The following is a 63,954-nucleotide window of genomic DNA, read 5'->3' on the forward strand; positions in this document are numbered from 1 at the left end:
CCCCCACCCCTACCTTCCCTCTCTCCTCTACCTAGAACCCCCCCCACCCCCCACCCCCCTTCCTCTAACCTCAGTGAGGCCTCACACACAAGCCCTGCCATAAATCAATGGGCAGAATCATGTCTGCCAGGGAGACTAAACAAGAGCGTTTGTGAGGATTTGCTCTTGCCCATTAATCATCTTGGCAGTTTGAAAAACACATTTCCCCTTTAATGGCTGTATTTGGATAATCAGGCCTGTTTCCCTCCCTGCCTCTCTTCTCCTCCGCTTCCCCCCCCTCCCTCCCTCCCTCCTTCCTTCCCCCCCTTTTCTACCACGCCTGAAGCAACACTGTGAGACAGCTGGGTTAACTTACCACTGTGAGAGAGAGAGGGAGAGAGAGAAAGAGGGAGAGAGTGAGTTAGAGAGAGAGAGAGAGAGAGAGATGAACAGACCAGCACCACTATCACTATCACCAACCCCATCACTCAGCTTCAGAACAACATCTCAAGAACACCTCCAATTAGAGTGAACCAAATTATCACCTCAAAAACTCAAATTTGAACAATTGGGATACAACTACTAAAACGACTGCTATCAGGCTCTGAACAGAACCGAATATTGTGTCCGTGACCACAGCCTGGTCATCAAAGAGGGCTGGTGCAGGTAAACCTGGCTAGCCAGCGATCAGTGCACGAGCAAAGAGGCAGAGACAGATTCATATTACATTACAATTTCCTCAACTTGCAAAATGTGAGTGACAACGAAATTTTATCAATAGCATTTGGAGGACTGAAGATTTCTCATCATAATGAAGAAAAATCCTGCCTTCTGAAGAGTGTTTGTGATCTGTTGGACAGATTTTTGGGGGCTTGTCTTCATTATGGCTTACCAGGCTCTTTGTGATTTCTGAGCTCACCTGTGCTCTCTTCTTATTGATGTTCCAAACAGTTTATTTTGGTTAGGCTGAGGTTTGGCCTATGTCTCTGTTTTGTTTCTTATTTCTCAGCCTCATAATGGATTCCTTGTCTTTCATTGCCGCAGCTCTGGTTCTCATATTGTCAAAAGCCGATAACAGACTCCAATATATTTGACAAGTTAATTTATTTACAATTGTTATTTTGTTGACTTATTTTTAAAAAATGGTTAACTTGCCACAATTAGAGAGGAAGAGGGAGAGGAAGGGGGGAGTGAGGTTACTCCACATCCTAAAGAGGGTTCTAAAACAATAAAAGATAATTCCTGGTTCTATGAGCAATGTTTTATTACCCAGTTTGTCTCTGGCTTTATAAACATCAGCATAATGCAAACACACACACACTAGAAGCGCACACGTATACACATACATTATTATATTATGATTCATACATTATGTATACCCTGAAAATAACATGCTTTCACATGCCTGGAATACCCACGGGCTCTTGGAGCATAAGCATATATGTGTTCTGGAGTCTGCTGGACTGCACCAATGTCAGTGCCATGTACGCGTGATCCTTTTCCATGCCACACACCTCGTGCTGTGCTGCATACCTGTGGCCGGGAACATGCACCCACCCCGTGCATTGTAACGTGTGTGTGACCCTTCACACACACTGTGATGCGTTAGGGACAGGTAGGCTTTTCTGTTGACAGGCAGACTTCTTGGGCCCAATTCTGACCGGAAAACATTTATTTACAACTAGAACTTCCAGCTCCTGTCATTGGCTGTACTCATTTCAGGGGCGGATCCACGCAAGGATTATGATGCGGTCCGCACAGCACCCACAGTAGGTGGAAAGCGTAGCTGCACTGCTAGGGAAATGGAGACACGGTGCTTCATCTGGGTCATGAGTATTGAATTATATACAGAAATTTCAGTGCCACAATGGCTTGTTTGTATGCAAAATAGAACTGCCTGTACAGGGAGTCCGGTGCACAAAGATTATCACAAATTACCCCTCGCTATGAGCATGGATCTTTTTTAAGATGACCCCCGCTCAGTAAAGACCTAATGAAGGCCGATCTGATGGGCAAAAGGTCATGTTTTTCCCAAGTAAACATGACGGGATGTTGTACTCGTGAACTGCACTTGCTGGCTATTTGGGCGCGGTTGCACGGTAGAACTGGGCGTTCGTCGATGTTTTAGCGAGTCAGTGGCCAATATGGCGCGGACAGTGTTTACAGCTTTTGCACAACAAGGAACCCCCAACTGCGCCCGCTATTTTCTCTTCACGTGTCCCCACCCCTCAGTCTGTCTGGCTGCGCTGGTTAGCCGGAGGAGCGAGGAAGAGGGCATCTCTTCTTCAGGAAGCTGTCAGCGGTGGGCCATTCGTCACCGAGGAGGTCGCGCTCTTTGTGTTCCTTCCTGGCCTAAAGGTCTGGCAGAAGAGATCTGCTTGCTCCTTCAGCCGATGAGAGTATTTTCGGGGACAAAGCTTTGCTTGCTGCCGTGTATTGGGTCAGAAGCGCAGATTCTGTCTCTCCCCACAAGATACTCAAGTCTGCGTTCTTAGCTCCCTACTCCCTCCCTTTGGACTTCAAAACATTCCAGTTTGATTGTAATCAGCTGAAAATTCACCAAGTGGGCATGGCCAAGTGCAGTACTCTGGCAGGGTATGTTCTGTACCGTAATGCAATACTGGAAACTCCTATTACCGACCGGAACCCCCTGCAGTTATGAAGCAGAGAGGATGGAAGGTGCTTAGTATCTGGTGTGTATAAAGAATCTGTGGTATTAGTGTCACACGCAGAGAGTAGCTAGTGTGTGGAATAGCCTGCTAGGTCATGCAGTTGAGGCAGAAACCAGAGATTTTTAAAAACCAGGCTTGAAACGATGTTAGATACTATCTAGCCCTTAAGCAATCAGAGCACTGGGTACAGTTTAGTTAGGAAAATGGCCAGCATTGTTGGGCTGAATGGCCTGTTCTCGTCATTATGTTACGTCATTATGTTACATTCTTACACTCTGTTACAGTTCTCTACAGTTATATTGTGCTGGAACCCACTGTAGGTAAGAAGCAGAGAGGATAAAATTAATGCAGGAGCTGAATATCTGGTTAGTCTAGATAATCTACGCCACAGCCTTCACTGTAATATATAGAGGGTCGACCGTTTTGGCATGTTGCTTCAAGGGAAGTATGTTCAGAACTTCAGTGTGAGGAATGTTTCTGCAAATAGCTGTCATCTCAGCTGAGCTCAGGAGGTTAGTCAGAGGGCATGTGATTGTATGTATGCTGTAAGTAGGCTACTTTAACTAAAACTGCATGATTAATGTGTAGAGATTGTAATATCTTTCACAGTTGTGCATCCTTGCTATTTTAAAATATTGTACTTATTTATCTCACAGGTTTCCCCTGGTTTTCTTTGGATTCTGCTTATGGCTAAAGTTCTGGATGCAAAAGAAGAACTGTTGCATCACAAGATAATAAATAAAAAATAAATAATAAATCTCTAATTGGAGTCAAGTTATTGTGGGTGCTAATTGTTTAGTAGCACACGCATGCATATGTTCTGTGCACTTTTAATGAGCTGCCCAAATGCTTCAGTGCTTTGCTACTGTCTTTGCTATAGCAGTATGTTAGTCATTACGCTCCATAGTTGGGCACGGCATGAGATCATTACCGTATAAAGAAGAGGGGAAAAACATTTTAAGGGAAAGTCCTTAAGATAAAGAACAATAACGACCGCAACCTCGCAGCGCGGTGTTGGAGACGTGGTTTGGGTCAGAGCTGGGTAGCGGTTGCTGTCCGTCCGCATTACGTACATTAAAGAGTGAGAGAGGACAGAGACGGAGCAGAATCATTAAAGAACTAGCGCACGCGGTCGCGAGCCAAACCTCACTCCCCCCCGGGGGTACGGCATGTCACCCCGAGAGCGTTGAGGGAGCTAGGCTAACAGCGCCTTCTCCCCCTTGCCAAGGCACGTTTTTCCACGATCGCGGCTCTCGTGACGCATTGAAGCCGACGTCTCCGGAACGTTCCCCCAGCGCGTGGACAAATCGGACCCATCTGAGGGCGAAGCACGCATTAACGGCGCGTCATTAATGCGACGGCCTCTTTTCAACGGCCGTGTGTCTGTCCGCACAACTTCACGTCAAACGGAACCTCTGGACTCCGAATAGAGAAAAGAAGCTTAACAGTAATTTGCCAGATAACATTTATCAGGGGAGGAAGTTAGAGGAACTTAAAAAAAATTAAAAAAAAACGAGTAGTATGACATCATGACGAATGATGTGTCTTCAACATCTGGGTCGCTTTACTATGTTGTAAATGGATGAAGCATGGAGGGGAGGGGGTGTGTGGAGAGAGAGTGTGTATGAAAGAGAGAGAGAGAGAGAGAGAGAGAGAGTCTGTGTGAGGGGAAGAGAGAGCCTGTCACACACAGGCCAGTGTCTGTGCTGTTCTGTTCACCAAACCATTTGTGCCTTCGTTCAGCTGTTTCTTGAGTGACACCCTGCGTGTAATTAGAAGCAGTAGTTTTGGAAAGTTGTAGCAAACTTGTGCACGTCTGTGTGTGTGTATGTATACATATGTGTGTGTGTGTGTGTGTGTGTGTGTGTGTCTTCATCTCTCTCCCTGCCTGTCTGTCTGCTTCTCTAAAGTCCTGGCTGTCAAACCTCTGAGGCAGTGTGGACTTGGCATCTAATTGAGGAACAGTCACACACCCTGTCATCATTAATCACAGGGCCTGTCGGCTGCCCGCCCAGGGTGCGCGCTGTCCCGTGGTCCCGCGGCGCCAGAAGCGCGACAGGAAGTGACAGCGGGGACACACGCTCTCGAACCCTCCACCCCCGCACCCCCGCACATCCTGCCTGCGGGACGACATGAGAGGATGGATCAACCTCACAGGTACAATCTTAACACCCCCCCCCCCCCCCACTGCTTCCCCTCCCCTCCCCTCCCCTCTCTCAAATGTGCCCCCATACATCCACACAGTCCCCCAGTCTCTCTTTCACAGTGTGTCACAGTGATTTAGTTCCCGTCCCTGCTCTTCGTGTTGTCTTGGGGACTAAATTAACTGTCACACACACCCCCTCGGTGTCAGCCATACAGCGTTTGAGTGTTGATTCAGCTGGAACTGTGAGAGGGGGAGAAAGATGGATGGAAGGAGAGATTGATGAGGAGGAGGAGGTGGAGGTGGGGAGGGGGGGATGGCAAGAAGGAAGTGATGGATAAGATAAATGAGTATGGATGGGTGACAGCAGTGTTAATTCCTCCTCTAAAACAAGATGAAAAGTTTTTTCTTTTTTCTTTTTTTTACAGCCAAGCCCCGACACACACACACACACACACACACAAACACACACTCCCACTTTCACATACGCACACACACACACAAACACACACTCCCACACTCACACACACACACACACTCGCTCACGCACACACACACACACACACACGCACACACAGATTCCCCCGCTGTCTCCTTGCCCTCCCTCTGCACTGAATCAGACTTCCTGGAATCTCTCCCTGGAAGGACGTGGCTGAGCAGGCCAGCAGCACACTCAATCACACCGCCTGACACCCACTCAAGAAAAACTGTAATTTACAACAAATCATCTGTGTGTTTCCACTGGGCCATTTTAAGAACCTAGAACATAAATACAGCAAACCAAAAAAAAAAAAGACTACGGTTTAAAAAAAAAAAAAACCCACTTCTAGCTACGGTATCTCTTGAGTGTCTTTCCATAGGGGGCCCATAGGTGGCGATGAAAACCCTACAGTTTGAAAGGTCTTGACAGCTAACTAATAAGCCCGATGATGAGGTGTACCGATGAAAGTTCGAACCTCCATTAGTGCTTTCTACTGTGACTCGGGGAGGTCGATGCTCGCCGCTGTTCATGCAATATTAAACACGCCCCCCCACCCGGCCCTCGCAGACGAACTGATACTCTCAGAGAGAGGATGGCATTGAAATGTCTTGCAGCTGCAGCGGCGGAGTGGAGCGTAGCTGTTAAAGGACTAGGCCTGTTTCCAGCAGGATCTGCACAGCACATAGTTAAGTAAGAGCATATATATATATATATATATATATATATGAAATAATGTGCTCAGGGCCAGACATTTCAGTGAAGGTATATAAATATATATATACAGTGAGCTCCATAATGTTTGGGAGAAATACTTTTTTTTTTCTTCTCTTGATTTAGCTCTGTACTGCACAATTTCAGATACGTAACCACATGAATTGTTTGTTTAAAAATCCACAATTGAGTACAGAAAAAATGTCTTTGGCTCAAACATGACTAAATAGTCTCTTTTTTGAATATTTACAAAAGTATCTGCATATTTACAAAGATCTGCAATCAGTATTTTTAGTTCAATTTAACTTTTAGCCTCATTATAATTGAAAACATTGAGCGTGGAACTTTTTCTGAATCTATTTACTGAATCCCAAAGCTAGGCTAAAGAACACAATCCATTTCCATTTAAATGAAATTAACTGAATGTTTAGCAGGGTTATTGTTATGTATTGTTATTGTTATAGTGATGTAACTCGAACCCAAGCTTGGTAGCCTAGCTCAACACATTCCCGTCTACACACATATGCACACACGTGCACACACACACGCTTCCTAACCCCGCTTCCCTGAGATCCACAGCGTGCTCATGGGGGTGGTGCTGTATGTGTGTGGGGGGGTGGGGGTGTAAGGGGGGGTGCAGGCTCTCCAATTACACCCCAGGAGCGAGGGTACGAGGCCCAGCCGGTCTGGCAGGACTTGCCGTGACCTGAGAGGGTGATAGGTTTTGTTAACGGCCCTGTCAAGTTACACCTGTGCTGGGAACTCTGCTGTCCTGAGAGCTATTAAACCCACTGTGAGTGTGTGTGTGTGTGTGTGAGAGAGAGAGAGAGAGAGAGAGAGAGAGAGAGAATGAGGGAGAGAGAGAGAGACGCAGAGAGAGAGCGAGAGAACGAGAGAGAAAGAGAGAGAGAGCGGGACAGGGAGATGCAGAAAAATAGAGACGCAGAGAGAGAGATGCAGAAAGTGAGTGTGAGAGAGAGAGAGAGAGAGAGAGAGAGAGAGAGAGAGAGGCAAAACTCAGCCCTGTCCACCAGCTCTGCCACTCTGTACACATTACAACCTGAACCCCCAGATCTCCCCGGTGCCTCAGGAATAAGATCAGGCTGGATCATGTCAACAGTGTCATTACTCCGGCTGTCACCGGTGGATGGGCTCAGCCCTAAAGTATTTGCGCTTTAAAAAAAACTGTGACTAAAGTGTTAGTAAAGTAATTGAGCAATGCTTTTTGGCATGCCTTACCTTGGTGGCGTGGGGGACATGGGGGGAGGCTCACGCCCTATAAAAACTCAGAGGGAGAGATTTCAGTTTTTTTAGGAGCGGGATAATAAGAGGCGAACCTCCCCTCTAATATTTCTCTCGTTAAAAGGCTCCAGTTGTCAGCGTTGCCCTTTTTTACTCTGGACCAACGAGAGAGATGGAGAGACGGAGAACGAGCGAGAGAGAGACTGTCCCTTGTTGTGTAGCATGTGAAATGATATGTCATGGCAATAAAGCATTCTGAATTGAATTGAGAGAGTGAGAGAGAGAGAAAGGGGGAAAGAGGAGAGAAAGGGGAAAGATGAGAGAGAGAGAGAGAGAGAGAGAGAGAGAGAAGGCTTGGCTCTCCTGGGTCATTATTAAAATCAGTGTCCTGTGCTTTCACAGCAGCGCACAGCCCTGCGATGTGCTGAGGTGGCGTTTCACTGTGCTGCTGCTGCTGCGGAGGAGGAGGAGGAGGAGGAGGAGGAGGAGGAGGAGGAGGAGGAGGACGAACAAACAGGCATCAGCAATTAAGGTGCATTTCCCCTCTTTCTGAGACCGGAAGAGCCAGCTTCTGCTTCTCTGCTTCCCTCTGAGCCTGGAAATATACTCACAGCTGGAGCCAAATAACAACACACACACAGACATAGACACACACACACACACACACATACACGCACACATACACGCACACAAATACACATGTACTCACACACAAAAACAAACACAGAACAAAACCAGACTACCACAAACACACACGCAAACACTCACAAACACGACGCAAACGCACACACAGAAAACCCACACACACCTGGCAGGGATACAGCAACACCGACACAGAACATGGAACACACCGGTGCACCAGTACACCTCGTCCGAGGTCACAGCAGCACCAGTCAGGGTACGATGACAGACAGTCACACTTCCGCAAAAAACAAGCACCTCTCGGACGCAATCTCACACGGCTCGTTTAACGTAGCCAAGCCCTTCACTGCTAGCCCACAGCCCACAGAACAAAACGCCCATCAAAATCAGACTCACACGTTTCTCCTGTTCACCCTGTTTGGCAAACGTATCGATCCGCTCTCAAGTAAATAACCACCCCCCCCCCCCCCGCCTCACTCCTCCAATCAGACCCGTCAAAGTCCCGTCCCCCTCTTAATGGCCCTTGGCTCCCGTCAACGCCCGCCCCGAATGACCGTCCGTGTCAGGTGAGTGACAGGGCAGAGTTGCCACGGCGACAGAAAACCAGTGATTCACCGCGCCGAACGAGACGGCCGAGTGACGGACGGGTCGATGGCGGGAGGCCCCGCCCACTTCGCTCCCGGAGATGCAGGCCCCAGCACGCCGGGGGGGGGGGGGGGGCACGTTGTCATTCGGGATCGGCCCCGAACGAGAGCTCGTCGATTCGGGGCGGCGGCACTTAGAGCGATTTGGAGACGCGTCAGTTCATGTTCGCCGCGCTCGATTACAACGCGCCAGACACAGAAAACCGCGAGGACGACACCGCTGGAATGGACAGGGAAAAAAAGCCAGAACGCACGTTTTAAATATAATCAAGTATCATTTATTAAACAAAATAAGACCTTGCCCTGCGACTGGATAGCACGGCCATCGCTGTGTGTTCTTTCAATTCATTTTATTATTTTTTCCCCCAGTTTCAATCACCACCCCCCCCCCCAGCAACCCCCCCCCCCCCAAGTCTGCTGACGCAATTACATTACAAAAAATATTACATCTCTTTCATTTGTGTGTTTTTTTTTCATTATCAGCTGCTTAAATCAAAAATAAAAGGCATTTTATTTAAGCCCTGTCTGTTTGGACATGCGTGTCATCACCCCACCAGAAGGCGGGGGCGCTGGACTGCAGAAGGATGGATTAAAAAAAGGAAGGAAAATTCTAGAAAAAGAAAGAATACAAGTTTTTTTTGGTGGAAGAAAGGGGAGGGGCGGTTTTTCCTTATTAAGAAGCTTGCAGTTCATGTTTTGCCATGTTGCATACCACAAAACTTTTAATAAAAAAAGTGTAATAATAAGCATAATATTTTATCATCATTATAATTATCATAATAATAAGATTAAGAACAATGCATTTTGGATAATAAAAATTTTCCCCAACTCGAAAGCCAAGCGCTCCATTGAAAATAAATACACTTTGTCAGTCTGGGAGGAAAAAAAAGCCCCCCAAAAAAAGATAAATCAAAATCTTAAAAACAAAAACGAATCCCACACACTCAAAGAGTCAAACTTGCATGCGACCATCTCCACTTGGTATTCCTCCTCGCCAAGCGTCGCCAGGATACCTCTGCGGGACCGTCCCTCCTCGCCGCTGTGTCCCCCCCCCCCACCCTCATCTTTGGGAGCACCCCTCTGGGGCGTTAAGAATCCCCGGTGGAAGAGCAAGATGGAATCCCAGCTCCAATAAGCCTGCAAGCACGGTCCAATCCGGCGATGGCCTCCCCCACCCCCCCGCGGGGGCCTGGCTCAACCCGGTGCGGCTCCCTGGCGAATGCATCCAACTGTGGGCCCGGCTCCGCCCCCCGCCTGTCATTGGTAGCCCAGCGCGGAGGCGGAGCCTAGCCTCTGGCTGTAGAGGGCGTAGGGGGAGTAGTAGGGGGCGGAGGCCTGGAGGGAGTGCATGGGGAGGGAGCCGGCGGCCGTGGGGAGGTGGGCCTTGCCGTAGGGGTGGTACCGGGCCAGGCCCAGGCTCGGGGGGGCCCGCAGGGAGAAGGAGCCGGGGGAGCTGGGCGGAGGGAGGTGGAGGTGGCAGGAGGCAGCGGCGGAGGAGGAGATGGAGGAGGGGTAGGCGGAGAGGAGCTTGCCGCTGTCCAGGCCGGAGAGGGCGGTGTGCGAGCGCAGGTGGGCCAGCAGCTCCTCGGAGCTGGAGAAGCGTTTGTCGCACGGCCCCCCTGCGGACACCCAGTTGCAGGCGTGGGGGGGGGGCTCGTTGGGCAGCATGAAGCCGTAGGTGTACAGGGGGTGGGACAGGGACGGGGTGACGCTGGACGACAGGGCGTTGTGGTGCAGGGAGTGCAGAGGGTGGGTGGGGTACACCAGGGGGAACCCCGATTTCAGGGCGGAGGGGTCGTGGACGCAGGACGTGCAGTTGCTGCCCCCCAGGTGGGGGGCGTTGGGGTACGTCAGGCAGTACGGGTCCCGGCACAGGCCCTGCATGAACGAGGGGGGCGAGGCTCCGGTGAGCGGGCTGGAGCTGGGGTGCTTCCCCGCGACCCCGATCCCCCCTCCGACCAGGGCAGACTTGGTATGATCCAGCCCAGGCACGAACTGGGAGGGGTAGCCCGCGTAGGCGCCCACGATGGAGCCGTGGTAGCCCATGCTGGAGGGGGGCAGGGGGAAGACGGAGTGGCCCGGTTTGAACGGGGAGACGGGGGCCACGTGGCCGGCCCCCAGGCCGCCGGGCTGCTGGGAGGGGTTCGAGTCGGCCTTCCCCGAGTCGTGGTGCGGGCTGCCGTCGGAGCTGGCGTTGCTGGAGTTGGCGCTGGCTCGGGCGTGGCTGGAGTTGGCCAGCTGGGCGCCGTCCAGCGCCGACTTGCACGGCTCCGCCTCCTTTTTCAAACCCCCGCTCCCGCCGTCCGTGTTGCCGGAGTCGCCCCCTGCTGGCTTGGGGTTGGCGTGCAGGGCCTGGGGGTGCTGGGCCGGCAGGGTGAGGGGGGACTGAGAGGCTTGTCTGTGCGGCTGCAGCTGGGCGTGCTGCGGGGAAGACCCGGAGCCGGAGCCTGAGCCGGAGCCGGAGCCAGTCCTGGAGTTCGGGGAGGCGGCGTGCGGGGGGAAGGCCGAGCAAGAGACCGCGCCGGAGCCGCCGCCGCCGCCGCCGCCGCCGCCGCCGCCGGGCACCCGGAACCCGGCCTTGTCCGCCCCGCCGTTCCCGCCAGCCCCGTCCTTCCGGCACTCCCCGCCCACTTTGGAGTACGGCTTGAAGCTGGACTTGTCCTCCAGGGACTGGTGCTGCTCCCCTCCGTGTTTGAGGCTGGACCCCGAGGACTGGCCGCTGCCGCCGTCCTTGTCCGCCAGGCTGCTGGAGGCGATGGAGCCCAGCTTGGTGGTGGGAGGCGGGTCTGGCTTCCCGATCTGAGAACAGGTCTGAGCCAGCAGAGCCAGGGGACTCTTCTTGGCATCCAGCTGTAGGGAGCGAAAAGGAGATGGTAAATAGGCATTCAATTCAGCAGCTGAAACAATCGATCGAAAACATGCTGGGATTACAGGGCTTAACATGGAAAGCGTGGATCTGAATTTCTGAAATGATCATTTAACTATTAAAAGTTCACATTTAATAAAAATTAAATGGAAGTTAAAATATTTGGCATTGCCTTTTTAACCTGATTAACAATTCCTTTTAAAGGCTTGGCTGTAGACTAAAAAAATTTTACGAAGGTATTTCAAAAGTCAATATCAATAGCAAACTCGTTATTACAAGGTGGAGTCATTACATTGTAAACCATAAATCAATCAAGCCATAAATTACATTTGGACGGCTCGCTACGGTAGTATCATTAGTTGTGGATGACAAATATTGCTTATCTGGGTTTGCGTAAGTCTCTTTGCGCCTTTCCCGGGTGGTGTTACATGTGCGTATTATAAGTATATGTATGCTAAACGGCTAGGGAGAACCATATTGTGATACTGCGATCCAAGAAATTTGAGAGAAAGATAAACAAAAAAGGAAAAACAAAAGAACTGGGTATATCTTGCTAGACCGTCCCGTCGGTGAAAAAAAGCACAAGGGACTTGCGTTTGAGTAACTTCTTAAGAAAACAAAGATAAACCAAATGTACGTGTGTCATAAAAGAAATGTACGTGTGTTTCAAAATAATAATTATGCTAATAATATAGACTTCCCTTCGGACATTTATAGTCGTGTTAAAACGTACATAGGCACAGACGCAGTAAAAATGGATCTGTGCTGACGCTCGAACAGAAACAGAAAAATCTAAACGTTGTTCTCTACTGCGATGTCAGAAGAGGAATCTCTAAGGGCGAATTGCCACAGTCGGTCTGGGAGAACATTGCGTAATGTATGCTGTACCTAGGATTCCAAGTGTGAAAAGTACAAACGCAAACGAAACTAGTAGCCTTTATTATCAGTGTTTATTTAAAAAAGAACGCCATTCTAAATAACAACACCAAGTATATATTTAAAAATCATAATATATTTCATTTCCTTTTACCGATTCGTATTATTATTGTGTTGGGCGGATAGACGTCTTCAGAAACCACAAAACAGACAGGTATACTCGCAGAAAGTGTCTTGCGCCCCACAAGATTTTAAGTAAACGAGGGTAAGGCTGCCGTAGTGCTCATCGGGCACTTTTCTTGCTCACATGCAGCCTACATGGATAGGTTTATGTTTAGAAAAGTTTTTTCCTCATGAGAAACGCCCGACGAAACCCGCAGTATCTTGAAAAACGCAATAACGTTGCGATCCAGTGACACTTTTTTTAGCAGTGTTAGTGCCCCGATCCATCTTTGTAAAAGCACAAAGTCAATCCACGAAATGGGAATTAAAACGGACTGTTTTACCAGACAAAGGTATACTTTTACGATGAGAAAACATTACGCCATTGGAGAGGGCAAAATGGATACTTTACCTCAATGCTTACTGGCGCAGAGGTCAGCGGCTGGAGGTAATCCGGGTGCAGCAAGTGGCTATGCGCGGTCAACATCTTGAGAATCCGAATGGGCAGCCGCTTTGCCTGGCGAGTAGGATCCGAAGGGGGGAGTGCAGTCGCCGCAGGTTTTTTAGTACTGAGGTCCTTGGAGGAACACTCGCTTCTGCTGCCGTCACTGTCGCCGCTGGTCCGTCCGGGTGTCTGACTGCCTGTACGTGCTCGAGACTCACCAGGAGAATCGTTCATTTGGAGCGAGGCGGAGCAGGGTTCGGGCGAGGGCAGCGGTGTGGAATGTTTCAGAAAGCATTTATGTACGCATTACAAAATCAATAAACTGTACGCCCTTCTGTCGCGCCCTTTATTTATTTATTTATTTATTTATTTTTTTTGTAATCCAAGCGAAGCCTTTCTTTACCCTTGCGTCGTCCCAGCAAAATCAGAGCGGGTGATTGTCTTTTAGCCTTAAAGCAATAGAGGAACGCTCTGTCGTCTGCGGTTCATCACTCCCAACCCCGATCCGTCTTCTCTCCTATTTCTTTTTCAGAAAGGATACTAGTCTCCACCGCTGCTACTGTCAGGAAGGAGGGGAAGAAGGGAAAGAAACCCCAAAATAGAACCGTCTACGAGCGGAAAGACTGAGAGAAATATGGGATAAGGGAAATTAGAAAAAAACAAGAAATCCCAAACGCGGATGTCCGCGCCAGATACGCATAAGCAGTCCCAATAGCACTCCGTTCTCTTTCTCAACGCGCATTCCTCTCTACCATGAACACTTCAAATATTGTAGATCTGAAGGAGAACTTCAAAGCGAACAACCGCTGTCCAATCCTCGTAGCCCGCATCTGTAATGAGAGGGTTGGCGCTGGTCCCTTTAGGGCGGGGCGATGTCCACCCCCCCCCCCCTCTCTCTCTTCAGCTCTCTCTTTCCCTCGTCGTGCGCGCTCTCGCTCTCCTGTCATTAACGTTCTCTGGTTGTACTAAGGATACAAGTCTTGAGATGTGGGGGCCTAATGTCACGCGTGCCCGCACACATTTCTTACAGTAGCCTACTTCTTGTTAAATGTTAAAACACCCGCGATTAATGTTTTTTTTTTTTTGCACCAAGGGACCGCTCACCCAGACATGCTGCGTCTGCTAGCCTTTCATCGGGACTGTCAAACGCGGGCCACTGTCCACCGTTGTAAAATTTACAAACAGACAAAGTGTCTTTTTTGTAGTAATAATTTTATCTCACCCGGTGCACCGCTTTATATTTATCCTATCTTATTCACAAACATTTTCAGTGTAGCCTATTGAGCAAGAGCCACAGGAATTTGTTGAACGGTAGCCACGAAGTTCACAACGTGTCACTCAAGTCAATTTCTTTAGTGCCGCTTAAAACATCTGTAAATATTAAATCTAATAAAGCAAGAACGACCCCATATTCAAGTCTCCCTATGATACTGGAATGTTAATAACATTATTGCATTACTGCCGACTGATTCGCCAATGAGGTAATTTTGCTAACCTAATTATACGATGAATTGGTTAAATTACTTAAAAATTACGCCTGACAGGACCTATTAAGAGGGAGCTCGGGATGGCTGGAGTCGGTGGAGCTTTGATGCTCCGAATGTTTTAATGTTTTAATGTTTAAGGCTTAATACTTAATAATTTAAGGGCGAAATTCGGAATAGCCCCCACTAAATAAACAGACCTCCTCCGCATATGCAAAGCGGCTATGCTTCCAGGCATCCACATAATAATAATAATAATAATAATAATAATAATAATAATAATAATAATAACCAAGGACTGTATTTACATTTTTTTTTAAAACTCGCAGATGACGCCTGTTTGTTTTTGTTTTGGAGAGGTTTGTCAAGATTAGTTCAACATGCCGTTCCCTTTTGTCTGTCTGCTGGGCGTAGTGTCACAGAAACCGCACTGTAGCCCTTTCAGTCAGCTTTTGAGCTCTGCTGAAATGTGACGGGACGGGGGAGGGAAGAAAATCAACGAGGATTAGTGTTAATTTAACCTATAATTTGACGTTGAAATTGAAAATTCCAAATTACCAAAGCGAGCAAAAAAAAAAAAAAACCCAACACATATTGCAGCTGTAATTAGAGCTAATATTGTTTGTTTTGAGAGCAGTCCCAGTATAAATCTTCAATTTGAACTGAGCACCCAACGCACTTATAATGACATAACCCTAAGTGGTATCGTCGAAAGGCACTGTAGTTTGCTGTTCTTCTGCAAATGGTAATATACATTTTTGTTCGTCAGTCTTCAAGTGTTAGCATTTTTATCCAGGTATTTATTCTTTGCTTTGGGTTTCCCAGTCCCCTTAAGTGAATAACAGTTTAGGTTAAGATATCTAAAGTGCTATTACCACTGCATCCACGACTCTACCAATCACAAAACTGTTATTTTTTTTAGTAAATTCTGAAATATTATAAGTGCATAAATACACAGGTGCATTATGGGAACACTGTATACCAATGGCAATAGTTGACCTTGCGAAAAACCAATTGCAAACGTGTTCACAGAAGAAACGTGCACAGCTCTCTGGCCCAATCCACAAATTTCTTTAGTTCTTCAGGAATTCTGCCACAGAAGTCCTGTGACCCCTTGGTCAACATTCCAAAGGCCTAACTGCATTTCCAGCCTGCCGCTTGCTCTGGTGACAGTGATGAACTGCAACAGTAATTCACAGCTTTATAGGGCAGGCTTTGTCTTCCAGTTGGGAGAGGTGCACATTTGGGGGTGCCTTTCCTAAATGGGTCTGTCCTTTTCGAGGGGCGATGTCAGACCTCAGATAAATCACCGAGGGGGAAAAGAGAAGATGGCGAAGAAACCAGACGGAGATTACGCGACCTGTAAGCTGTCAAAAAAATCACCCGCACTGTCATGTTAAATTGGCAAGATTTACCGATTTGTTCAAAAACACACCTCCCTCCCTTGACTTTTTTTCATTTAAAACATATACAAGACCCTCAGGTCCCATCAATCAAAGGCAATGATGGGAAGAGGGTGGGACGGAGGAGCAGAGGTGGTGTTGGAATAATGTGAAGGCGTGGGGTCAAAGTTCAAGCCGCACTGGAAAGTCTTCCTTGACAGAGGCAGTGATAGAGCACAGAAACAGCCTGTTCTGGGCCGACTGAGGGTGGGGGGTGGATGGGGGGGGAGGGGGCTGGCTATGTAGTCACTATACCCTAAATTTTCTCAGAAAACAAGCACAGCTGTGCGTGGAATGCCGGTGCACGCATTCGCCATTACGGACATTAGCGCGGGCCAGATGAGTCACCTGGTTAAGTGCCACCTGCGGGACGGCTCGGCAGGTACGAGCGCGGGTCGGAACACCGACATCAAAGCTGACACTTCCGTGAACCGCCCCCCCCCCTGCGAGCGGCACAAAGACGGCGTGAACCGCTGACCCAGGGGCCGGGGAGGGGCCGCAGATAAACGCGATGTGCTCCCTCCCTCAGCCGCCCTCCTCCTCCTCCGAGCTCTCGGCCACGGAGTGTCTTTAATGATAGTGTCAGGGCCCGAGGAGCAAACACCCCTCGGGACACGGGTGTCGTGCGCAAGGAGGGATCTGAGCCCTACCTGGAACTCCTCTGTCCTTCCCCCTTTCCAAACAGACGAACAAAGGCGCTCGGCAGACGCGCTCAAATTACAGCGTGTCCGGCTCAGCCGCCAGAATGATAGCAATTTCAGAAAGGTACAAAAAAAAAAAAAAAAGAGAAAATTAAAAAAAATTTGCCTGTCTGTCTTGTGTACCAGCAAGTCGAGGAATAGCAGGGCAAAGGAGAGATACACGCTGACAGTGTCCATTAATCTGTGTTTATCTTCTCTCCCTACTTGAGTGCAATTATGGGCCTTCAGAGTCATGGAGCCCGTGCCAAAGACTATCAGCCGCCGTGGACAGAGTGGTTCTTGACTGCAGCGACTTGTGCCATTTGTCCTCTGTCAGACGTGGGAGCTGGGGGCGTTTTGGGGGGGGCGTGCGTTGGTGACTCCTTCGCCTGTCAATAGGTCAAGTGTTTGACTTGTCGTTATTAACGTTAGCCGTCACTTATCACCCACGCTGAGTCACAGATGCTTGGGTAAAACTTGTAAAAATCACGGAACTGGGATGGTGGGTAAGCAAACCTTTATGCGTAGAGGTTTAATGTGATGTGATCTTGTCCTCTGAATGGTTTCTCTGAGTTTAACTTGCGAGGAGGCAGAGACAAACTGCAACATTGTTTGAGGTGAAAACTACACTGTATAACGTTCAGGGTTAAATCAACCCTGATCTTGTGTGTTCGTAAATATACATAATAATACATTTTATTTATATAGCACCTTTACAGGGCACAAAGTCGCTTAACAAAGTTAAAATTATGAAAGTAGCTGATCCCTAGTTGTAACACTGAACGTTTAATTGTGTTGGCTATCTTTCCCAACCACTGAGATCTTGGGCATTTGTTGTATCAGTGTTAGCTTGTGCTGAAATTGCATCCTTTTAATTATTAACTATTTTAAGATTTGCATTTTTAAAACTTTTTTCCCTGTATGAAATATTGATTTAATCTTGTGATTTATTTCACCGTAAGAAGCCCCATATATTCATAATAATCCTCTCAGCTAGTGACAGGAAACTAAATGGGGTGACAAGTTAGTGAAAACAACTTTGTCTGTGGGTTTATCCTGAAAAGCACCTTATGAATACGCATTGTCACAATCGCAGGCCAGAGATGAAAGGAACCGCGGAGTTCAAAGGGGTAAAGTTGGAAGGTGATGTTTGAACATTGGAATTTCTCTGTAGGTGGCAAGGTACCGTTCAGGGCCGTGATATTAGTCATTGTTTTATTACCAAAACAATAATGACACTGTTAACTTAGTTTTACAGTCAAAGTAGATTATATGCCTACAAAAGTATAGGCATACATCAAGAGTCAATAAAAAAAAACGTATCCTCAGATTTACTGAGTACCAGCACGAGATAGGACAGCTGCTAGACCGTTTATTTTTTTTGAAACGCCGCGCGCTGCAGTTTAACCGAAACTTAAATTAATTGATTCAATTTTCAGGTGGTTTCATGCAGCGCGTGGGATGTCAGCTTACGCTGAAAAAGGAGTGGAAAAGGGAAAGGAAAAAGTCGCGGGGAGGATACGGCTGAGAGAGCAGAAAAAGACTGAGTAGGCGGGAGTGAGGGAAAAAGACATAAAGAAAGAGACTGAATGAGGGAGGGTTCCAACAGGGAACTGCTCCCTTCATGTATCGCCTTGAAGTGAGCCGTTAACAGCTGTTCTGGCGTGTCGATGACTGATCGCCGTTTCCTGTTGTTGATGTTTTGAGGGCAGGTTTCCCGTTGCGAGGCCGAGCAGTAGCATAAATCTCCAAGCCCGAGAGGCGGAGTCGACAGTTGCCAACGCATAACTTCATCAAAGCGAGGGTCTTTAGCAAAACAACGGTCAAACATTACACCAGAAAGGAGCAGCTCCTTTTTTTTCTGAGGAAGGACCTCACAGGTTCCTGCTATTTATATTCCCGGTGAGTGTCGTAAAGGATGTTTTCAAAGCCGATGCATTCATTCAAATGTTGATGACTCTTATTAAACATAGCCTACGCCCGATGAAAACGTACAGCACTATGTCATGATTAGGCGTATAAATGTCCAAATTTGACAATAAATGTCAAATCCAAAGTAAAGGAAACGCATAACCATCATATCCTTTCCATAGTTTTCGTTAAAACGTTGTGACTGAAGTGATATCAAATGTGTGCCACGCGACTGTGTTCCAGATGACGCAGGGGTGGTCCGACAACACCTGCCTGTGTCAAAGCCGAACGGTGCTGACAAGGCAAACAGACTCAAGGCAAACCTACACAGTAAAACGTCCAGTGTTAGTGCAACCCCAGCAGTGTTAATTCAGCTCTAACAGATAACATTTGGAATTAACACTGGACATCTTACTGTGTACTCGTGTTTGTTTGTGTGTGTGCATGGGAGAATTCACATATGAAAAAAAAAAAAAAAAATTGACCTACTTTTAAATAATAATCATTTGGCAAGTCACACTGCTTGTTACTTGTGCTCTGCCACACCATAGGCCATATATGTTGAGTCATATGGTTTGCAGGGGTGCAAACATGGGCGTGATGTGATGATGACACTTGTAGAAAATGTGATGGATGACTTGAACTAACTAGCTAATTAGGTGACTGGAAAATTCTGGAACTCATTAGGTCACAGTGGCTCCAGGACGAAGGAATCAGAACCTCAAACTACACATATGCTGGCATGTAGATGGATAACAAATGTAGGGCACCACACCTTTCCTGAGAATCCACGTGTTCCAGTTAGTCAATTGGTGGAAATTATGTCCAATGAGGAGTCGCTCTGATATTGATATCTGATATCAATATCTGATATCTGATAAGAACTGCTGTTATTACCAGGCGGACTGAAATACTGTGCTTGAAATTAGCACTATGCAAAAACCGGGATTGAGCAATGGATTGATTGATTGATTGATTGATTGATTGATTGATTTTTTTTGGCCAGAAAATTAATGTAGCTGAAACAACAATGCAGTGTACTTTGCTACAGCTAAAACACAGCGATTGACTTTGGCACAGACAAACCTTTCACTAATGGGAACTATTGACAGGACGGAGCGGAGGACGGATGTTAGATTCACACTGTGGATTAGACCAAGATACGAAATTCCACTTAACCAAAAAACAGTGATCCCTGATATGCAGATGTGAGGTTCTGCACTGCGCTAGAAGCTTCTATGAAAAATCTACCACATTCACTGTGCTACAGATTTATGTACCAGTGCAATTTCAGACACTTAAGTTCAGGTTTACACTTGGGCTTTTGATGGAAGAAGCAGGCCATAACTTTGCTGATCCATTACCTAGAATATATACAGTAGAGTGACGTTATTTAAGGTGAACTATAAATGAGAACAATACATCAAACTTTTCCTTCACTAACTTCACTCTTGATTGTACATTTGATACTTGCATTCAGTTTTTACATTTTTTATGAATGTTTTTGATGGAGTCAGAGAATGACTAATTCATAAAAAATATAGCTTTGGTGCATGTGGAATAACAAGGAAGAACAATAAAATAGTACTATTGCAATGTAGAGTTGACAACAGTGTATTAGACCAATTAAAACTAGCTTAGATGAAGACTAAATACTTTTTTTCAGCTTAAATTGATGTGATGCAGTAAAACAGCAATTGTGTAAATGGTACATAGCAATCATTCACGTTACATCAACATGACTTCATTTGTGTTGTGTCCCAAGATCTGGGATACGGCCCTGCCAGAATAATCCTAGTTTTTGTTGTTTTTAAATGTGCTGTTATTATCCTTCTTTTACAGTCCTTTGATTTGTATTTAGATTCCTAGGATGATAGATGATGTGGCTGTCAGAGAGAGAGAGAGAGAGAGAGAGAGAGAGGGAGAAGAGAGAGCGGGAGATGGTGAAGAGAGGGGGAGAGATAGAAGGAGAGAGATATATATATATATAAAGAGAAGGAAAAAGGAGAAGAGAGGAAAATACGCATAAATCACTTCCATTTAATTATCTGTGACTGATTTATGAAGTGTGGTGTATGGAAATGCAGGAACTAAAGCCGCTGTCTTGTGTGTTCTCCAGAAATAATAATAATATAAAAAAAGAAAAACAAGACAGGTTTATGGGGTGAGGCTGACATATGTGAGTCACCAGCCCTGGTGAACTGTAAAACTGGTTTTTCTCTCTGTCCAAGGCCTTTTAAAATCCCGGCACACTGTGGGATCAGAGAATTGGGAGCCTAACGGCGGAGAGCAGACTGCATACAGAACATAAAGGCACGAAGGTAGCACGGTGTGTGCGTGTGTGTCTGTGTGCGTGTGTGTGTGTGTATCTGTGTGTGTATGTATGTGTGTGTGTGCGTGTGTATCTGTGTGTGCGTGTGTGTCTGTGTGCGTGTGTGTATCTGTGTGTGTATGTGTGTGTGTGTGTGTGCGTGTGTATCTATCTGTGTGTGCTTGTGCAAAGTACAATGTTCAGTGTTAATTCAACTCTAATATGTCATTATTCAAATAGGATGAAATGTACTCTGTCGGACCAAAATATACTCTTAACAGAGATGATTTTGCTGTGTGTGTGTGTGTGTGTGTGTGTGTGTGTGTGTGTGTTTTCCAATGTGCAGGATAGGCCTAATTGAACTCCAGACTCGAGCGCTTCAGTGAATTGCCAAGCTTTGTACCCTAGCTTTACACTACTTCTGCGCAATGCGCTATGTTTACAGTCAAACTATAGGGGATTCGGTCCGAACTCAACATAAAATGGATGGTCTTATGGTGTGTTTGCCCTGCCATCAGAGCATTTATTTCATTTCATTGCATTACATTTCAGTTGCTCTGCTGACAAGCGTGCATGTTTTGTTTCTGCTGAATGCAACCACAAAACAACCACCCAAACATGACTCAAAAGTATGTGAGACACAACCACACATGGATGATGCACAGTCATTCCACACAATAGAACTCTTTAGATGCTGAAATGATAGGCTGGCATTACGGGAACTAAACACAAAAATGCTAATTAAAAATAAAAAAAACTAAACATGAACTCTCCATGTGACAAGAGAACACACACACACACACACACACACACACATACACATACACACACACGCACACATACACACACACACACACACACTCACACACGCACACGCACACACACACACACATACACATACACACACGCACACATACACATACACATACACACACACACACTCACACACGCACACACACACACATACACACACACACACACACACACACACACGCACACACACACAGAGGTTTCCTCTCTTTTTCACACAGCGAAGGCCTTCTGCTGTCTTAGTGCCTCTTGTTTTCTATCTACGCTGACAGAGAGCCTCACACACACAGATACTCCCTTCAGATAAGGCCTTCAGCGTGGATATTTACATATTTGGGCAACCATATAATCTCTCTCGCTCTTGCGTGTCAGTCACTCGGTGTAGCCGCTGGCTGCGCTAATCTCTGCAGTTTACGGGATTGTCTGCTCTGCCGCCTCAGTCTGTGTTTGTCTTTGTCCTCGTCCCCTCTGCCCACCTGCTGTCTGACTGCCTGTCTGCTTATCTGCGCGGACAATGAGCTTGCCGCTAAGTGAATGTTCCTTTTCACCGTTTCCTTTTTTTCCTTACACTTCATTCATGCAAACACTTCACTAATATCGCATGAGCTTGCTCAATCTGTCACTCCCACACACACACACACACACACACACACACACATACACATGCGCGCACACGCACTCACTGTCTCTCTCTCTCTCTCTCTCTCTTTCACACACAGGCACACGTAAGCAAGCGTACAGACTTACAACACACACACACACTCTTGTAAAGTGACAAAAGAAGCTATTGTCCTCCACATGTAGCAGTTATTGGGAGTGGATTGTGGGGAAATGCCCAGAGAAAACCTCCAGCCAGCACCCAATCAGATCGCTGTACACAGTTGTGTGAAATTTCAGCTGACATCAAAAGGTGTTTTCCCCCTCCCTGCAGAGAAGTCCTTTGCTGTAGTCACAATCGGCTCATTCACCAGAGCCGTGACATGTCCTGTTTTTGAACCTCTTGTTAAAGTGAAATCTTCTTTACATTCCTCAACCTTGTACACTCACTGTTGCTGCCCTGTCACACAAGAGGTCCAGCTCCCTTTTTCCTCTGTGTACATGTACACACACACAAGCATAAGCACACATGAAGAAAAAATAGTTGAACAGAAGTGCAAATGCTATTTTTACCCTTGCATACGCTAAGTAATAACTTATCTCCTGATCCTACGTCACACTCCTTTTAAATCACGAGGTTGTGATCAAATGTACATGCACTATTATTTTGAGCAAAAATGCTGTGAACTTGCTATGGTACGGGATGTAAAAAAACAAAAACTGCCAAACAACAAAAGGCCCTCTTGGTTGTGCCCTCTGGATTAATGAACACAGGCGATGTGATGTCATCCCCGGCACCTAATTGCACAAGCAAAAAAGAAAAAAAAAAACCCAACAGCCTCCACTAGCAATCTGAAGCGCAACAACCGCAAATTCCTTTAAAGTCATAAAACGGCCATAAAGCAAATCACTCACATTTTCATTTTCCCCCCATCACCTCCCCAGGGGAAGATAAACAGCAGTGTGGCAGTTGCCTCACTGTGTGTTGCATCTGTACATCTTACATTATCCAGTAATGCTGGGAACAGCCTCGGCCAAAAAAAAAAAAAAAAAAAGAGAGAAAAAGGGCTATCCGTTTATTTCGCCGCTTTGCAAACCTGTGCCGTGTCATAATGAAGCCGAGCAAAGCGACGCGGCTTTAGAACACCTAGCCCCTCGGAATGGCGTCCTGAAACCTGAAAGCTCGGCCGTCCGTAATGGGCCCCTTGAAGGATGGACACTCACCCTCCTTCCCTTACTGGTTTCTGCTGGTGTAACATTGCTCATTAAGGTTATTGAGAGATCAATACTGGCCTTTTTAAAATGGACAGGCTGCCGGAAAATTGATGGTGACACGGGCACCCGGGGGCCCGGAGTCGGTCCCTCCCATTCCCCTTTTAAAGCCCGGTCCTGTGACAGCGTCGGGGCAATCCGTTACCATCGATCTCCGCGGCGTTGTTACGTCTTAAACAAAGATACAAAGGGGAAACCGATTCTATTTTAAAGACAGGTTTGTCTCAGGGTGAAAGCCTCCATTGATTCTTTTTAACCCCCCGCTGCGGGCTTTTGAGACGGAGCGATCATATTGATAATTTGCGGCAGTAACCCTAAATGCCGGGCCTCTCTTTTCCTCGGGCCTGTGATTACGGAAGGCACTTAAAACCTTTGCGCGTGTGACTGCGGGTGAATAGGATGATCCAGGTTTGGCATACCGTTCACTTTTGAGTAGAAATAATATATAAAGTCTAGTCTCCAGCCCATTATGGAAAATTAAATTTTGTGAGAATGGTTTTATCCTGCAATCTGATTGGTTTTATTGAGCTAGCATAATGGGTAGTGGGAAAATTGGCTTGATTCCCAAACTCCAGTTGGAGCCCACCCCTCCTATTCCTCCAAACACACACACAAGATCATCATTTAACTGATCATTTGTTAATTATAAAAACAATTCCCTGGTATTGGGTGGACTTGGCTATCTCATGTCAGAGTGACAGCCTGGTCATGCTCAAAATTCTGAGATCAGAAGACCAGGGCCATCACCCTTATTCTATAATCTACATGTAGAATCCTGGCCAGCCATTGGCTAACACCTTGCATCTGAAGAGCAAATTGGCGAACATGTTTGTCCTTAGAAAATGAAGGAAAGAAATATTCTAGTGAAATATTCTAGTGGGAAATCAAGGGTAAGTTCACTCTGCAGTCAGGTTAAAAACATTGTGTCTGTTGTACCTTCACACCTCATAATCAGACAGATGGTCTACTTTATGCTACAAGTTGATCCCTCTGTACGTCAAGACGGTGGCCCCCAGGCTAGCTTTACATTAAACATGGATGCAGTGCAACGAATACCGCAAATGCATCACCTAAAAATTAATACACCAGTTGAAATATTTCAGTTGTCGCCCGGAGGCTTTGTGAATGCTTAACCGGGTCATAATGTTGTTGCAAACGGAACGGCATAGAGTGCATACAGATCTCAGATAACTTGCTAATGGATAAATACGCAGTTCTACATGCTTGTTTTAGTTATGTGGTTTTGGATAGGTAGATTACCATGTTTTTTACAATTATGAAAAAAAAAACAACCCAATGTCACTTAAGAGAATAATTCATGTCTCTAGTGATGACACAACGCCAACGAGCTAATGAAGTAGCAAGAAGCAGTCATTAGCCTACAGCGAGCAATAGGCATAAGAAAGTAGCAGTGATTATCACTAACTAATGCGAATAGCATCCACACCGTTAATATATATCATTTAAAAAATCATATATATAATACAAAAGTATAATTGGTAACAGTTATTTTATACAGATAACCAGACAACTACCGGACTAGAGTGGTGGCAATCCAGTTTAATAGGCTACTGTGGACTGTATTGCCACAATTGTACCAGCTAGTGATACAGATTGGAGAGCGACGTATGCTAAACTATGATTTTGCATTCATATTTTGTTATGAAGTTAAATAGCCTTTATCCGCTTGTTTGTTTTGCCCCCACCTTTTCCGTTCATGCGAAAACAGAGTAATAAGCCTGCATTCCTGACCACGTTGAGAAGGAACAGCCATGCGAAATAATGATCTGTGTGTGGGGCTTATTTGAATTGAAATTGGTTACATATTATGCTACCCCGGTACAGTTCGTATAATAATACTGATTGCTGTTATTAGCGAATGTGCGTTTCAGTTTTAATAAACGATAGCTAACGCAATCCACACCATCCAATGTTTGTCCACATCATACGCGTCTTCTCACTCTTCCTGCTCGCAATTCACTGCACCCTGACAAAGCACTACTACCAAAAACGAGTGCAAATGATGATCACCAAGGGATGTGTTTGGTTTAATAGATGCGTATAACGTACAGTGTTTGTTTTTAAACGATAAAACCGTAACGCAATGACTACCAGGAAACTACGAAAGCAGATCAGTATCAGGTATCTTCGACACGCCGCGCAACTGGATATCATTTTCCCTTTCCATAATTCTCTCTGAATAAAGTTTTATCATCAGCCTCGGAGTTCTAACAGTCAGAAATAAGTGTAGTGAGAGATTTGGAGCCAATTCTTCGATGAGTCCCCCCTCCGCAGTTCTTGAAATGGGTGATCGAAGAAGTAAAGGGAAGGAAAAGTTGGGCACAGTGGTTCCTGTCAGTCATCACGCACCGGAGTGAAAGGGGGGACCCTTGGCGGTCGCCGTGCCTTTGATGTGACGAAGGATAGAGGCGCTCAATTAAAAGCCTATCAATGTGTAAGTAAATCAACGCCTATCAGCCTTGTCACATCAAACAAACGATTATTACAACGGCCCGCCCACCCCATTAATCTCGCAGTTCGTGTTTGACAGCTCAGGGTCGTGGCGGCATGGCACAAGTCCCGGAGTGGAGTTTCCAAAAAAAATCGCGGATCAGATGACTCCTTGCAGTAATTATAGAGAAAACAGAGAGACTGAACAATCGTGTATGCGTTCCATTATTAAATTTTTCACATCAGTCTACGATTAACGGTCAGTGATCGCATAAATAGTAATGGTTTGCTCATAGTAATTCTATACTCCCAAACAATAAACATGCACAAAAGATCATACACAAAAAAGTTGAGTGTTAATTCAGCTCTAAAAGAGTTTAGATGAGTCCAGTTGGGATCTCATGTACTTTCAGAGAAAAATATTACTATCATTATCAGAGTTGATTTAACACCATTTATTGTGTCCTGAAAACCAAACCTTGCACTTCAATGGCAACGTTTTTGAACGTTGTCCTCAGTCCTGGTCCTGCTGGCTTTTGCTCTTGCTCACTTGAGTATCACAGCAATTGATCAGTTAAAACAGTTGATTACGAGGCTAACTCAGGTCACCTGGGGGCTGGTGTCCTGATGCAGGATTACTGCGTTAGCTGAATAACGGCACTGAGCAAACCACGGAACAGCTCTTTTTACTTCAGCCCATGTTCCAGATTTAGGAGGGTTCTGGGTTTTAGTCAGCGCAGTTATCCAGCTAAATCAGTAATACTGCTTTTCGATACAGGCCCCTGGTTTCTTGGGTGTGAATCAGTTGCTGATCCCGAAAACAGAAACTAGCAGACTCTGCAGCTCTCCAGGACCAGGATTGAGGGTAGTGCTCTCGAGGTCTTTGCTTGTGAAAATGAACTTTCGTAAGTTGCTTTCATTAGTGTTTTTTGTCATATACCTGCCCGGTGATTACCTGGGTGGCCATGAACTCAGCCAGTTGATTCCATTAATTATTTCTACCTCCTGACTGAAGAATTGCGCTTAATGAGAAAATCCAGGTGATTGGAACAAAATACAGGGGAGGTCTTTTACTTTCTGAACGTGTATATTCCACCTCTGGGTGTCAACTCGTTCCCAGAATGCTGCCTAATAACGACGATGAGCCGAGTGTGTTTCAGTTGAGTTCAGAAGCAGTTACAAGTTGTGCCTTGCCAACCCTAATAAGCACTGTCATTACATTACATTACTGTCAAATCCATCTCTGTATCTTAGCATATGAATTGGGGGGGGGGGGGGGGGGGGGGGGGGGGGGGGGTTCATACGTGTTAAAAATAGGGCAGGAGACTAAAGCCGTGTTCCAGAGGGACCATAACAATGAGTAAGTCCTCCACTGCCTTCCAATTGCCTCCCTCATTTGCCTAACTGTTTTCTGTCAGAAAAGGAGTGAAAGGATTCCTTATCTGTCCCACTGGCTGATGTCTTAAGTACGAGTGTAATTTATGTAAGAGCTTTTTGGGGCCCTGTCCCGGGACTGTAAAAGACAGGGGTAATGCTGCTAACTGCCGGCACATATGGAAAAAAAAGATTGATGTGAAAGGTTTGCCATGTTGTTTGCCACCTCATTTTTTTAATGCAATATATTACTGAGCTAAGTAGATGAATGGGTCTGGGAAAGTTATCCAGCTGTTGTTTGTAACATTATTTGTTCTTCAAGACAGTTTTAAAGTGGGGGACAATGCTGCCAACAACACTTCTTTATGAATTGCCCACTTGTTGACAGGTACTGTAGGTGACTTTGTGAGAATGCCTTGGAAAGTTTTTACTGTTACTTCGTGGCATGTTTTTTTTAGAACACTTTTTTTCAGTAAAATCTCTAGACATCAGTTTGCTGTACTGTTTTTTATGAACAGTCCCCCAGAGTTATACTTTTACAACTCCCTGTCCTCACTCACTCACTAGTAAAATGTGGATGCTATAATGTCATTGGAATGGCGTGCATATTATGACATCATCAAAAGTGGCCACTCACTAGATGTTAGAGCAGTAGGAGTTTCAGCACTCTTCTGTTCAGTGTGTATTTGTGCGATTTCTGCTAGGTTTGGAGGCGAGACGCCTAAAATGACTCCTTGTTTTGACTTCTGTTGGACTGTGGACACCCAGTTGATCAGCTAATAACATGCTGGGGCTTAAAATTGCAATGTCCAGGCCATAGTCCAGTTTGTAGATGAGAAGTATTTAGCCGCATGTAGCTATACATATTCAAGCTTTGATCATGCTGTCTGCCATCTAGCTAGCTGCATAAAGTCCACTATAATCCAAGAACAAGGTTATAGCTAGCTTGCTGGCTTGCTAATTACCCAGCCATAGCTGGGATATGTATATTTTTCAGTTCAACTTTACAGAATTTAATATTGCTAACATTAAGAAATTAGTGTACAGCCGTGCTATAGCTCGGATTTTGCCAGTGGTCATCAAGTTAATTTATGTTAATGTGACACCCTATTAGTTTGATGAAATCACTACTAACATTAAAAAAATACAAATGAGTGCAAAAAAAGTTTTTGGTCCTAAAAAAAAAAAAAGGAATTCAGAAAGCAAAGATCTCTTTATCACTGTATTTTAACACACATTTCCTGAGTAAAGTCTGTGTATTTTCATGTCTGTCCGTGAGTGATGTTGCACAGTGTGACTTGGCATGGGACATGAGATGATTTATCCCGTTGAGTGGGAATCTTGGCTTTAGAAAAACCAATAGAGGAAAAACTTGGAAAGGAACTCTTGGCCCTGCTCATCAAGAGGAAAAGAAATAAATCATCTTTGTGCACTCAGTACGTTAGAGGCAGGAGTCAGTCTGCTCTCCGACAGGGATAAACAAATCAATAATGCATTTTGAAAAACGCGCATGATCGCTGCATAACTCTGCATTAACTTGTGGTGACATAGCACTCTACCTGTACCCAGGTCGCAATTTATTTTTCCCAGATGAATACATGAATGTGAAGCAGTGCCATAACTCACCAATATCTCCCCCCTCCCCGCCCCCCTTCCCCCCTCTCCGAATATGATTATGCATGCCCCAGAAAGTCACAGGGACCTGTTTGTCACCCGAACCACGGCATTCTCGAGTTTTGGAGCGTTCTCTAATGGCCGCCGGGCCCGGGGGCTGACACTTATGAAATATTTCCCGCGCTGACCCCCGGCTCCCTCCCTCCCTCTCTCCCTCCCTCCCTCCCGCGCGCGGAAAGGGTGATTAATCCTACCCCGCCGCAGACACCAGGAGTGCCCGAAAAACAACGGCGCAGCGAAACCAGATGAAAGATGACGCTCGGCGGAGAAAATCTTTAACAACATCCCCCCTAACAATCCATACGGCCTCTTATTGATTGCAGTGGGGATCACATTGCCCTATTGTGCTTTTTTTCTTTTTCTCTCTCTCTCTCTCTTTCTCTTTTCTCCTCCCGTCTTCTGTTCTTTATCTTCATTGCTTCTTGTATTTTTTTAAACAAAGTGCTCAGTTTTATTTAATTGTTTTTTTCTTTTTTTTTTTTTTTACTTTTTAAATCCACCTTTTTATCTCCTGCCTACCGTGGTGTAGGAATTAAAAACCCTTTAAAAGGGTTATTTAGTTCCTGAGAGTTGGGCGCTGATTGTGCAGTGTCCGCCTAAAGGTTACTCTGCTGTGGCGTCATCCATTACAGGTGACAGCAATCGTGAAAGGGAGAGAGAAAGACAGAGAGAAAAAGAGAGAAAGAGAATGAGGGAGGGGGGGGGTGAAGAAGTAAGCGCAGTTTTCTTTATTGTCCAACTTGATGAATGAGCCTCAGAACAAGGCAGAAAATACATCATATCACCTTTAATGGGCGCACATTTCTGTAGCCATAACTCAACGTTTAAAAATAGAAAAAAGTGAAATATGGTATCATATATTCCCCCCTTCTGACACATTTACGAGTCCACCCTGCAGTATAAATGCAGTGATTGCTATTTCAAAGCACCATGTCAGGATCTGGACTGAGTGCTAACAGCTGGCATGGGAGGGAGGGAGAAAGGGAGGGGGAGAGAGAGAGAGAGAGAGAGGGAGCCTTGGAGAGAGAGAGAGAGAAAGAGAGAGGGAGAAATTATAGCCCTGGCAAAGTTAGACGTCTTTTCAAAAAAAGTCTCACTGGCAGCCGTAAGTTGAAGCGTTTGCGCTAACCGTTATTAAATCCAAATCCATGGCCTTGCGATGGCTGTTCTTTTCCAGGGAACCAGCTGGAGGAGGTTCTCGGCGAACGGGCAGGACCCCGCTGTAAAAACAAGGTGGGGGGAGATAAGCATCGAGACAACAGACAGAAAGGGTTAGAGAAATCAATGAAGTACATGTGCGTTTGGTTTGCTTGACGTACCCCGCGACCCCCACGGTTTTCAGATGGGGGGGGGGGGGGGGTGAACGGCGCTCTCGGTCTCCGGGGTCTGCGTTTCTTAACCAGACGCTCGCCTCCATCCTGTCCGGGGGGGGGGGGGGGGGGGCGACTCTTCTTTTCCCCTTTTTGTCCATGGTTGTGTTTCATCGCTTAGCTGAGAGAGTTACAGCCTTGCGGTGCGTGCGATGTTTTATTTCGTGATCTCGCTGTGATATATCACCAACACCCCCCCCCCCCCCCCCAGAGTCCTTTCCGCCAGAATAAGGACCTTAGCTCATGTCTGTATGTGACAAAAGGAGTGTTCTGTTATCAGTGCCAGAAGGATTGGCCTTGTCTTTACCACGCAGGACCCTGAGGAGAATGACGAAACAAGGCTCTTTCATAAGCAAGTAGAATTAGGGTACAAGAAAAAACTATTTTAAGTATGGGTATCTCTCGTGTAGTTTATTGATATTGTTGTTAAGGTTAATTTACGTGCTGCGCAAAAGATTATTTTTCGCACTCTTTGCCAATATGTGGTGTACAAAGCGTATTTGTTTTCGTATTTGGATTTGAAACAAAGGACAGTATAAATAGCATTTGAACAACAGGCACTGCAAACATTCACTCACTGGATTTTATAGCTGTCTGACCTCTGCGGTTTTCAATTGTCTTCCACCCATAGATTTTGTAGCTTTATATCTCTCCTATGTCCAATACACATGCCTCTCTATCTCCTCTCTCTCTCTCTCTCTCTCTCTCTCCCTTCCTCCCCTGTCTCTCTTCCTCTCTCCTCTCCCGCCCTCTTTCAGAGGATCAGTCTATTAAAATCTATTCTGGACTCTCGCCACCAACACATCATTTATTTAAGCTGGGGCCAAGAAGAATTATTGTTGTGTAAATCTTAAAGCCTTTTAGAAGATCAAAGTTGCCAGACATAAATCACAGTTCCCCACAAATCCCAAAGTCACTCACTCACTCTCGCTCTCGTTCTCTCTCTCTCTCTCTCTCTGTCTTTCTCACGCGCATGCAAAAAGAGAGTGTGAGGGAGGGAAAGAGAAGGAAGGGGGGAGGAAAAGACTCTTTCTCTCCTCCCCTTTTCCTCTTGACAGGCCAAATCCCTCGTTCCTTCTGTTTGTGCTTTACTCCTCTCTTCTTCATCCTGCGTTCAACCGCCACACCAGCAGAGCACGCGCTCCCTTCCCTCTCCTCTGTTTTTATGTCTTTCATTTTTCATTTTCGACGTATTCCCTCACTTCTCTTTGTCATAGTTTACAGCGGTGCTCGGTTTTTGTGTCACCCCCCCCCCCCCCGTGTCTGATTCGGTCCTGTGCTCACACATCCGAAGAAGACCTCTTGGTTCCGATCTGGACGTGTGGCACCATTTGTTTTAATAACAGTTTCAGTATTTCAACACAAGGACTGAAATCCCCTCATTGCAATGCATTTTTAACACACTTTTTTTTTTACAACAATAATAAAGCCCACAATAAGAGAGCAGAACAGATGTGTCTGCCTCCACTCTTGAATTGTAATTATTATAATGTAGTTATTGTTTACACATTTTTAAATGATCAGCATATTTTAAAAATTGATAATACACATTCTAAAATTAGGTGCGAAAATTTTTTGATGTGATTTATATGTACTCAGATTTCAAGACTGTACATAAATTTTCATCTGCAGTTTTCTCAGTTGGGTTCAACTGCTAAAATTAGTTTGAAGGGAAAAACAGGAAACCTTTTTGCTTGCTGCTATTACTCACAATATCTAATAGCCTTTGCTATTAAAATAAATGGCAGCATTACTGGTAATAATTTCTCCAGTCTCATTGACATTTGTTTTTTAGTATGATTGACTGAGCGAGAGAGAAAGAAAGAATGAGAGGAGGGGAGAGGAGCTGAAGTGCGGTTCAGGATTGTGTTCTGAAGCCTGCAGGGTAGGATAGTGGGGGGGTTGGGGGGGGGGGGGGGGGATGTGAGATGGAGTGCTTTTCTCCACAGCCAAAATTTCTGACATTCCCCAGGCCTGTGTCTGGGGCAACCAATCACAGCTCTTATCTGTTCCTTAAGGACTAACTGGCTGATTGGCTGACTGGCTGACTGACTGACTGATTGACTGGCTGTCTGATTGGCAGATTGGCTGACTGACTGAACGACCGGCTGACTGACTGACTGACAGACCGGCTGACTGATGGACAGACAGGAGAGGGTAGGAGCGGAAACGACGCCTGACTTCATCAGTGAAACACGCCAAAAACACCTGGCTAATATGTCACTGCGCTGCTTCACACATCACAGGTGGTTTTCAGTCCAGCTCTTTTGTAGCACTGCGATCCCTGCTCTCCTTCACTCTGTGTATTCTCCAGTCTCAGTCTAATATATCATGAGCCTGACAACTGCGGCTGTATTTCCTCTGGCCTGCGCAGTTACAGTGGAATTCAGGCCTTCCTTTTTTTGCGCATGTTAAAACCTCTGTGGTAATCAGTTTGTTTTATGCAAGGTTTCAGTTCATCCATTTTCTAAACAGTTTACTCCTGGTCAGGGATGTTGAGCCTATCCCAGCATGCTTCAGGTGAAAGGCAGGAATACACCTTGGAGAGGGCTCGCATACCACATACTCACACATTAATGCCACAGGGACAATTTAGACCAGTTAACCTGACCTTCACGTCTTTGGACGGTGGGGGAAATCCAGAGGAGGGAACCCACGTGGACACAGGGAGAACATGTAGGCTCCACACCGAAAGTCCCTCAGCTGAGATTTGAACTCCTACTTGCTGTAAGGCAACAGTGCCGTTCAGTGCACCCCCATGCCTTCCCAATTCAGTCCAATCCAGTACAGCCCAATATTTTAAGTAGTCATGGAGTTCCTACATGGAACACTTTTCAAATGTAAGCATGAGAAAACAGCCAAAACGGTTAATGCAGTGACTTCATCCCCAGAAACCTTTTGCGGTTAGTTAACTGCGTAATTAACTGCTTTAATTGATCAATTAAGCCCTGAGTAACAATGAAGGCCAGCTCACCCTGTGGCTGTCCAGGGGCAAGAGTGAATACCTCCGCTCAAGACCAGTGCTTTTCAAACTCCTGGGGGCTCACTGTGGAACAATGTGTCTTTAGGCACATTACAAAACATTATGGAATATTTACTCTTTATGGCATTCATAGCTAGATATGATGAAAGCTGGCCTTAAGAGTTAAATCTAAAGTGGACATTAATTAACCCTTTGAAGAGTAGGTTTTTTTTCTTCCATAATTCTGAGTCAGTGTTCAAGAACTCCATTGCTTTCAGTTACCGGTAATGGTCGTTACATCAGCACTAGAATATTCAGTGAAGAACATTCTGATCACATTTGTGATCTCACACCTTGAAGGGTTAAACTCGACAAAGGGATAAATAGAAGGTCGGACAAACTCTCGTGTAGCCTCCTGAAAGAGACTGAAAAAATGTTTGTTTTTCTGAATCTTTCATTTGAATCTTTACATCATCTTCAGCCTCACCGAAAACACAATGAAACCTGGCTGGACCCCACCAGTGTCAGCTGGCCTGTTTCTGGAGGCATGTTCTGAATGTTCAGACCTTGTTTCTCAAGGTTTGAACATTCAAAACATGTAATTAGAACGTTCTTAACTGAACATTCTAATGCTGGTGTAACAGTCACTACTGGTAATGGAAAGCAATGCGATTGTAGAGCACTGACTTGAAAATTTTGAAGAAACATTAAAAAAAAAAGACCTACTCTTCAAAGGGATAAATCATGCGTGAAAAGGATTTTTTTTCTTTTTTGGGTTGTTGTAAAAAAATGGTTTTTGGCTGTCTCGCGTGCCTTAAACGACGCATTTAATGAAGCGAAAATCAAATGAAGTTTTTAAATTGCTCTGCCTCACAGATCACACAGAGAGCTGCTGTTGTGACATCTCAGCCCCCCGAGGGGGGAAGGCGGGCTTTTTTTGATGTGCGGATTCGCCGAGGCTTGCGTTGGCTGCCAGATCTTATCGACAAACAAGGCTGACAAACGAGGAGGAGACAAAATAAAAAGGGGGTTAGCGATAAAAAAAAAAATTTAAAAAAAACGTGAAGGATTATCTTCTGTTCGTGATCCCTGTGATGTATCAAAAAGGGGATTTGGTGGAGATGATTTGACAGGAAAGGAGGTGATGGAGAGAAGGAGGAGGAGGAGAGGAGGAGGAGGAGGAGAAGAAGTGTGTGTGAACCAGAGTGGGGGAACATTTTGTTTTCTGTTATTTAATTTCTCGTCATTCTCTCCCTCTCTCTCTCATCAATCCTGTTTTGTTTTTTTTTTGCGCAGATTGGAACTTGTAGAGGTTATTCCCTGGAACTATTGCGGCTGTCACTCACGGGTAATTTCCTCTGAGCGAGAACGCGGAGGCGGGGCGGCACGGGTGACAGACAGGTCTCTTTGAATAGCCTCCGTATCAGATCACAGGTAGTGACAACAAGTCGTCACCATGGTGACAAAAAAACCCAGATACCGAAAGGAATAAGCCGCGAACAAATCATGTCAAGAATGCAAACTGTCGTTAGCTTCATTCCAGGATTTGACGACCAGAATATTTGACTACCAGAATTGGTGTATTTCAAGATAGCGCGTGAAATATGCCAATTTAGTTCAGTGCGCTTGCTTTTTGGCATATCTTTTGTAGACGTAATTATGACTGTTGTACTGATGTAGGACGTATCCGGAGAGGGATCTGGCATTGGGAGGGGTAGCAGATGTGATGTACTTAGTTTTCACTGTATTCGTGCTCAGTCTAGCGCTAAATGGACTGTAAGAGTTACTATTGGCCCATCTGAATATTTGAAACCAGTCAGTTGACTATTTAAATAGGCAACATTTTCACTGTAGGCAGGCTTGTGTGTGGTTTAGGCCTGGGTCCATTGTTTGTTGACCAATAATTTGGCAAATGTTTGTACAATCTAAAAAAAAAGGAAGAAGTAGAATTTACTTCAATTTAATTTGATTTACTATCATGTGCATTTTTGTTGAGATAAACCTGGCAGTTGTATCTGATGCTGAGCACGTGTACTGCCCTATTGTCTGGAATGGTCAATGGAAAAACAGGCCATTATCCCGCCGATCTTTATCAGTGATCACACCTCATTCTCGCCCGTAGGCCCCTCCCCCCCCCCTCTCCCTGGGGGCGTGGCCTGACGAGGGATGGTCTGTGAACTGGACCAAGATGGTTCGATTCGCGTTTGTGTTTTGTCAATGTGAATGAGCCCCTCAGCCACAGCAGATCGGGAACATTACCACCGGTGTGCTGCCCCCAGTCAGGTCAATACGTCGATTTGAGGATAACTGGTAATGTGGTTTTAATAGAGGAAAATGCCCTCGCTTCAGTTGAAATGATTTCTGCACACTGGCTGCAACAGGGTTGGGTCAGGGGTAGAGGTGGATGGGTAGATCTGTCCTCTCTGTTCTGTTCATCCAAAAGATCCCGAAGCTTTTGAAATGTACTCTGAGAAGTGAAGGTACAGTGAGGGGAGGTGCATTTTTGTTTTTCAGGAAGCAAATGTGCCAAATGTACCCTGGAAGTACAAAAATGTTTGCTTAATTCACTTATAAGGAAAAATATGTTTTTGTTTCATAAATTATTGCGGCAGAAGTTCATTCTGCTCTCCTTCACCTCACTTTTAAGGAGTCTCTGCCACTAACGTGACATCATCCACAGCCTGTGACATCATCCGGAGACCCAGCGAGTTAAACTCGCCACCTCGTTGACAGCTTAATATCCCCGCTCTGGTTTTTTTTTGCTGCGGCGCTCTCTGGGAGTTGGGAGGGAGGTGTAACTCTGGGCACCTCCGCTCATTGAAGTCCGACGGACGGGGTCATTTCTAAAGCTGTGAATTCTCAACGCCGGAGATTATCTGGCTCCGCGGGTGGGGGCCCCCGGGCTCCCGTTTGCCTGTGTGTTTCGGGGAAATGGCACTCGGGTTCGAGAGAGACTGTCACGCACACACACGCTGTCTCTCTCTCTTCCACCGCCTGCTCATTCGCATTCCCACTGGAAACTCTCATATTCTTTTTATCCCCTAAGTAAATACATTAGTCGAATATGGGGATAGATCATCGTCTGTCATTCATCTTTGTAAGTCTCTGGTGGAGTTTAATATGCATGTAAGATAAGTAGTTACCATTTATTCTTTTTCTATTTACAGAATTATTTCTACTCATTTTTTTGATCTTGTATATGTTTTACCCTTATTTCATAGCATAGTATCTTTTTTTTATTATTCCACTGTGAGTCAATTTGAGCTGCTTGATTCTTTGTGTGAGAGGCACAGTACAAATTAAGTTTATTACTTATTGTATAGAAAAGTGAGATCAACATTATATTCCAAAGCCTCTGGAGGAGAGTAGAGTGTTTCCATAAACGTTCTTCCTCTGAACCAGTTCAGTGGTGGTGCTGGAGTTTGGTGGGGGTTTGGGGGCAGGAAATTGAGAAATGCCCAAAGTGTGAGAGGGGCCACATGGACCCCTCCATCCTAAGGAGGCTAACAGGAAGTGAGTTTGGTCAAAAAAACAAGAGGTGTCGCCTTGCTTTGTACTGTTGTAGTTTTTGGGGTTTTTGGGGGGGGGGGGGGGGGTGGGAGCAACATCTGTTTCTTCCACCTGTCTGTAGCCTCTTCCTCTGTGAAAATACATAACACACACACACACACACACACACACATACACAACCACTCCCTCAGCCACAAGTTCATATCATTAGCAGAAAGAGAAAAAGAGGGAAAGAGAGAGTTGAGGGGCAGAGGTGCAATTAATGCTTTCCCTCCCCAGTCCTCTCCTCCAGGGCAGACTTCTCTGGTGCCCCGTCCTATCACACCCCTAACTGACACTGTTTCTCTCCCTCTCACCCGTCTGTCACTCTGTCTGTCAGTCTGTCTGAATGGCGGATCGGGGCGTGTGTGAGGCGCGGAGTGCTTCAGTCGGCGCTGCTGCTCTGATCCTCAGGTTTCGTCTGAACCCCCTCTCCCTCCCCTCAGGGGACAGAGGGGCTCCCGTCTCACTGTGCCCGTCACTGCAGCCCTTGTCACCCCCATTTAGGGTTCGCTCCTTCGCCTCGGTCCTCACTTACTGTTCCAGAGCCCCGGTTGTCCTGTGCATATTGGCCTTCTTGGCTCAGGCCCAAAAGAACCTGCAGCTCTGTGCAGTTTCTCAGAAGGTGAACAGGTGTCTGTGATATAAATGTTGTTTTTTTTTACCTGTCATCTGACTCCGTGTATAGAAACATGCATGAACTTGCGTGCGCACCGGTGTTAGTGTGTGTGTGTGTGTGTGTGCGTGCGTGTTTGCATGCTTGTGCATGTGTGTGTGCGCGCGCGCGCGTGCGTGTGTGTGTGTGTTAATGGTGTTTGAGGTGGTGAGACGGCAGCAGCCTCCTCCTTTTTTAAATGAACACCTTCCCTCTTCTCTCATGTTCCCCCTGGCAGTGATCTGGCAGGGAAAGACAGCTCTCACAAAAGGAGGAGAGAAACAGGGGGATGGGGTGGTGAGATGAAAAGTTTAAGGGGTGAAAATAGAGTAAGGAAGGGAACCTGACAGCACCTTGAAAAGAGCTATTGTGTGTCGGGGAAATGAGTCTGTGAGAGGTGGCTTTGATCTCCAGGAGCTGGGATGGGGGGTGAGGGGGGAGGGGGGGCAGGGCGTGCTTGTAAACTGGGCTCTCCATACTTTTTTTTGGGGGGGGGAAGGGGCGATGGGTGGAACATGGAGTAAATCCGACTTGCAATTACCTTTGATTAGAAGTCAAACAAAGAGGACAATGGCTCTAATGACTGTACAGAATGAAGCCAAAAGGTCAAGTTTTGAGGTTTGAAATGTAAGGGTTTCATTGAAATCCTTCTGGAGACTCTCAGTTTGAACTTGCTTGATGTCCCAACTCGACAAATTAAAAAGGCGAGCACTAGTGCGAGCGTGATAAACAGGTCTTGACGATCGATCGTACCTTGAACCTGCTGCTTCAGGAAACCGTGGGCACAGGAGAGGAGTAGCAATGGGAGGGTCACTTTCGTTAAAGAAGATCAACTGCAGATGGTGAATCTGAGAGAAATGTGCCAGAAAACAAAGACGAACGGATGTAGAGGATGTAGGTGTATCTCCACCTTTGGTTCCCAGCTGGAACGCTGCTGTCGTACCCTTGAGCAAGGTAGTCAGCCTGAACCGCTTCAGTGAATATATCCAGCTGTATCAGTGGATTATATTTAAAAATGGAATCCGTGTTAATTGCTCTGGATAACAGCATCTGCTGAATTCTAAAATGTCAATCTAAATGTCATAATAGTACTGTATTCCCTCTCAAAAATGGTGGTGATGAGAATAGGGCTGTATTCACCATAGTAAAATGGGATTGTTGAGAATAGTGTGGTATTCACCCTATTAAGATGGCTGTTGTGAGAATAGTGCTGTATTCACCCTAGTAAAATGGCAGTGGTGAGTATAGTGCTGCATTCACCCTAGTAAAATGGCGGTGGTGAGAATAGGGCTGTATTCACCTTGTAAAATGGCAGTGGTGAGTATAGTGCTGTATTCACCCTAGTAAAATGGCGGTGGTGAGAATAGTGCTGTATTCACCCTAGTAAAATGGCAGTGGTGAGTATAGTGCTGCATTCACCTTAGTAAAATGGCGGTGGTGAGAATAGGGCTGTATTCACCTTGTAAAATGGCAGTGGTGAGTATAGTGCTGCATTCACCTTAGTAAAATGGCGGTGGTGAGAATAGTGCTGTATTCACCCTAGTAAAATGGCGGTGGTGAGTATAGTGCTGTATTCGCCCTAGTAAAATGGCGGTGGTGAGAATAGTGCTGTATTCACCCTAGTAAAATGGCGGTGGTGAGTATAGTGCTGTATTCACCCTAGTAAAATGGCGGTGGTGAGTATAGTGCTGTATTCACCCTAGTAAAATGGCGGTGGTGAGAATAGTGCTGTATTCACCCTAGTAAAATGGCAGTGGTGAGTATAGTGCTGCATTCACCTTAGTAAAATGGCGGTGGTGAGAATAGTGCTGTATTCACCCTAGTAAAATGGCAGTGGTGAGTATAGTGCTGCATTCACCTTAGTAAAATGGCGGTGGTGAGAATAGGGCTGTATTCACCTTGTAAAATGGCAGTGGTGAGTATAGTGCTGCATTCACCTTAGTAAAATGGCGGTGGTGAGAATAGTGCTGTATTCACCCTAGTAAAATGGCGGTGGTGAGTATAGTGCTGTATTCACCCTAGTAAAATGGCGGTGGTGAGAATAGTGCTGTATTCACCCTAGTAAAATGGCGGTGGTGAGTATAGTGCTGTATTCACCCTAGTAAAATGGCGGTGGTGAGAATAGTGCTGTATTCACCCTAGTAAAATGGCGGTGGTGAGTATAGTGCTGCATTCACCTTAGTAAAATGGCGGTGATGAGAATAGTGCTGTATTCACCCTAGTAAAATGGCGGTGGTGAGAATAGGGCTGTATTCACCCTGTAAAATGGCGGTGGTGAGAATAGGGCTGTATTCACCCTGTAAAATGGCGGTGGTGAGAATAGTGCTGTATTCACCCTAGTAAAATGGCGGTGGTGAGTATAGTGCTGTATTCACCCTAGTAAAATGGCGGTGGTGAGAAAGCTTTAGTCCCGGGACATTCGTGACCTCTCCTTGACTGGAGGAGGACGGGTCGGGGTGACTGATCCCCGTCAAGGCCGCGCTGACAGCCATCTCAGCGCCCAATCATTTATCCGTCTGTCACTTCCCTGGGACAGGCCTGGCTAAACCGCCTTCGGGCCCCTCAGCTAACAGCCGAAACCTGCTTCTGACTCCCTCTCCCGAGTGAGCATGTCTCTCACTCTCGCTTTCTCTCATTTTCAGCTCGGCTCAGTTCAATTTAAGTGTTGTAGTGGCATGACATATTTAACAACACGTCTTCCCAAAGCTTGTCAACACGTGCGTTTGTCAGCAAGTCGTGTTGTCATCGTGAAAGGTAAGCTGACAACCTCTCGTACACAAATAGAGGAAGTCTTTTGTACCACACAAAATGTGTGTGTGTGTGTGTGTGTGTGTGTGTGTTTATTTATTTGTTTATTTAGGATCCCCATTAGCAATACACAGTGTGCAGCTAATCTTCCTGGGGCCGAACATAAAATACATACAATACGTTTTAAATTTTATACTGGGTGTGAGAGCGTGCGCGCATGTGTGAGTGAGTGAATGTGTGTATGTGTGCATGCCCATGTGTGTGTGTGTGTGTGTGTGAGAGAGTGAGTAAATGACTGAGCATGCGTGTGTGTGAGTGAGCGAGAGTGTGAGTGTGTGTGTGTGTGTGTGTGTGTGTGAGCGTGTGAGTGAGCGAGAGTGTGTGTGTGTGTGTGTGTGTGTGAGCGCGATAGTGTGTGTGTGTGTGTGTGTGTGTGTGAGCGCGAGAGTGTGTGTGTGTGTGTGAGCGTGTGAGTGAGCGAGAGTGTGTGTGTGTGTGTGTGTGTGTGTGTGTGTGTGTGCCGGCAGCACTGCTGCACAATGCTCTAGCTGAGCTTAGATAAAGGCAGTCTGCTACACAATGGAGCTGAATGGGGCTGCATGCTGGCAGGATCTGAGGACTGTGTTTGCACAGGGAGCCGTCTGATGCTGCGCTGGGTTGTCCCTGTGTTTAGGGAAACAGTGTGGGACCTTTGATCTCTTTCTCTTTCTGTTTTTCTCTTTTTTTCCTTCTCTCTCTCTTTCTTTCTCTCTTTCTCTCTCTGTTCTGTTGGCACGGCAGCCAAAGCAGTGTTGCCTAGGCATATCCACAAAATATTTACAGTATAAAATTTAAAACGTCTAAAGCTGTGTCATATTGTTTAACATGCAAGCATAACAGTGATTAGATTGTATATTATACAATACCTCACCATCTTTCTGTGAAAGTACTTCTCTCCACTTTGGGGGCTGGTTGGTGATTGACAAACATACTGGGGTAACCTGACCCCATACCCCCCCCCCCCCAACCTCCGCCTTCCAGGAATTAAATCTCCAGGCAACGTAACAGAAATCAAACCGAGCTCAGCCAGTAGCCTGGAGGAAACGGCGACGCTGGGGAGGGGGTGGTGTGGAACGCAGCGTTCAGCGTTAACTGTACCGGAACATGCCTTCAATTTTTTATTTAATATTTTTTATATAACCCCATTGAAATATTGGCGGTCGGTAGGTGGAAAAAAATATATGTTTGACTCTCCGCCCTCTCTCCAGGCCATTGGGCGGCCGGGCGGCGTGTCATTCTACTCGGTGATCCGCCAAACATCCAGAAGCACCGGCGTCTTGCTCCAAGCTAATTGCGGGCGGCGCGGAGGTCAGCGCGACAAAGGGGCTCCCAGCTCCGTTTAATCGCACAATGTCTGTGCAAAGCATGATGGGGGATGACAGGAGGAAGAGCCGAGCCTCATCTGTCAGGGCCCCCTCTTCCAGGCAATTAGGCCTTTTGTGTTTCTGCGGTTAATTATGTACTGAGACCAGCGACGGGGGGGGGTGTGGGGGGGGGACCGCGTTTAATGCGTAAGGGCCCGAATCTTTATTGGGGGGCTCTGGGGGGGTCCTCGGGTCTGGGACAAACCCGCCATACGTGTGTGTTTGTGTGTGAGGAAGATGTGGGATTTTAAGGATAGAACTTAACATGCAGATTTTTTTTATATTCTTAAAATTTTTTGACACTGGTGTAAATGTGGGTGAGAGCAGGCACAGTAAAGGGAAAAGCAACCTGCTTATCATTACGGGCGCTGCTGTGTTTGCGAATGTGAAAATTGTGTAGAAAGCTGGTTACGGCTAGGCCAGAGAGGAGGCAAAAGCAGTGTTTGTGCTCTGGGTAGAAACCTGAACGCCATTTCCCTCCCGCAGTTCTCAGAGAGAACGGCTTTGCGGGTATTCTTTGTTTATTATTGCATTCACCTCCAGCCAGTCACCAGCACTAAAGTTTATGCACTAAAACTTTGATTAAAAACACGCACATTGTTCAGGTGTTTGGGGTAGAAACTGCAAAAATTTGGCTGTGAATGAATAAAATCACTTTATGGTAGTACAGGGGGGTGCGGTAGATGTAAACCCTTATCCGGTATCTGGATAAGTGAGTGCTTTTTCTCGCTCTAGAATGTAGGATGTGTTTCATATGGGAGCTCTGGCCTCAGTTCATACAGCTGTGGAGAAGCGAAAGAGCTGATCCGAGCAGAACAGCAGTGGAAAACCTGCAGTCACTGTGTGTGTGTGTGTGTGAGAGAGAGTGTGTGTGTGTGTGTGTGTGTGAGTGGGGGTGTGTGTGTGTGTGTGAGTGTGTGTGTGTGTGTGTGTGTGTGTGTGTGAGTGTGTGTGAGTGTGTGTGTGTGTGTGTGTGTGTGTGTGTGAGAGAGAGTGTGTGTGTGTGTGTGTGTGTGAGTGGGGGTGTGTGTCTGTGTGTGAGTGTGTGTGTGTGTGTGTGTGTGTGAGTGTGTGTGAGTGTGTGTGTGTGTGTGTGTGTGTGTGAGTGTGTGTGTGTGTGTGTGTGAGTGTGTGTGTGTGTGTGAGTGTGTGTGTGTGTGTGTGTGTGAGTGTGTGCGTGTGGGTGTGTGTGTGCGCGCGCATGTGTGTGTGTGTGTGTGTGTGTGAGAGAGTGTGTGTGTGCGCGTGTGTACTTGTGTATGTGTGTGTGTGTGTGTCTGCATTGGGTGTCTGTGTGTATACATATGTGTGTGCATGCATACGTATGTGTGTGTAGGAGTCCAGCAGGGAGCTCCAGTCTTCTGGATGGCCACAGACCACATGCGTTTCTGAACCATTCTGTCATTCCTTACTGCATTTCTGCTTTTACCAGTTTGTGTCTGGGGGATTCGGTCTGTTGTTGTTCTGATCATTGTAAAAAAACAGAAATGGTGGACGGGAAGAGAGGAGGAGTGGGATATGAGAGAGGAGCAGACTGGGACAGTAGATAAAAGAAAGAGAGAGAGTGAAAAGGAGGGAGGTTTTATCTTATTTTATTACTGTTATTTATCAATCTTTTTTATTATTACTTCTATCTCTATATTATTTATCTCTACATTATTATTGTTATTATTATTAATAATATATCTAAATTTAATTGTTATTCATATTATCTTAATGTAATTGTTATGACAAACTTTGGCTATTTGTTTAGCAAAATATGTCATATCAATAAAGCATTTACATTTAAAAATGAGAGGGAGAGAGTGTCAAAGAAAGAAAGGGTTGAAGAAAAATGAGAGAAAGAACATGGGAGATAAGAAAAGAAAAAAGTAAGATGAGAGAGAGGGAGAGGTTTGTGTTGCCATTCCTTGTTACTTATATTTTCTTTTAATAGTCATGAGGGTATAATCATGACAAAATATATGGGAATATGTATTGTAAAATACATAAAATATAAAGTATATCAAGGCAATAAAGAATTTAAATTGAGTTGAATGGCGTTGAACTGAGAGAGAGAGAGAGAGAGGAACAAGGAGTGAAAGAGTATGGGAGAGGTACAAAGAGATAAAAAGCTGTAAAAAAAATTCAGTTAAGAAAGAGAAACCGTAAGAAATAAAGAAGGGGGTTGAGGAAAAATGAGGAGTAGATGTAGGAGAGAAAGCGAGAGAGAGTCAGTTTTATAGAAAGAAGAAGGGAGAAGAAAATAAAGGGAATTAGGGATGTATGCGCAGTGATGGGTCAAACAAGGCCTGTCAACAACATGGCTGCTTTAATTTGACATATTAATGTGGCCTGCCAGCACCAATAACTCAGTACATACAGACAGGGGCTCCAGCACATGTGTGCATATTTATTAGGGTCCATAACTTCAAACCCCTTCGTAAAATATTAAATCCCCCCTTGCGCAGAGAACTGCTGAGTGTTATAATAAACCGTCGGACCGTTTTTTTTTTCTTTTTTCTTTTTTCTTTCTCCTTTCCTTTTTCTTCCCGTCATAAATTTAAGAGCAAGAGGAAGGAGACAGCAGAAGGGGCTTGTGGGATACGGAGTCATCAGAATGTCTGAAAGAGTAATTCATTTCAATGAATCAGCCCAGACTAAACACCGTGAGGGGGTTAGACGAATGGCGCGATGTTTTTTTTTTTTGTTTTACGTTTGGCTTCTGTGCTGGTGTTTTATTATAATCTATTTGCATTATTTATTTGTTTTACGGATGCTCTTATCCGCGGTGATTTATGGGGCGCCCAGATTCCACGGCCTAATTATACAGCGGGGCTTTTTCGTGGGGGTAAATCAGCTGTAATATGTAATACAAGTACTCAACATTAATGTTTCTGAGTTTGACTGATGATGCGTTTCAGGGGCCAGCTCCCTGCATCAGCCGCCACTTTGCAGAGCGGCGGTTTGGACTGCGGCCTTCAAGTATGATGTATTTTGTTTCGCGTTGCCGTGGCGAGATTTAAATTCTCCGGCGAGAAACGAACCCTGGCGGATCGTTTCACAAACAAAATGGCTCCTCTCGTAACTCCCAGCGTTTTGCCGCTCTCCAAAGATATGTCTGCGCCGTCGAAAATTTGGCAACCTTCGGCTAAACCTCTGTCCAGACAAGGACATTTATTCGTCCTACGCCCAGAGTTTATCTTTAAAGCAGCTGAGGGCCCTTGTATTGCTTTAATGGTAACATGCAAGCAAGCAACAGCGCTTGGCAGTATTCATTTTTCAAGTTCGTTGGCTATCAATCTAGTTGGCTAACATACACCGCAAATCTTTCAGTCCCTCTGCTGTTCAACAAAAACACAATTTTTCTTTTTGAAGACACATGAAGAACTGTTGCTGTCAGTCCTCATTCCAATAGCAGGTCGTGGACTCCTGTAGGAATCTTGGTTCAGTCCTGGTCATTGATTTCTGCTTCAGATGGAGTAGAGAGAGCTGGGCCAACAGAGACTTATAGATTAGGGTGTGATTCTGTGATGCTGTGATGAGGAAGCATGAACAGGCTGAAACATTGTAACCAAACCATCAAAGCTCAGGTGGAACAAGGCAGGACTGGCAGGAGAGCCAGTGTGTGGGAGTTTCTTTTCATATTCACAAGGTGTGCAAACATTCACAATTTACTCTGCAGAGAGTGGGGGAAAAAATGTTTTTATTTTAAAAAGATCTCTATCTCAGAGTATGAGGTACCCTTCCCGGTGACCCCTTGTAATTTAAGAGGTTATCCCTCTTTTTTGCTTTTATTCAACTACTTGTTCCCTTCTTCATCTGGGTTTCATTCTGGTCTACATTAACTTTGCATTTTCATTTTTTCCACTCGCCGTTGGCTGCATTCAGCCTCGGACAGCAGGGGCTAAAGAGGGAAACAGGACTACTAGGGTGGAAAGGAACTGGTCATCTGGTCCGTCATACTCAGTGGGAGAGGGGCTGCATTTATCATGCCTTAGTCATCACAAACCTGTCAACTCCTGCAACTCTGATTGGCTCTTTAACAGCCCCCTCCGTTTGCACTGTTCCTCTGGTTCTTTCCATGTTCCTGGGCCCTGCCCTGCCCTGCCCAGCTCTCAGTAATGATGAAATGAGATTTCTGCTTGCAGGTGTCCCACACTCATCTGTTCACCCCTCAGTCCAATTAATTCATTACATTACATTTTACATTACATTATAGGCATTTAGCAGACGCTCTTATCCAGAGCGACTTACACAACTTTTACTTAGCACTTTACATTGTATCCATTTATACAGCTGGATATATACTGAAGCAATGCAGGTTAAGTACCTTGCTCAAGGGTACAACGGCAGTGTCCTTACCCGGGATTCGAACCTGCGACCTTTCGGTTACAAGCGCAGTTCCTTACCCACTGCGCCACCACACCTCCCAATCTCATTCATTCATCTCTCCATCTAATCCATTCACTTTTCAGTCTCATCCGTTCACATCGCAGTCTAATTCATTCACCTGTGTTTTTTACTCTGAGGGCTCCAGTAGTGCTTTCCTGGGACATCAGGAAGCAGCGCTCTCATCACTCCACGAAACCGTCCGTACAATCCCAGCCGGGAGGAACGAACCTACCCACAGCCCAGAAAGAAACAAAAACTTTGGAGGGTTTGGACTTTGCCTTTAAAATATTCTCAAGGAGGAAGAAGGAAGGAAAACAAGAATTGAGGTTTAAAAAACAAAAGAAAAAACAAAAACTAAAACCCTTGAAACGGATGAAAACTTTCCGCGGCACTAATGGCCTCGTTGACAGGCTGGAAGGAAGCTGAAGGATAAGGGTGATCTGGGCTTCAGGACAGGCCTCCGGCAGCCACCGCCTCCCTGACATTTACGGCTTAGAGGAGCTTCGGATAAGACCGCCGGGAGAAAGGAACCCACGGAGAGATCCGCGTGCTCGCTTCCCCCGACGGAGAACACCCTCGACCGGAAGGCCCCCCCCGTGCCAGAGACAAACAATGGCGTGATCCGGAACTCTGGGGTTCATCTCTTAGGCCTCACCACACCAAGAATTCCAAAGGAGGGGAGGGGAAGGGAGGGGAAGGAGGGGGGAAGGAGGGGTGGTTCTCGTTGATGGGAAGTGGAATTTATGAACCATAAAGAAATCTTATGGAAGATAAAATAAGTCAATAATTTCCAGAATGAGTAATGGCACCTCTCACCGCAGCCTCCTCGGTTTATATCTTCATCAAAAACCTGTAATTCTGCTGTGAAAGAAATGTTGCAAATGATTAATGTTTATGAGTAAGTGTGTTGTATCACACATTTTGAATTTATTTATCGCGGCTGGCTCTTTAACGGACTCGTTGTTGGCTGAAGCCCATGCGTACTTTTTTATTTTATTTTATCTGAGGCATTGTGACACCCAGGCGTGCTGTTTGGTTAGAGATTTGAGGGTGTGTATGCGCGTGTGTGCGTTTTGGAAATTTATATTGGATATAAATTCACTATACGCAATAACTGTTTCTTTCCGGTCTGAGTAATGAGCAGTTTGCAGGGCGTGAATATGTAAGTAAAATGCAGGCACTTTAGGAACAGAAACCAAATACAAATCTTGGTCTGGCCGTGCAAACATACCGTTACAATGACACAGTGACAGTCACACAATCGCGCCTTTTTGTTTAGAAAAAAGGGACCAGCTTTAAGTTACTGTTATGACGCCTGCCATAAAATAATTCACATTATGTGTTTGCTTAGCGGAAGCCATAAAACCAGGGGGACTCACATTTTTTAATTCTACCCATTCATAAAGCTGATATTTACTGAAGCAATTCGAGTTGCGTTGCAATGGCAGAATTCCACTTTGGGGCTTAAACCTGCAACCTCTCAGTTGCCACCCCAGGTCCCTAACCGTCATTCTTCCCAAGATGGAATAATCACAGTATAACGTAAGGAAAAAATGGGCCATACAGTGCTCCCATTTTCCTGTATTTTGACTTACAACTTATAACTTCTTCTGTCTTCCTTATTTTGACTTGTAGCTTCTTCCTCTCTTCTCTTTTGCTTCTGGTCTGACTGTATTCATTACATTACATTACAGGCATTTAGCAGATGCTCTATCCAGATACATTGCATCCATTTATACAGTTGGATATATACTGAAGCAATGCAGATTAAGTACCTTGCTCAAGGGTACAACGACCGTGTCCAACTTGGGGATTGAACCTGCAACCTTTTTGATTACAACACCAGCTCCTTACCCATTATACTACACTGCCGTCCCGCATTCATCTTCATCATGTGCCCCTAAATCACGTTCTCCTATTTTTTTCAGAGGGGACGTTTCTTCCTACATTCTTTTGTTTCTTTCTCCCCCCTTTTTCGTGCCTTGGATGAAGTGTGACTGAGTGGTGAAGTAGCACATGACAGGAGTTCAGATGGCAGGCAAGAATAAATTCAGACATGTGATGCAATCTGAAGAGGTCACAAGGTCTTCTCCCCCCTCTACCATAAAACACTAATTTTAAACATATAATCCGTGCAGTTGTTGAGAAGCACACGCTCTCTTATTCTCTCGCTCTCTCTCTCTTTCTCTCTCTCTCACTCACACACACACACACACACACACACACACAGTCACAGCGAGCTGCTATCTTGCTTCGATCAAAACAAGAAATGTCCAAACAGAGGGCATGAAACATCAGTGCAGAGGAGCTCAAATTGAAAGTGACAGCTTGACATATCATATAACACCCATAATGTGATTAGGCCAGTGTGCTGCTTTCTCTCCGCACTCTCAGAAGTAAAACGTTACGTGGCATCAGCCTGTGCTAGACATATTCAATCTCTTTCTGTAAAAAAGAGAGAGAGAGAGAGAAAGAAAGAGAGAGAGACAGAGAGAGAAACTGGCTGATTTTTACCCTCTTAATCCTGCTGGAGATTGTTCATGCTTTAAAGAGAATCTGGATAATGCTGTAGTGAAGTTGTGGCCATTGGTTAGGAATTGCAATTGCAAACACATGTGGGGGGGGGGGGGGGGGTTTGGGGGAATCGAGTTTCATGGTTTAAGTATGTGTGGGCCAAAATCTGTGAGTTTCTGTGGGGAAAAAGATTACCCAAAACAATCAAACAATGCTGGCCCTAAGTCGCTATATCTGTGGAAATAAGCGCAACTGTACAATAACTAAAAATTCTCTTTTATAATGTTAATGTTATAAACTGTACCTATGGCGAATGGAATGTGTAGTTATTACATTAATGGGTATTACCACTTCTTGCCAATAAAGTGTAATAGCAATAAAGCAATAGTTTAATGCATTATAATATTCAATATGACTAAGCAAAATAAATCTATCATAAATATAGCAGATTTTTAGCATTTATGATATGGGTGTCCTTGGTTTCATCTGATATATCACCTTACTGAGGGAGGGTAAGTCATTAACCAATCAAAATGTCCCAAGATCGTGAATCAACTTCTGTCTCCTGAAGCACCTTATGTACTTAGGAGGCCAAGAAAGTATGAAGGAAAAATAGACTTATCAAGATAAGAGAAACAAAAGAAGTAGAGAGAGCTGAAGAGGATATGAAGAAGAATGGGGATGGAATGAAGAGAGACAATAACCAGGAGAAAGAGGGGGAAAAGGAGAAGATCAAGTGACTGAAATGGTGGATAAAGAGAACGAGAGAAAGGGGGGAGGAGAAAAGACAGAAAAGGATTTGGGGGGGGGGGGGGTGGGGGGTGTTTGGAGTTAAAAAAAAAAAAAAAAAAGGCAGCCCAGTCCAGCAGGAAATTCAATAAAAATTCTTCAAAAAGGGCCGAGGCTGACATTGAAAAATAGCAGAATTATAAAATGGGAGCGAGGTAAAGAAAGAGAAGAGTTATTATATTTGGCAGAGAGAGAGAGGTGGGGAGGGGGGGGGGAGAGAGGGACAGCCCTGGGCTGCACTTTCAAATGAGCCGTCACCTATTGAGGGAGTTAAGCCTTGCGTTGATTAAATACGGAGCCTGCAACCTGCAGCCCGCCAGCAACGGGAGAGAAAGAGGGATGTCTGCATTCAGAGAGGGAGGGAAAGAGAGAGGGAGTGGAGGAGGGAGGGGAGGAGGGAGGGCTGGGGCTGGACAGGAGAGTGCATCGGGCACAACAGCAAAAAAAAAAAAAAAGAAAAAAAAAAACCCTTTAAATACCCAAATAAATAAGCTCTACTGGAGAGGACACAGAGTACGTTTACAGTGATAATGGACAGAGAGATGGAGGGAGGGAGGGAGAGAGGGATGGACGGATGGCACGTGCTGGGAGGATAGAGTGGGTTGGGGAGGGAACAGCCTGCAGAAGTAAAGGAGAGAAAGGAGGGATGGTGGGGAGCAGAGGGGAGCTTTGGGGTGTCAGAGATGGATGGATTGGCCTGCCATATACTGAGAGACAGAGGGCCCCAGGTTCTCTCAAATGAGGGTAATTCTTCAAATGTGTTTAAAAAATGTGTCAGCTGGCCAAGAGGCAAACTGGCCCAGTGTGGTCAAGCTATCTTTCTTTCTCTCTCTCTCTCTCTCTCCCCCTCTTCCTCTCTCTCTGCCCAAATGAAACCAAATTAATTTGAATGATCGATTTAGTGACAATTTATTAATGTGTCAGAAACATCACGAAACTAAGCATCATGCTGTATGAACCAAGTAGCATCACAATGAAAGTACTGTACACCTGTATAGATTTGCTACTGGTGTTCTTAATTCAAGAGAGAGAGAGAGTGCTCTTAATTCAAAAACGTGTTACCATTACCCTCCACACCCCCCACGAGGGGTGGAGTGCGCTGTCCCCCCCCCCTTTGCCACCCCCCCGCTCACGGAAAGCTCCGGAAGCTGCTGATGGGATGTGACTTGGGCGACCCCTCTCCTCCCCTGCAGCCACGGGCACAGCAGAGATAAGCAGTGGCGTGCGGTTGTGCGGTACACGCAGAGGGACGGTCGATTGGGGGTGGCCCTGACCTCGTCTCTGCCCCTGCCCCCATCACTGCCCTCGTCACTGCCCCTGCCCCAGCCCCTGCCCCCTCCCCCTGCTCTTGGGCGGAGTAGCAGGGGGACAGGTGACCCGTGTGGCTGCTGATGTGGCCGGCCAGCCTGCCTCTGTGCTGTGGGGGCAGGATGCTCAGCAGAGCGAGGAACCGTGACCTGCTTTCACACGGCACACACACACACACACACACACACACACACACACCAAACCGCACGTCCCCATGAGTCACTTGTACAGACACGGCGTAATTTCACGGGTACTATGATAGGGTACTGTGTACACACACACACACAGAAATACACAATGCAGGCTTTGTGTAAGGAATGGCGTTTGGTAATGAGCGCTCTGCCACAGGGCCCCCCGGGTACACGGTCATTTCCTCCCCCCCCCCCCCCCCCGTTGTCCGCATCGCCGTCGCCGTTCTCTGAAAAGCGGAGGCGGCGACGCTCGCCCCCCAGCGCTCGCCCGCCCCTGTGCGTTTGGGGGGGACGCGGAGCGGTGACTGAGAGCAGAAGCGAAGCTCGGCGTTGCGCGGAGACACATGTCAGGACTAATCCGGGCTCTCGGCACAGTCAGGTGGATGTGTGGGCTTTTCCGCCTTGGCCAGGGGCCCCTCCGTCAAAGTCAGCCTCGCAAACTCCAAGTGACGCGTGTAGCCGGGAGCGGCGCGGCTAATGTTACAGTACCAGTGAGCGGGGAGAGAGGCGCACATTCAGTGTTCGGCAATAATGATAACATCTTAGTCACTCTCTGTCTGTCTCTCCCTCTCTCCCTCCTCTCTCTCTCTCTCTCTCTCTCTCTCTCTCTCTCTCTGTATGTCTCTCAGTTTCTGCCAGTCTGTCACTCTCCTCCCTATCTGTCTCTCTCTTCTCTCCTTCTCTCTCCCTGTCTTTTTCTCTCCTAACTCTTTCTCTCTCACTGCCTCTCTGTATTGCTCTCTCTCTTTCTCCCTCCCTCTCTCTCCCTCTCTCTCTCTTCCTCCCTCCCTCTCTCCCTCTCTCCCTCCCTCTCTCTCCCCCTCCCTCCCTCCCTCGTTCTCCTGGTCCCCTTGTCTCATGCCCTGGGTATAAGGACGTCATGTTGCGTTTTGAAGATAAAGGCTGAGGACTGAAGCAGAGAGACAGTTTGGTGACAGGCCTCACGCCGACACCGGCACTGCCAAACGGGCGGAGGCAGAGAGAAATATGCTGCATGTCATTTTCGGTAAAAAATGAGGGACATGTGTGTGCGTGTGTGTGTGTGTGTGTACTGTACATGCGTGTGCGCATACAGTGTGCACATGCATGTGTATGTGTATACATGTGTGTCTGGGTGCTCTCGTGCACACGCGTTTGCAAAATTAATAATATAATCAGTCGGCCTCCTCGGCAAACAGAGAGCCCATTGTTGTTTTTAAATCCTCTTTTTTATCGTGCACACTTCCAGCAGATAAGGTTTTCATCAGAGCTCCTCCAGTCTATCTCTAGTCTCTTTTCACCTTTGATGAAAATGCAAAATGGGGGGGGGAAAAAACTGAGTGGAAAAGAAAACAAGTCTCGAAACTTAACACGAAACATATTTACTGTCAGCACTCTCAGTTTAATACAAAAGTAACTGACTGCCACAGCGTTTACCGGCAGGGCTGAATTTAATCTCATCTCCCCCAGGAAATGAATGCTGGTGACAGGAATGTCAACTCCATTTTGTTTCGTGCTTTGCCGGAGAACAGTACCTGTCTCTGTTTCGCTGTTGCACAAGTGCCCAGTCATAGCTGCCCCGCACGCGCGCACACGCGTGTGAAGCTAAACCGGTCTTACTGTCAATCTTTCAACCGTACGGCTAACACGTTTAAAAAAAAAAAAAAAAAAAAAAGATAAATTATTTTTGAAAAATCGCCCAGAGGAAAATCCAGTTAATTTAAAACCGTTCCTCCTTCTGTCAAGATAACTGTAATTTAATGCACCTCGGCTAAAAACAAAAACTAGGGGGAAAAGTGAGAGAAATCAGCCTCTGATTTAGATGGGCAGCTTCAAGCTGTCCTCTCTACTGAGAGTTCTCCTATAGCTTTCAGCTCTCTCATAGACTCTGTGTGCTCAATAATGTGTTTTATCATGATTGCGCCTTTTCAGGTATATCATGTAAGACTCAAAATAAAGTCACTGCAATCCTGGGTTTTTGCTTCTCTGGGTTTGAAAGACTTGCTGTGAAGTTTATTGCGGCAAATGTTTTGTCAAATGTACTATGGATGCGATTTCATTTCAGGGCTACTAAATTAGCCTTGAAAAATAAAGATGTTTATCATGATTTTTAAAAAGCACAGCAATGTGAGGTAGATGATCGTTAGCATCGTTAGCATAGGGCGGGTTGCAGGCAGTGGGTTGAATATCAACCCGGTGACTGTTTGCTGTGGTTTCTGTGCAAACTCAGGGCTGCTTGCCTGTGGGGCTTTTGATTTTGGTGTCAAACTCTCTCATCCCCGTGGACATCAGAGGGATGGGAGGAGACGTGTTGCTAAACCCCTCCATGGCCCAGATAAGTTTTCATTTCAACTCAACCCCCCCCCCTCTCTCTCTCTCTCTGCCTGTCAGTCACAGAGGGGGTGCCCCCCAAACAGGATGTCCTGCCGTGGATGAACTTTTGGGCCGAAGTTCGAGAGGGTGAAGAGTTCAAGGAAAACCGAGCCGGCGACAAGAGAGGTGAGTTCTGGGGAGACGCAGGGGTTAGGATGGGGGACGGCGGAGGGTGGCTGTGGGGGGTTTGGGGGGGGGGGGGGGAGGGGGAGTCCAGACACTGGATAAACCACCCCAAATATTCTTCTGTCCTCTCTGTGTTTCTTTTCCTGGGACACTGTTCTTTGATAGCTTGGGATTACAGGGTTCTATCTGACTTTGGTTTTTTTTTTCTTCCAAAAAATGAGTTATTAACATTTGAATGCTCTTTGTCTTCTATCTTACCACAACACCACAGAAATAACATCTGAAATCACTTTTGCTACACTTTTTTTTTCTCTCCTGACATTTAAAACTACCAGATGCGATACAAAACAATGCAAAGGCTGTGGGACTTGAAAACTCTGAAGCTTGTTGTCTCAAATTTATACTGCAGATAGAATGCTGTAATTACAAGCTTGTGATCTGGTTTGCCGGAGGATCTTGGTGGTATTTGACTTGGCTCGGCTCGGTTTCCACCACACCCATTCACGATTATTTGTAATATGGGAGCGAATCATAAATCTCTCTGAGATTCCAGCGATGACAGGCGGGCCTTTCAATGTTAAAAACACAGAGCTGAATATCTACTCACCATTCTGAGCATCATTTTTTTTCATGTGCCGTTTGGCAGCTGTGTACCGATCCATCCCACTGCAAAGCCATTGAGATGAAACTGAAAAGCCCATTGAAATAAAAAAGGCATTTATTGAGTTTATGAAAAGGCCCATCGCATGTGCGTACATTTGTTGGGAAGTGTAATTGATAAAACGGGAGTGAGAGGGAGTCTGAGAAGATATTCTTGGCTCGGAGGATCGTGTGCTATTTTGGCGGAGTGGTGTCGGAGGAGCGGCGCTAGCAGGAAGCGGTTAGCGGTGTTCGGTTGCGTTCTGATACGCGCCGCGGAGGGAAAAGCGGGAGAGGTGCACTTAGCGACGCCGCGCAGCAAACCGCTCGCCCCTGAACGCTTTCATATCAATCTCCATTGGCACAGCCGCTATCGATCAACACATTAAAATACTTAACGGAGCAGGCCGGGGCTGATGCTGATTGATTGTGAACAGCGATGTCTGTCGTCTTACAACGGCAAGACGTGGGTGAAATTTAATGCTGTAACTGCGTGACTTAATTTTTTTTACAAACATTGTGTGGTCCAGCAAAGGCATCTATTTAATTATCCTGGCCACTTACCTTTATAGTACTGGAAGGACTTAACATTTGGACTTAAATGGTAAAAAAATAAATATGATGAATAGCAATGAATTTAACAAAAAATTTCAATACTTGAAAGGGGTAATGAATCATTTGTTTATTTATTTACTTAATTATATTTGTTTGTTTGTCTGTGTATTGCACCAGATATGGCTACACGCTCATTTCCATCCGTGCTGCCCATATACTGTGAAATGTTGATTTAAATATCTCCTCTGATCTTGATATTGTGTATTCAGTGTCTGTATTCTGTATTTCTGTAAGGGGGGGCAGTGGGGGGGCGGGGGGGGGGGTGAAGACCACATCAGAGGCGGAGACACGGCTCGTTTTTTCGGCCAGCGAGCACAGTAATGGATTTTCGCGTCAGGCTCGTCTGGGCCTCGTGGCTAAATTAGAGCCGGCACGTGATTGGCCGAGGCTGAGGTCAAGGGGAGACTTGACGCCCGACACTGTGTGTGTGTGTGTGTGTGTGACAGTGCATGCTTGGTCATGTGGGCCCGTGTCATAACCTTAACAAAGACTGCCACTGAGACGGCAGGACCTACGAGGATACACCAATGAATTAATAATAGTAATAGCATGATAATAATAAATTAAATTTTAGTGACCACTTTTCCACAAACTCAATGCAGAAAATGTTGACAAAATGAATGGAGGGAATGTGTAAGATACTCTTTTTTTAGTCACTTGTTTGGTATGTAAGAACTCTTATGTAAATCGGGGGGGGGGGGGTCTGATTCATAAACGTCTGCAAGAAATATTATTTGCACATTATTATATAGTATTATAATACTATTTAAAGTGTAACCTCTATTTTGGCTAAAGCATGGATACTTTGGGGTTTCTATAGCAGTTAAAGAGAAGATCCAAGGACTATAAAGTCACTGTGGATGCATACCCACCCCATTTAAGAATCTCAAGGAAGTTTTAAAAAGAACTTCTGTAATGAATTTAAATGTCTGGGGGGAAAAAAGTAACCAAGGATTTTTTTTTTTTTTTTTGACAAATTAGCTAGAACACTTTTGACTGTCGAGCTGCTAATTTATGGCTGTGCAAACTTCCAAATGTTTGGCTTGGACGTTCAACATGGCGTCCCGCAGCTCTCCGAGGTGACTTGCGGTGTGAAAAACGGCCGTGGTGTTTTATTATGTATGCCATTCTCTCTCTCTCTCTCTCTCTCTCTCTCTCTCCGTCCACCCCCCCAGTCTTTTTCACGGAGCGATTGCTTTTAATGCTCTGGAGTGCCGTAAGAGAAGGGCGATTCCTGTTCGCATTAATAAAAATAATATTTTTCAGAGCGAGGTCTAATGGTCAAAATGTCACTTTTTATAGCTCGCCTCTTTTCCCCCTCCAACCATAACTCAACAGAGCGCTCGTTTATGTTCCGGGGGGGGGGGGGGGGGTTGCCGCTCGACTCCCTTGCTTTGTTTGCGCTCATGCGCACTCGGGGCGGTGCACATGTCACTCTGGACGCCCGTGGAGGGGACGTACCTGCAGTGGCTTCGCGGCGGCGGCGGATTACCTGCGGTACCTGCTGGGTGACAGAGCGCCTGCCGTTATGGGTGACGCTCTTTCAAGTTCCTCTGTGGGGGCGGGGACTCCGCCCCCTCAGGGTTTCATTGGCAGGGTGAAACTCTCCTGCCCTGTTCCGCACCCCTGCCCCTCGCCCCCCCCCCCACGATAATAAAACAGGAGTCATGCACAGTGCACCCTCCCAGAGCTGTGTTTGCTGATGGGGGGGGTCAAGAGAGAAAGTGGAAGAGAAGAGGAGAGAGGGGGACACAGAAGGAGAGGGACGGAAGAGAGCAAGAGAGCGATAGAGAGAGAGCAGGGGGAAGGAGAGAAAGAGAGGGTGAAGAGAGAGAGGGAGTGAGAAAGAAAGGGGGAGAAAAGGAAGAAAAGCGTTTGAGAGGGAAAGAGAGAGAGAGAGAGAGAGGGAGCGCTCAGAGAAAGTGAGTGTGGTGTAGCATTGCAGCCTGCCAGCCACAACCCGGGTTTAATTAATAGCGAACAGAAACGCAGTCAGTCAGACAGGGGCCCTTGAGCTCAGAGCGGTGGCTCTGACAGGCCTGTAGCGCGCTGACTTTCTGCTAGCGCACAGCCGGGACGCTAAGCAGCGCGGGGAGAAAACTGCTGTTTGAACTCACATGTTCTGAGAGACCACAGCCAGGGGTGACGGAGAGTCTTGGGTGACCCCTTGTAACCCTGGGGACCCCTGCTTCTGTCTGTCTGTCTGTCTGATGGATGGATGGAGGTGCTGGGATTAGGGGGTGGGGCTCGTGTGTGTTTGTGTGTGTGGACGTTTGTGTATGGGTGTGTGTGTGTATATGGGCGTGTTTGTGTGTGTGATAGGTGTTTATATGCGCGTGTGTGTGTGAGAGCGTGCGTGTGTGTGTATGTGCGTGCGTGCGTGCGTGTGTGTGTGTGTGTATGGGCGTGTATGTGCGTGTGTGTGAGTGCATGTGTGTGTGTGTGTGTGTGTGTGTACGGGCGTGTATGTGCGTGTGTGTGTGTGTGTGTGTGTGTGTGTGTGCTGAATTCCTCAGGAGTTCATGGTGAGGCCAGGTCCCATGGCTGAGTGCAGAGGAAGCCCATTAATAACAGCGGCCTGACACCAGGACGCCGCGGCGTATAAATGATGCCTTCTGTTGCCGCGGGAGAGCCGGTCAGTCACGCAGTGAAGGGGTCACTGTTCCGCAGGGAGGGGGGGCCCACACCCCAGCGCTCCGCTACACCCCGGAGCTGTGTGGGGTCTCTGTGTACCCAGTTACGTGGGGAGCCCCACACCGCAGCACTGGGCCCCACCCCAGAGCTGTGTGGGGTCTCTGTGTACCCCCCCACTGGTTTATCTGTCCCGCTCCTCTCCTGGCTTTCAACTTTGTGAGAGTGCCTGTGCTTTGTGAGTTATACTTTTTCAGGTAAGGGAGCGAGAGGAAAAAATGTATTTTTACTTATTATGTGTGAGTGTTGCTCTTAAGCTTGTGAATGTGTGTTGTCTTAGCAGTAATTAGATTTTGTGGGATTATTTTCTTTGGCATTAAAAAGTCTTTCTCTCTGACTGCAAATGCACACATGTTTATGTGCTTGCATGTGTGCATGCATGCGCGTGTGTGGGTGTGTGTATATCTGCGTGTGCGCGTGTGTATGTGAGTGTGTGCGCGCGCCTGTGTGTGTGTGTGTATGTGTGTGTGTAACCCTATCAGTGTGCGCTCTGCGTACGGCCTTGTCACTGTGAGGGAAGACTGATGGGCCGTCGCAGGCAGGATGGATTCCTGCTCGTCGGGGTCCTTCAGAGTTTGCAGGGCTCGCCTTTGATCTGCCTGATGAATAATGAATGAGGAATGAGGCGTTAGGTGGACAGAGTGTGTGTTCCCCACCCCTCTCCCCCCCCGCCCCCTCACCCCCTCACCCCATGTCTCATTGCATTACAGAGCAGAGGGAGAGGTGTCTGAGGAGACAGGGGTGATTGAAAGGGGACGGGACAGGGGTCACGGAGAGGCCAGCGCAAGGCCAAGAGCTCACGGCGCACCAGGCCTGGCTGGGCCTCGCTGGATCCCTGCATGGCAGCTGTTTCTCCCCCCGGGCTGAGTGAGGGCCGCAGCCCTGCTGCTCAGAGTGCTGATCTAGGAGCAGTTTTGCCTTTTAACTCATAATGGATTAGGATGTGGACTCGGGGGGGGATTGCTGATCCCAGATCAGTTCTTCTGCTCTGAGAGGCTTTATCAATATGGACCCATCTTCATGAGTGGATTCTTACAGCTGCAGCCTGATTTGAGTGAAAGGAGTATTTTTCGTGTCATGACCTGGTCACAGTCACTGCTGGACAGGTATAGGCTGGTCTGGACATGTGGGGTGAATACAAAATTTCATTCTAAGGATCTATATGTTATATGGCCTTCAAGGAATTCCCTTTTCTCCGCCCCCCCCCCCTCTCTCTCTCACACACACGATAGATTAAAAGTGAAAAGTGAGAATGAAAACCAGGTGTGTGAGCTTTTTTGGAGGGGGTGATTTAGCTGTTGTCGGCACCCCCAGCTGGGCTCTCTGTGGTCAGGGTTGACATGGGGGTCAAAGTGGAGGCTGCTGGGGTTGCTGTTTGTTGGTGTGGACCCGGGCGTAAAGCTATGCCCCAGGGAATTCTGGGAGCTCAGCAGAGAGGCGGGAGTCAGTGAGAGAGCTGAATCCATATCTTCTCCTCTAACCTCTTCCTCTGTGCATATTTTCTTATTTTATTAAGGCATATTCCTCCTAAGACCTCACAATTCATTTTTGTCCCCTGTAGGGAACATGAGTCTCTGTCATTAATATCAAGAACCATATATTCCACTATGCTGAAATCTACCCTAACAAGGGACATTCAGTAAGAAGAAATAATATTTTTGAAAATGTTTTCGCAGCAACATGTTCTTGTCATCCGAGACACTTGCATTATGTCATAACAATTTCAATAATTATACATTATTTTCTGCCAAGACTCACGAGGATATGGCACTTTTAATTATTGTTACTGCTCTGAATTTTCCGCTATAACGATTTTTCTCAATTTTTTATTTTTTAAAAATTATCATTGATACATGTTGTTCTTTCCCACCAATGCTTCTGACTGCTTTGTTGGAGAAGGGGCCCTGTTTCCTCCTGGTAGAAGTTCAGCGAAGTTCCACTTTTTCCCCATTGAATTTACATGTGGATCCGCGTGTCTGTTCTTTGTCAAAACACACTGAGTTTCTGACCTGGGAGCACTTGTGCAGGATCAAACGGGCTGTCAGAGACACAGAGATCCCCGCTGACACGCCGGCAGCTTGATTGATGGAGGCAAAATACAGGTTGTGTTGTGGAAATGAAACCTGATGCTAATAACAAGCTGCTGGCTTTCAGTCCTCTTCCCTGAGCTGTCTGCTGCATGACGATGCAAATGTGGGACTGGGAACATAACCTCACTGATAATATTATTAATGGGTTTTTTTTGTTTTTTTATTTTTATGAGAGTATTATATAATAATACGATTTGGCAAATTATGATATTTAGCGTGTTATCTCATTCGCAGATGACACAGATGCGTTGCGCAGTGCTACAGTTTAGTTTCAGGCCATGATGCAGATCTTCGGGGGGACTGAAAAGGTCCTCTGTGCTTTGCTTAATTTCCGTCATAAATCCCGCAGACCGGCTCAATGTGTTTCTCTGTTTACTCATTTGAATGATAAAAACCGAGCGTTTTGAGCGCGGGTTCGCGGTGTCAGTGACACATCACTCGGAGCGGGTTTTCCAGGCGTATGCAGAAGCGCTCTTTTGACATTTAAATCAATGGCCCGGGGAAGTCTCCGGCACCATCCAACCCAATGAACTTTTCACACCAGTCTTTGAAGAATGCAAAATGTGAGCCTCTCTCTCTCTCTCTCCCTCTCTCTCCTTTTGACTGTTTATAGGAAAATTAGCACCGGTAGGGAAGTGTCCAAACAACATGAGTTATTGCTCACCAGATACCTCTTTTGAGTTTAAAGGAGATTCTGAGCAAATGACTCCAAAAAACAAAGATAAACACTTATAAATCATGGCCCTGTGTGAGAGAGGAGGAACAGGCCTGATTTATGACCCTATAATATTGCATTCACTTGCAAACCCCACTGCCCCCCCATCCCCCCTCCCCCCCCCCCTCCTCCACCTCCCACCCCAACCTTGTGAAACTGTCCTGCATGTTCCTGTCTACCCTGTTTAACCCCTGCCTGGTAACATTAATTCCCTTTGACAAGGTACTTACAGCCATGACAACTATATGAGATCAAAACCTTTGCCAGTGTTCTAGGGAGCCTAACAACACACTGGCTTTTTTTCTCCCCTTTGCCTGTGTGCATTTTGGTGTGTGCGTGTATGTGTGCATGTGCATGTGTGTGTGTGTGTGTGCGTGTGTGTGCATGTGTGTGCATGTGCGCGCGTGTGTGTGTGTGCGTGCGCGCGCGGGTGCGTGTGTGTGTGTGTGTGTGTTTGTCAGTAGGGGGCAAGGGGGGGTTAGGTGGGTGATGTAATATTATTTCCCAGATCATGAAAGAAGTCAATGTTTCATTTACCAGTGCTGAGAAAGGACAGGGCAAAGAAAACAGAGAGAGAGAGAGAAAGAGAGAAAGAGGGAGGGAGAAATAGAGAGAGAGAGAGGGGGAGAGAGAGAGAGAGCAGAAAGAAAAGAGAGCCAAGCCATCAGATTTGATGTGGGCGTTTTTCTGACAGCCATAATTCTCCAGCCTACAGAATTTCATCAACACAAGTTATGTTAAAGACGTGCCGCGGGGCTCCGGCCCTTTCAAGTCTGCCGCTCTGACAGGTAGATTTATTAGTCCTGAAATTTGTACAGATCAGACGTCACTCATGGCAAACTGTCAAAGTGTCAGAGCGCTGCCTTCCTCTGGGCCCGCTGCCGTTTCAAAGCCTGTCTGCAGGGACAAAGATTCCTCACTCACACTCGCACGGAGAGAGGGAGAGAGGGAGGGAGGGAAGGGAGAGGGAGAGGGAGAGGGAGAGAGGGAGGGAGAGGAGAGGAGAGGGAGAGAGAGAGAGGGAGAGAGGGAGGGAGGGAGAGGGAGAGGGAGAGAGGAGAGGGAGAGAGAGAGAGGGAGGGAGGGAGGGAGAGAGAGGGGAGAGGGAGGGAGAGAGAGAGGGAGAGAGGGAGGGAGAGAGAGGTAGAGAGGGAGGGAGAGGGAGAGAGAGAGGGAGAGAGGGAGGGAGAGAGTAAGAGAGAGGGGAGAGGGAGGGAGGGAGAGTATGAGAGGGAGATGGAGGGAAGGAGGGAGTGAAAAAGGGAGAGCGTGAGAGAGAGAGGAGAGGGAGGGAGAGAGAAAGAGAGAGAGAGGGAGAGAAGGAGAGAGAAAGGTAGAGAGTTGGAGAGAGAGAGGAGAGGGAGGGAGGGAGAAAGAAAGGGAGGGAATGAGGGAGTGAGAGTAAGGGAGAGGGTGAGAAAAGGATGGAGAGGGAAGGAGAGAGGGGGAGAGAAAGGGGGGAAAGGAAAGAAGGAGGGAGGGAGAAGGAAAGACAGGGGAGAGAAGGATCACATGAAAGGGGGCTCACACACGTGCAGAATAGATTAGATGTGAAAGGTGGAAATGAAGAGCGGTTATGTGCGGGAGGGGAAGGGTGTTAGGGTGACACCGGTGGCCTCTAACACAGATGACTGACAGACAGACGGACACCTCGGGGGTGATTGACACAGGCAGTATGCTGGCTGGTTCATTTTTTAAACACAAACTTTGAAAGACGTTTCAAAATATACAGTACATACATACATAATAAATATTACTTCAGCATTTTATGGCTTGTTTAGGTTTCCCTTCATCTCAAAATTCTATCTATTATAATTTAGCTACTTCTAATTTACTTTTTGATTGGTAGGAGGCTGAAATGTAGCATAGAAGCTGAAATTAAAATAACAAACGAAGCTGAAATCCTAGAGAAGGTGTGAAAACACAGCGGGGTTTCTGAGTGGCCTCCACTGCTTCAGCCTTCTCCCTGAAACGCGTTTTTATTCTCGCGTTTGCTTACGGCCCCCCGCGCCCAGTGCAGTGTTTCGTATCGAAAGTGAGCAGAAAAGGGGGCCTGGAAATTTGGGGAGGTCTGGAAGAAAAGGGTTTGTTGGACGGAAAGAGAGAGAGAGAGAACAATTTAAGGCAAAGTGTTGAGTGGTGGAGAAATATGGAGGGAAACTATGAGTGAAGGACAGACGTGAGAGAATTTATATACGAACCGCTGTTGACGTGTCTGGAGAGGGAGAGGAAAAAAAGAGAGGGATGAACAGACTGATGGAGATCAGGAGAAAAAGGGTGCATTAGTTAATATGAGTGGGGGGAGGAGGGGGGTGTGTGTTTCTCTGTCTGCAGCTCAGAAACTTCCATCAGCTGCACATCTGGTTCTTATATCTCAGAGTTAATTAGTCATATTGGGGTTGTCTGAAGATAAATTTATCATCCGAGAAAAACACAAACAGTTTGAAAAATGGAAGGAAGCGGGGTGACACAACTCTGACGTTTAAATAAATCATTCTGCCGTGATTAAAAACTTACACGCTGCGATGGGCGGGGAAGGGACGGAGGGACGGAGAGAGGGATGGAGCGATGGAGGGGGTTGGGGGTCTCTCTCTCTCTCTCTCTCTCTCTCCCTCCCAGGCCTCCCTCTTTGGCCTCTCCTCCGCTCTCAGACTTGTGTTTTTAATTCGCAGGTTTATTACTCCGGTCATGCGTCCCGGTTCTCCCCTGCGGCCCACTCCGTTATTTGACTTTGTCGTAGACGCGGCGGGGCCAGATCAAATATGTATTCAAAAGCGCAGGTAAAACGCTCCTCAGGATCCTTGAGGACATGCAGCAAGACGCTTCACTGAGGGGGAGAAAAAACTCACAGTAAATATGAAGGAGGGATTTGCGTTCTGAACGTTGGCGAAAAACTGATCCTTTTTTTTTTCTGTCTTCTGCAGGAATGTTAGCGCTGCCTAAAGGGTTAAAGCATTTCCAACGGTCTTTTGACCCGGGTCTGAGACAGAGTGGACGTCTTTCTTCTCAACGGTGCTTTTTATGTGTCACTTTTTCCAATTCATCCTCTTTTTCTGTCGCTCCCCGTCTCGTGTCCTCCTCCTTCTCGTAATCATCATCATCATCGTCGTCGTCGTCGTCGTCTGACAGGCGAGAGGCCCCGGAATGTCGAGAGGGAGAGCGGCCCGTCCGCCGCGCGTGACCGCGTGACCCGTCTCTGTTTGCTGATGTGTAATTACGTTTGTGTTTTCTCCTCTCCTGAAACCCGCCGCAGCCGCCGCTGTGTGTCGTGCTAACATTCGGGTTTGGCAGCGCTCTCGTCCGTGCGTCTGCGCTGAACGTTCCCTTCTTCTTCTTCTCCTCCTCTGCCGCCGCGGCCCTTTTTGGAAGAGTCAGTCAATCAGACGGCGTCCTGCGCGGCGCCATTTGTGGTAATAGAGCGGCGCAGAGTGCCTGAGAGGGTACAATTTAATTTCTTTTGTCGACAGGCACAAAAAAAATGCCGTTTTGAATGGCTCGGGATTTTAAAATTACGCTGGGTTTGATATAGCGTGAATTGCCACTTTGAGGAGAAGGATAGAAAGGGAAGGACAAGAAAAGGCAGGAACAGGAATGGAGAGAATAAAAGAAAAAGGAGGAGAGGAAGAAAAAAAAAATATATATATAGTCGAGCGGGGCTCCCTGACAGTTTGTCTGTTACAAGTTGTCAGATAATTACACCTCAGCCCTGCAGGCACACTTTGGTCGTCTTTGATTGTGACAGAGTTTGATTAAGAGCTGTGCTCCCACCCTAGCCTTCAGCAACCTGCGGCAGACGGCGAAGAAAGGGATGGAACGAGACGGAGGGGGGGGGAACCCGCGCCTCGGAGAGGAAGGGAATGACAGGAATCTCTCTCATTTGAACTGGCCTGCCTGTCCCGTTCTCTTTCTTTCTTTCTTTCTTTTTGTATTTTTAATTTAATACAGGGTTGGCTTCATTAGCAGGCGGTGTCCTCTCGTACCCTGAGCGCTTGTG

At 46.4% G+C, this 63,954-nt stretch overlaps 1 protein-coding gene and 1 long non-coding RNA gene across 2 annotated transcripts; one reads left to right on the plus strand and one right to left on the minus strand.

Moving 5' to 3' along the window:
• Nucleotides 1–8,979: 8,979 nt before the first annotated feature.
• znf703 (zinc finger protein 703) lies at nt 8,980–13,682 on the minus strand. Its single transcript, XM_035435479.1, has 2 exons — nt 12,831–13,682; nt 8,980–11,364 (listed from the first exon to the last, which is right to left on the minus strand). The coding sequence occupies exons 1-2, from the start codon at nt 13,095–13,097 to the stop codon at nt 9,772–9,774; spliced, it is 1,860 nt and encodes a 619-aa protein (XP_035291370.1). The 5' UTR covers nt 13,098–13,682; the 3' UTR covers nt 8,980–9,771.
• Nucleotides 13,683–18,171: 4,489 nt separating this feature from the next.
• LOC118237504 lies at nt 18,172–58,342 on the plus strand. Its single transcript, XR_004767189.1, has 4 exons — nt 18,172–18,371; nt 20,612–20,701; nt 53,103–53,210; nt 57,866–58,342. It is a non-coding gene; the product is annotated as an uncharacterized LOC118237504 (long non-coding RNA).
• Nucleotides 58,343–63,954: the final 5,612 nt, after the last annotated feature.

The sequence above is a fragment of the Anguilla anguilla genome, chromosome 10 (genome assembly GCF_013347855.1).
Source record: "Anguilla anguilla isolate fAngAng1 chromosome 10, fAngAng1.pri, whole genome shotgun sequence".
NCBI classification, from domain to species: Eukaryota; Metazoa; Chordata; class Actinopteri; order Anguilliformes; family Anguillidae; genus Anguilla; species Anguilla anguilla.

Coding starts and splice junctions, on each gene's coding strand:
- znf703 (XM_035435479.1), bottom strand. CDS start 13,097: ATGAACGATTCTCCTGGTGAGTCTCGAGCACGTACAGGCAGTCAGACA. Junction 11,365..12,830: donor CTGCGCCAGTAAGCATTGAG/GTAAAGTATCCA, acceptor CGCTCCCTACAG/CTGGATGCCAAGAAGAGTCC.